Source organism: Nothobranchius furzeri, chromosome 2, assembly GCF_043380555.1.
Source record: "Nothobranchius furzeri strain GRZ-AD chromosome 2, NfurGRZ-RIMD1, whole genome shotgun sequence".
Taxonomy (NCBI): Eukaryota; Metazoa; Chordata; class Actinopteri; order Cyprinodontiformes; family Nothobranchiidae; genus Nothobranchius; species Nothobranchius furzeri.
This window is the reverse complement of record NC_091742.1, coordinates 48,473,384-48,545,472: the sequence shown is the minus strand read 5'-3', so window position 1 is coordinate 48,545,472 and position 72,089 is coordinate 48,473,384. Positions and strand designations below refer to the sequence as shown.

Genomic DNA, 72,089 nt, shown 5'->3' with positions numbered 1-72,089 from the left:
TTAAAAACCCAAGATACATTTAAACTTAACAGTAACCTCCTTTCACACAACCAGGGCATCCCGCTAACTGCCTATGGGGGAGCTTCTCTAACTCAACCCTCACTCTTCATGCGGGTTAAGGCGGGCAGATTAAGCACATGTTCCATGTTGTCGTTCTTTTTTAAAACACAGAAACGGTTTTGTTACCTGTAATTGACGCTACAGTTTCGCCGACAGCTGCCGGCTTCTTCAGGCGTTTATCTGCCGGCAGATGAACGGAGAAGGAAGTGACGCGCCACCATCAGCATCAGCCTGAAGAAGCCGACAGCTGTCGGCGAAACTGTAGCGTCAATTACAGGTAACAAAACCGTTTCTGTGTTTTAAAAAAGAACGATGACATGGAATTAGAAATAACGCACAGCAAGAACACACCTAAGATTAAGCACATGTGTTTGTGGACACATACAAACCAATGACGATGAGGGGGGGCCCACTGGCAAGCCCGTCCCCCATCATCCTGGGGTGCTCCCAAGATGTCTACAAGACACAGACAACACTAGCCTCATGCCGCAACCCTAAAAAAAAAAAAAAAACAGCAACACCCTAAAGAGGGTGAAGCCCTTGTGCCTACAAGGGGCCCTGGAAGGAGGAGTTAAAACAAATTGTATCTGGTTCTATGTATCTGTGATTGGACGTTACAGGTTACCATAACGCCGGGACAACCCATCAGCGACGATGTTGGTAGTTCCTTCAACCAAGGACCACAACTAGAGGGGAAGTCTTCTCCAACTTCACCCGCTTCCTGTGGTACCATAGGTTGGTTAGCAACATCTGGTACTAAAACACAAGTTGTTACAGGTTTAGAGAGAGGGGAACCATCCTCATAGTGCTTCAACATGTTAACATGACACACCCTGCTTTTCTGTCTCCTGGCAGGTGTGTGTAGCACATAATTTGTGTCTCCAAGCCTACTCAGGATCTCAAATGGTCCCTCAAATTTGGTGCTGAGAGCAGAATTGGACAAAGGAGTTAGAACCAGCACTTTGTCTCCAACAGCAAAGTTACGTCTGGTTGCCGTCTTATCATACTGAACCTTCATTTTCAGTTTAGCTTTGTCCAAATGAATTTTAGCGATAGCGTTTCCTTCCTTTAATCTTTTCTGGAAAAGTTGGACATACTCCTGTACTTTTCTGTCAGGTGGATCAGAACAAAGAAATCTCTCTTTTAGAGCTTTCAGGGGACCACGAGGAATGTGTCCAAACACAAGCTGGGCAGGACTAAAACCAAGAGAATCCTGCACAGCCTCACGAGCAGCAAACAACACGAAGGGTAATCCTTCTTCCCAAGTTTTGTTTTTACTTAAGCAATACTTGGTCAGCATGGCCTTTAAAGTTTGGTGCCATCTTTCCAAAGCGCCCTGACTCTGAAGATGATACGCGGATGACATGACATGTGTGATTCCTAAGGTTTTTGTTACCTGTTTGAACAGTTTTGATTTAAACTTTGTCCCTTGGTCAGTCTGTATTACCTTTGGTAACCCAAAGATGGAGAAGAAATGGGTTAGAGCTCTGATTATAGACCTTGTGGTGATGGAGTTCAGCGGTATGGCCTCCGGAAACCTTGTAGCTGAACACATAAGGGTTAACAAAAATCTCTTTCCTGTTCTAGAAGGAGGTAAAGGTCCCACACAATCTAAGATGACATGGTCAAAAGGTGTACTCACTACAGGAATGGGGTTTAACGGGGCAGGAGGAATGGGCTGGTTCGGCTTTCTTGTCATCTGACAGACATGGCAACGCCGACAGAAGAGAGACACCTCTTTCTTCATCCCTGGCCAAAAGAAATGCTGAAACAACAGTTTATAAGTTTTGTTGACACCCAAATGGCCAGACCAGTCACTCTCATGTGCCAAGGAGATCACATGTTCTCTGTAAGAGGATGGAACAATTATTTGTTTCACCAACCCCCATTCCGAGCCCTCAGCTGCGGGCTGAGGCCAACAACGCACCAACACATCATTATCTAATAAATAATGTGTCGTGGTTTTATCAGTTTTATCTGAAGTGGTCACCTGTTCAAAGTAGGGTTTCAGAGTAACATCACTCTTCTGTGCTGCAGAAAGGGTTTCTGCCGTAAGTGGAAAAGGTTCACCTTGCTGAGGATCAGCATCAGCCTTTTCTCTCTGCTCTGCTGTGTCTGATGAGGGAACAAACCCAAGTCCATCAGGAGTTGTCTGTTCGGAGTCATCACTAAGGAGTCTCATCAGCACTGAGTCATTTAACTGGATGTCCGCATTATTCTGCGTTTGCGAACGGGTGACAGCACAAGCTGGGTAAAAATGTGAATCAGAAGCACAATTTACATGTTCGGCTTGAGGTTGAGAAACTACTTCTAAAAGAGGTAGCACTTTACCTCCAGCAGCATCATTCCCCAACAACACATCAACCCCATTTACTGGTAAATGGTCACAAATGGCAACATCAAAGCAGCCGTTAACGAGCTGACATTCTAGGTGAACGCGGTGCACCTGGGCAGGCAGGGATTTCATTTCTATTCCCTGTAACAAAACAGCATAACCGTGTGAACTACTGGCTGAAAATGGAAGTGCGCCTGTGTCTCTCAAAATGCGAACTCTTTGCTTGTCCGTATCACCGGGAGTCAACGAGATCTCCCCCGAAAGGAGAAACGGTGCAAAACAAGCATCGGGTTCTCTGGCGGCACACACGGGTTTAACCACAGGCGACCTTTTAAGAAATGCAACTTCCTTAGGAGCTGCAGAGGGCTTCCCGTTCTTTTTCTGCAACATAAAACAATCCTTAAGAACGTGTCCCGTTCTGTGACAGTAATAACAGGCACGAGTTTCGGTATTAGCGTTTTGAGGGCTTCTTTTTATAAGTTTCTTTACCACAACAGGCTGAACGTCTTTTCTTTCATCTCTCCTCACAATCTCTCTGTGAGTGATTGTGAATTCGTCCGCTAACAGGGACGCAGCTGATAAGGTGCTGACTTTCTGTTCGTTTAAGTATGTCACCAGTCTCTCAGGCAGCTTACGTTTAAAATCTTCTAAAAGGATGAGTTCTCGGAGGTCACTTAAGGTTTTAATTTTTGTGGACGAACACCATTTATCAAACAGCATGCTTATTTCACGTGCAAATTCCACATGTGCTTGTCCAGCACTTTTCTTAGCTTGTCTGAATTTTTGCCGATAAGCTTCTGGGATTAACTCATAAGCTTGAAGTATAACAGCTTTCACTCGGTCATAGTCCAAACTGTGACAGGGAGCGCAGAAAGCACTTCTAAAGCTCTGCCGCTCAGCTTGCACTGGAGCAGCAGAGACCACACCCCGCGCGGCCACTGCAACGTCTCCGCAATTCTTTCAAAAGCTACAAAATAGCTGTCAACCTCGGTCTCTCTAAAAGTAGGCATTAAGGAAATGCACTTACTGATGTCAAAGGCCGGGGTTGTGGCGGGTTGCGGAGCTTTGGTGGGCGTGATGTAAAATCCAGGGTTGGAAAGCTGGGCTTCCAGTTCCAGTTTCTTTATCCTCACAGCCGTATCAGCTTCGATCTCCATCCTCCGAACCTCCAGTTCCATCTGGAGTCTTTTAGCCTGGGCTCTTTCCTCTCTTTCCATGTCCAGACGTGCCAGCCGCACCTGTAATCGTGCGTCTCGAGATCCTTCCGTCGCAAACCTGGGGAGGTCGGAGCAGACTTTCGTGGAGTTAGAGGAGTTTTTCTTGTCTCCGTCGTCTCACCCTCACGATCCTCCGCAGCAGCAGGGACACCAGGATCATCGCACTCAGCAGAATCGGCAGGAGAGCCTTCTGGTTCAGTTTTTGTGCCAGAATCATTCTCAGTCTTTAAAATCCCCATGTCCTCTAAACGCTCCACAACGAGCAGTTTCAAGTCTTTTTTCAGCACAGGGTTTGGGATGTCAAGAGCAAGGTTGACAGCTATCTGCAGTAGGTCAGCCTTGCGGCACCACCCCAGCACCTCACGGGATGGAGCCTCCATAAATGTCTCCACACAAAACTGAGCCATGTTTAAGAGCACAAGAACAAAAGGACACAACACAAAACAGCGTGGGTTTTGTGTCTTCCCAAAACCAACAAAGAGCTACTAATTGCTAAAACTAGTCCAAACGTTTGGCACGGGCTTAACTAATCTAAAACAGGCTATAAACATGTAATAAAACAGCTATAAATCAGTAATATCCCGGACGAGCCCCCATTTATGTTACACCCCTCTGTGGGCTCAGCTAGGAAGGAGAGGGGAATAAACATAAGATGGACCAGTATAACAAAAAGTGACCCTTATTGGGGAGAAAAAGGCTTGACCAAGCAAAACCAAACTCAAAGTGTCCTTGTATTTTCAAAGGTTTTATTAAAAATAAGAAAAAGAACCAAAAGAAGGGCCAAAAAACCCTTACCTAGGAATTACCCAAGTTAAAACTAATTAAATTAACTGAAATGTCCAGAGGACCAACCACTCTATAAATCCTAAAAGAAGACTCCTTTATTTTAAAGGCTTTGGCCTCAAGTAGGGGCAAAAATCCCACCAAGTAGTTAAACAGAAGGTTTGTCTCAAAGACAAACCAAACAAAAGTACTAACCTAACTAAAGTTGACCGAAATACCAAAATTGGCTCAGGAAACAGAGACTTCAAAAGGGGAAAACCCCACCCGGTAAATTACCAAAGATGGTCCAGAGGACTCACCAAACCAAACATTACCGGTTAACTCAAAATTATCCCTAAAACACACAAAGTTCTAAAGTTACTTCTTCACAAGAAGCAAACAACAAGCTGGTTGAAAACCACAAAACCATAAGATAACCACCAAGGAGAGAGAACACACGTTGCTACTGCAACCCACAAACATTTCTCTCCCCTGATGAGCTCCAGCTGGCCGCTTTTGAAGAGCCAGCTGATGAGGTGCAATGTCCCAGCTGGCGTGACTGCTGCTCTGGCACTGTCCATGGTCCTGAACGTACGGACAGCTTCCCAAGTAGTAGCTGTCCACGGTGCTGCGCTGCTGCTGAACAGGGTAGGGAGGGAACCTGAGCGCAGCACGCCACTGGGCTCCAAAACGGCGGCGGCCGTAACACCTGGTGTGGGGTAAACTGCAAGGGGCAAATGACACAATTGTCGGCAGCACAGTGATGACTGAACCAACCAGCACAAGAGGGGGTCCAAGATCAGTGATGGTGGGCAGGACAGTGACAGTACTGAGGAGTGACGGGTGGCTGCCGGTAAAAGTAGTTAACCCATTGAATAAATGCATGACCCTGAAAAGAAATGCCATACTGGCCGACGCATGTGTATGTGCAGTGCTGGAGAGCCTGAGTGATCCGGAAAAGTCGAGTGATACTACCTTCAGACAAAATGTGCAGATGCCAGTTGCGAGTTCAGAGGTGGATGTGGATGATCGGAGTTTGGTGTTGGATGCCTCCACTCTCCCTGATCGTCATGTCTCAAGAGGACTGGATAAACACACTGATCCATTGCATGTGTCGCTTCACGCACTTGGTCTGTCAGACACTGACATTGAATCGTGTGAGGTGTCACAAGCTGGCCGTGAGGAGCTAGTTGGTCTCATCACAAAGTACCAAGCAATCTTTTCAAAAGACAAGCTTGACTGTGGGAAAGTTGCTGGTTATCTTCACCGGATCCGAGTGGTGGATGGAAAGCCGTTTAGGCTGCCATTCAAGCGTGAACTGCCCACACAGTATGAAAAGCTGCGGCAGGTGTTAGATGAAATGGAGGAGAAAGATATCATCCGGAAGTCCAGTAGCGAGTTTGCTTCTCCGCTCATGCTGGTCTGGAAAAAGTCAGGGGAGCTAAGAGTTTGCAACGACTTTCGTTGGCTCAACGCAAGAACAGTCAAAGATGCACTCCCACTACCTCATCCCGCAGATGCCCTGGCAGCACTGGGTGGCAAGGCCTTTTTCTCAACTATGGATCTCACGTCAAGATATTACAACATTGAGGTGCACAAGGATGACAGGAAATACACCGTGTTCACGTCTCCTTTCGGGCTGTACGAGTACAACAGGATGCCGCAGGGTTTATGCAACAGCCCGGCGACGTTTATGAGGATGATGCTGAGCGTGTTTGGAGATCAGAACTTCCTTAGTCTCCTGTGCTACCTGGACGACGTGTTGGTGTTTGCCCCCACTGAGACTCTGGCGCTGGAAAGACTGGAGAAGGTCTTCAGGCGGCTCAGTATTAACAACTTAAAACTAGCCCCAAAGAAATGTCATTTTCTGAGGCCATTGGTGAAATTTCTGGGGCACATTGTGACTGCAGATGGCATCACCTCAGATCCAGAGAAAGTAGCTGCGATCACATTGTTGACTGAAACCGATGTGATGGAGGGCATCCCATCGCCACAAAAGATCGGGTCCTTTTTGGGAATGGTAGTGTTCTACCAGCAGTTTATTGAGGGGTGCTCTTCCCTGGCCAAGCTGCTCTTTGGGTTGGTTTCTGGTGTGAAAGGTCCCAGTGGAAGACGGAGGAAACGTTGCAAAGTGCGGAAAGCACTTCAAGCAAGTGACTGGACAGAGGAGTGTTGGCAGTCATTCGTTAAGCTGAAGCAGACTTTGTTGGACCAAGTCATTTTGGCGCATCCAGACTTCGAGAAGCCCTTCTTGTTTTCTGTAGATGCATCGACGAGCGGTCTTGGTGCTCTATTATCACAAGTACCAGAAGAGGGCTCGACTGCCAGACCCATCGCTTTCGCAAGCAAGTCCCTCAGTCACGCACAGTCTAAATACCCAGCGCACAGGTTGGAGTTTTTTGCACTAAAGTGGGCGGTGTGTGATAAATTCCACCATTGGCTGAGAGGGCATCCCTTCACACTCTGGACAGATAATAATCGCCTGACATATCCTGTCTAAGCCACGTCTAGATGCCTGTGAACAGCGGTGGATCACAAAGCTGGCGCCTTTCAGTTTTGACATCAGGTACATCCCAGGTCCCCAAAACATTGTGGCTGATGCCCTCAGCCGGGAACCATTTGTTCACAGAACAATGTCTCAGAAGTTGATTAGGGTGGCATACAAAGATCTCTTGGCGGAAGCCACAGTGGTCTGTGCTTATGGGGTGCAGGAAGCCTTTTGTTGTTCAGCCCATCCTGGAGAAAATGGCATGGAGAAGGGCGACCCAGCAACATCAGGGAGCGTAGCTGCTGTGGTGACAGGATCGCTAGCAGCTGAGGAAGTCTCTGCGGTCCTCCAGGCGTGTGAGCAGCAGGAGCCGAGGCTGTGCCGGCAAGCACTTCTCTTGCCCCATTTTCCACAAACAGGACAGACAGTAATCCCTCATGAGGAGCTGCTGGAGAAGCGTTTTTGTTTTATATGCACAGATTTAACAACTTTAAACAACTATCAATGGCAGTTGAACTTTAAATGCACAAAAATATGCCATAAATAGTTTCCACGATCAAAGTAGTCACACTTTGTTGATCCAAACACTGCTTATCTCTCAACACAAATGATAGGCAGATTAAACAGTTCATTTCGATGCTTCTCCCTCACAACGGGTGTTTGGATCTAACTTTTGCGTTTATTGCTCGGACTGTATCGCAAGATCTCGAAAATCCCGCGCATGCCTGTTTGCGCACCTCAGGTCTCCCCGTCTAGTTAAGAGATGGCGAAAAAAACGCTGTTTGATGTGTCAAGACGTCGTAAAATACGACGAAAACTCTCCCAGAACGCCGTATTTGACGCCGTTCTTAACGGTCCCATAGAACACCCGTAAAAAACAATGTTTTTTACATCACCCTAATCCCAGACGCGTTCCCTGTGTGGGTGGCGTAAAAAACGGCATTTGGTACGGACTTTGAACGCTGCTTATTTCGCCGCTCTGTGACATAAAACGCCGTTTTTAACGCCACTTTGTGACAGTTTTCACGCGTTTAAAATTCAACTTTACTCTCTTTTAAGCAGAGCCCTGCCCATGGGTTTCTCATCCACTTAATTTAAACTCCAGTGACCCAATGAAAGACGAGAAGGTTGAAGCAGCAATAATTCAATCAATCAATTAATCAATCAATCAATCAAAGCTTTATTTATAAAGCGCCTTCCGCAACCCTGTCAGGAAGCCCAAGGCGCTGAACATGGTACAGTAGAAGGTAAATATATTGAATAAATCAAAAATTCATCCCAGATTCGCCAAGCTGTGCAGACTACTGTTTTCTAATACAACTCTACTCTGTTTCAACTAATTTCACTGTATTGAAAAAGCCTTGAAATGTAGTAATATTATCAACAATGTGTCAACATTATTATATTTTCTGTCCACCTGTAAAAGGCAGAAACGCTGTTTCAGTCAGACCTGATGATTACTTAAACGTGTGGCCACTAGATGGTGGCCCGTATCAGTCTGTCCTCGTTTCGTGGCTCGTGAGTCCAGCTGGAACATCAGTGCTCTTTCTGTCCAAAACTCCATTCTTCTTAAGTTCATCCACTTTCAGTATTTACTATTGTTTGTTTGTTTTTTTGTTGTTGTTTTTTTTACTACTGTTATACTTGTCTTACAGGAGCTTCTGAAGATGTTCTGTCTTGCTTCTCCATCATCACTCTCCAGATCCTCAGACCAGCCACTCCAGAACCTTCCCAGATCCAGGATCAGAGCACTTTAATTAAAGTTTGAAACATGTCTGCTTGTTGTTCTCCTATAGAAGCCTTAAACTAGAATTTGCTAATGAGCTTTCTTGGCTAAAATATGCTCTTGAATGTTTTTATTTACATAATCAAGAAACACGTTTTTCATTGCTGCTTCACCAAGACATGACTCTGAAAATGTCCTCATGATCCTGAAACGCTGGTTAAAACAAATTACTTTCAACCTCTTATAAAACAAACGCGTCTGTTGATGATTATGCCCACTACAATACTGAAGCACCTGCATACTTGCTACCGATTTGCTAACTTTCTGTAATATTTGATATTTAAGTTGAAAACATGAACTGCTGAAACACAAATTTCAAATGTTCTAGATGAGCACTTGTTTCTAATCAACTAATCATTATTTCTGTGATTAGTCAGCTTTTTTCTTTTCAATAAACACATGGAAAAATTACAATTATCTTACTGAAAAAATGGTTTAACAGTGTTGCACATGTATAATAATCTGCACTGGTTTTGACAGTTACGGCATTTTTCAAACTATAATAATAAAATAAAGTGAAAAGATATTTACAATTGATTACTTCAAGTTCCTACTATCATGTAAGCAGAATGGTGGCTTCTTGTCATTCAAGGTGTGTACACCAAAACACCAAAAACCATTTTTGTGTTTGTGTGTGTGTCCTAAAGCCGCTACTTTTAGGAACAAATTTATTTACAGAACACTGTATTATGGAACCAAATCGTTCCACTATAAAGATGGCCGTCACGTTGAACATTGGTGAATGTAGTTCCTGTAGAGGTGATGCCAGAATTGTCATTAAGAGCAAACCTGTCTACTCTGAAACAGTAGTTCATGTATTTCTGAAATTATTAAGAATCTGTTTTGTTTTTCACTCATATTGACCAATGATATTCATCTAATTAATAACTACAAAGCAGTTCAATATGATAATGAAAATTAACATCATATAAATTTAATTAGTCAGCGCGCCCCAGGGCAGCTGTGGCTACACTTTAGCTAATCACCACCAGGGTGTGAATGTGTATGTGGGTGGGTGAATGACTGATTGTGTTGTAAGGTGCCTTGGGAGGTTCCAGGACTGTAGAAGGCATATCAAATACAGGCCATTTACCATTTTTGTGTTTTCACAGAGCAAGAGGTGGAACACACTTTTGAGGAGTTGCTGGTTTTCATAACCGGTGCTGACAGCTGGCCACCACTGGGATTCCCACAGTCCTGCAATATAAAGTTTTATGACCAGGAGGTTGGGAAGCGCCGCATCCCATATGCATCTACATGCAGCCTGTGCCTGTTCTTACCAAGGGGTGTCGCAGACGAGGAACTATTTAAAGAGCTGATGCACACTGCCTTAAAAGGATCGCTTGGCTTTGGAAAAGCCTAGGCTGCATTTGCATCAGATGTCAATGCATTAAATGTTTAGATTTGGATTTTGAGGGAATCAGTTCTAAATATCTTTTCACATGTTCTTTGTTTGTTTCTTTAGAGTTGGCAGGATGTTGTAAGAATGTACGACTGTACGATTACTTTTATATATGTGTAACACTGGCAGTAAACCTTTTTCTGTTCATTTGGGAGGTGTCTATGTATTTTAAAAGAAAAGCTGTCTAATCACAGTACAATAATTGTTATATGAATTAAATCCTGCTGATTAAAATCAGCTACTCATCTAGGAGTTTGTATACTCATGTGTTACAGCAGGTTCGTAATAATTTCAAATTTTGTATCAAACTATTTCTGTCAGCAAAAAAACGCACAGAAAGTCTTAAAGTCTTTCAGTCTTGTGTGTTGAGTGTGTCAATCAAACAAGTTGAGTGTGTGTTTAAGAGGAGTTACAAAGTGTTGGCCTTAGAAAGTAGATGAGCCTCTCCCACAAACCACATTTTTTAAATTCAGGACTTTACGGAGTGTGCTGACAGACAACGATGAAGCTGATCATCTCCATTTGTACAGGAGGCAACCCTCTGCTTACTAAAGAACCCGTATGAGAACATTCCATGTGCAGCTAAAGATCTGTAAACTAAATCATGTCTGGAAACCACCAGGGACCAGGCCCAAAAGCATGCTGAGCTGCTTTGTGTCATAAGGCGCAAACACGAGAAACCTAATTAACACCCAGAGATTCTTACAGAAGGAACAACTCCAGCTGATATGTTTCGTTCATTCATGTCTTCCTAAATCTATATCTAATTATACATTTGTAAATATTTTTCATAAATTGTAGTGCTCAAAACCTAAAGAGACAGTCGCTTCAGTCGATCTGTTCTGCTTCTGCAGCCAGACACTCAGCCAGTCCAATAAAAGTACAGGCACTGACTTTGTATGCCTTAGTAAACAGCCATTTACAGTATCGATGCATAAAATGTAAATAGTAGGAACTTGAAGTAATCAGTTGTAAATATATTTTCACTTTATTTTATTATTATAGTTTGAAGAATGCCATAACTGTCAAAACCAGTGCAGATTATTATACATGTGCAACACTGTTAAACCATTTTTTCAGTAAGATAATTGTAATTTTTCCCTGTGTTTATTGAAGAGAAAAAAGCTGACTAATCACAGAAATAATGATTAGTTGATTAGAAACAAGTGCTCATCTAGAACATTTGAAATTTGTGTTTCAGCAGTTCATGTTTTCAACTTAAATATCAAAATATTACAGAAAGTTAGCAAATCGGTAGCAAGTATGCAGGTGCTTCAGTATTGTAGTGGGCATAATCATCAACAGACGCGTTTGTTTTATAAGAGGTTCTGACAGACTGTTCTGCATCAGGGTCATTTCCTTCCATTTCACTGTTTACAGGTTCAGTGTCATTCACCTGAGTTTGAGTTGCTTCCTCATTAGTTTTGTTTGAATCCAACACATTGTCCATTTCATTTTGTTCAGTCATGTGAACTTCCGGTGCAGGTTCAAGCAACTTTTCCTTTTCAGGTGGGTTCTCCATTTCAGGTATTTTGTCTTTTTCAGGTAGATTTTCCATTTCTGGTTTGTTTCCACAATCAGGTAAGTTTACATTTACAAGTGCTGGCCAGTAAATTAGAATATCATCAAAAGGTTGGAAATATTTCAGTAATTCCATTCAAAACGTGAAACTTGTACATTATATTCATGCAATGCACACAGACCAATGTATTTCCAATGTTCATTACATTTAAATTTGATATTCATAAGTGACAACTAATGAAAACTCCAAATTTGGTATCTCAAAAAATTAGAATATTCTGAAAAGGCTGAATATAGAAGACACCTGCTGCCACTCTAATCAGCTGATTTACTCAAAACACCTGCAAAGGCCTTTAAAAGGTCCCTCAGTCTTGTTTTGAAGGCACCACAATCATGGGGAAGACTTCTGACTTAACAGCTGTCCAAAAGACAATCATTGACACCTTGCACAAGGAGGGCAAGACACAAAAGGTGATTGCTAAAGAAGCTGGCTGTTCGCAGAGCTCTGTGTCCAAGCACATTAACAGACAGGCGAAGGGACGGAAAAAATGTGGTAGAAAAAAGTGTACAAGCTCTAGGGATAACCGCACCCTGCAGAGAATTGTGACGACAAACCCATTCAAAAATGTGGGGCAGATCCACAAAGAGTGGACTGCAGCTGGAGTCAGCGCTTCAAGAACCACCACGAGGAGACTCATGAAAGACATGGGATTCAGGTGTCGCATTCCGTGTGTCAAGCCACTCTTGAACAAGAAACAGCACAAGAAGCGTCTCGCCTGGGCCAAGGACAAAAAGGACTGGACTGATGCTGAGTGGTCCAAAGTTATGTTTTCTGATGAAAGCAAGTTCTGCATTTCCTCTGGAAATCAAGGACCCAGAGTCTGGAGGAAGAGCGGAGAAGCACAGAATCCACGTTGCATGAGGTCCAGTGTAAATTTTCCACCGTCAGTGATGGTGTGGGGTGCCATGTCATCTGCCGATGTTGGCCCACTCTGTTTCCTGAGGTCCAGGGTCAATGCAGCCGTCTACCAGGAAGTTTTAGAGCACTTCATGCTTCCTGCTGCTGACCAACTTTATGGGGATGCAGACTTCACCTTTCAACAGGACTTGGCACCTGCACACAGTGCCAAAACCACCAGCACCTGGTTCAAGGACCATGGTATCCCTGTCCTTGATTGGCCAGCAAACTCGCCTGACCTTAACCCCATAGAAAATCTATGGGGTATTGTGAAGCGGAGGATGCAATACGCTAGACCCAACAATGCAGAGGAGCTGAAGACGACTATCAGAGCAACCTGGGCTCTCATAACACCTGAGCAGTGCCACAGACTGATCGAGTCCATGCCACGCCGCATTACTGCAGTTATTGAGGCAAAAGGAGCCCCGACTAAGTATTGAGTGCTATACATGCACATTCTTTTCATGTTCATTCTTTTCAGTTGGCCAACATTAGAGAAACAAACATTTTTTCATTGGCCTTTAGAATATTCTAATTTTCTGAGATACCAGATTTGATGTTTTCATTGGTTGTCACCTATAAATATCAAAATTAAACGTAATAAACATCGGAAATACATTGGTCTGTGTGCATTGCATGAATATAATGTACAAGTTTCACGTTTTGAATGGAATTACTGAAATATTTTCAACCTTTTGATGATATTCTAATTTACTGGCCAGCACTTGTATGTCCATGTCCTCTTGAGCAATATCAGGCACTGTCACATGTTCTGAGGCTTGAGAATTGTCTGATTTGGGTTGCTCATTTACAGGGTTTGTCTTAGCCTTGGGAGGAAAGACTACTTTGTATTCTTCAAACGACCTAGAGATCTCTTTGAGAGTATCTGAAGGGTAATAGAGGGGGTAGTTTTCCTCTTCCTCAGAGTTGTATTCAAGCTCCTGTTCGTCAGGATCAGTTGTTGGGTGTTGGCGTGTGCTTGGCCATTGGGGCTTTACTTGTACTGCTGGAGGATTTTCAGGGGCAGATGGCAAAAACCCACAAGGTAACAAAAGGTCTCTGTGAAGAGTTCTAGTGGGACCATTGTGATGCTCCGGTTTGACTGTATATACAGGGAGGTTGTCTTTTTGACTAACAACCACATGGACAATGGACTCCCACTTATCAGCCAACTTGTTGTTTCCCCTAATCCGAACATTCCTTACAAGCATGCGATCTCCGACACCTAGGACAGATTCAGTTACATGTTTGTCATATCTAGTTTTGTTACGTTCAGCAACTTTGCTAACATTTTTGGTAGCCAGTTGGTAGCTCTCCTGAAGGTGAGATTTGAGGGCTTTAACGTATTGCGAGTGAGACTGCTTCTGGCGATTGTTCAGTGGGACATTGAAGGCAAGATCAATGGGTAGCCTAGGCTGCCTACCAAACATTAACTCATACGGCGTAAATCCTGTACTTTCACGTTTGGTGCAATTATACGCGTGATCGAGTGGCTTCACAAAATCACGCCAGTGTTTCTTGTCTTCTTCTTTGAGGGTACCCAACATGTTTAGTAAGGTTCTATTAAACCTCTCCACAGGGTTCCCCCTGGGATGGTAGGGTGAGGTTCTGCTCTTTTGAATCCCAGCTAGGTCGCATAACTCTTTGATAGTTTTAGACTCAAAGTCTGCCCCCTGATCGCTATGCAACTTCTCGGGAAAACCATAGTGGATGATAAAGTTTTCCCACAGTACCGTGGCTACAATTTTAGCCTTTTGGTTGGGAGTAGTTATTGCCACAGCATACTTTGTAAAAAAATCTGTAATGACTGACATCTTTAGTGTTGCTGCGATCTGGTTCAATAGTTAAGAAGTCAATACACACTAACTCGAGAGGTATGGTGACTTGAATATTTACCAGGGGTGCTGCCCTCTCTGGTAGGGTCTTTCTGCAAACACATCGGCTACAGCGTTTGATCCTTTGCTCTATATCTGAGGCCATTTTTGGCCAGAAAAATCTGGTTCTGGTTAGATCAAGTGTCCGGTCAAAACAGAGATGACCCATGTCATCGTGTAGGCTTTTGAAAACCATAGGTCTTAGGCTTTCAGGGAGAACGAGCTGGTACTGGGTTTCTTCACCTACTTGCCTTTTTCTGTACAAAATCCCATTCTGCAACTCAAGTTTATTTAGCTCACGTAGAAGATTGCGAAGTTGTGGGAGTTCATTGCGTACAGTAGGGGGAGATGTTTCACCTGTTTCAAGCTGGTGTATGATCTCATTGATAGCAGGATCGTTAATCTGACTTTGTTTTAACTCTTTTTCTGACATGCTTGGAATGACAGGAAAAGCGTTGCACTGATCAAAACTGTCGGGTACAGCATTAACAGACATAGACAAGGATGTTACGAGTGGACAGGCGAGAACATTGTCTGTGTCATGAGACTGGAGGACTAGGTGTCTTTCACAGACTGCACTGACAGCTTGAGCCGGAACGTGTGTGAAAGGATCGGTACCGGGCAAGTGGTGTTGCACAAACTGACGGATCCGCTCTTGTTCCTTCAGGGAGACAAGGTCGTTTAACGGCTCGGGATGTGGATGTAAAGAAAAACTTGGTTGGTTTAACCATATTGTAAGGAGAAACTGTCTTTACTCAGTTTTATTGTTAAGGAGACTCAAAGGTTGTTTTTATCGATAAACTGCCGATAATATCTTAGTGTCTGTGTTTCAGTTCAATGAGGAAGCCAGTTTGACAATTAAAAGTTTTAATTCTTCAAATTAAACTAATGATTTTGAAATTGACAAACAGGAAATGACAATCAACATTGGCAATTTTGTGGGACAATCTTTAACAGTTGATATGCTGTTCTTGCTCAAATAGACCTTCTGGTGAATTTATGAAGATTGAGAATGTTGTGAGTTGTGAGAGTGATATGATGTGATTATGGATGCGTGTGGGTGCAAAGTGTGGTGAGATGAGGTGAGATGGATGCGTGTGTGCATCTGATTTTGCTTCAGGAAGAAACAGGTGTCTGAGTGAAAAGTGATGGTTTGAATAAACTTAGGTTTAGTTGGAAAAGATGCATCCAAACGCTAAACACCGTGTTCTGTCTCACCAAACTCTTGTGGACCCTCTTTCGGATCCGGGCCGTGGAGGATGTTGTGGTTCATCCAGATGACACTCAACGGCTGACAGGGAAGACGTAGGTGTCGAACGGAACCGGTCCAGAGTTGCCCTCGGTACACGTTGATGGTAAAGCGTTTTGTCGACGCGCTTTCTTAAGTTAATTCACTCAGAAATCAAAAGACTCGGCAATGAGTCTGCGTTAGAAGTCGCGATTCAGCTATTCTGCCTGGCTTGGCAGGAACAGCGTGAAAGGGGGGAAGAACGAGCCAACCGGCTCTGCCCCCCCTTTGGTTTTCAGGTCCACTCTCTTTCGTTGTCCAACACGAACTGAACTCATAAGACTGAAACTTACCAAAAACCTTTCTCTTCTCAAAGCAAACGTGTGCGTCATCAAATGTGTCTGGAGTTTACTGTGGGAAGATGTGTGTGGGTGTGTGTGAATGTTTGTGTGTGAAGGTCAGTAACAAACACTCAACATTATCTACTTAAGTGTGGATTCATTAATCCATTATAATTACCCCAAAGCATAAGAACCATTCATTTGATTAAACACATTTATAATGAGCAAAATGATAATGGTTACTTTAACAATAAAATCAAGAAAAAGAAGTTTAAACTTTATGTTTTGACTTGGTCTGGGTACAACTCATGGAAACACATCTTCTGGTAGACTGCAGGTGGCTGATGTTATGGTTTCCTCCCAGACTCGCTGGCGTTCAGGTCTTAATCTGTGGGTGAAAGTTCTCAATGACCCAGCTTTGACCCAGCTGAGTCCCACACCACCATTGTGACAGAAAACCCATATTTCCTCACGTTACAGACCCCCCTTTTTGTGACGACATGGTGGTCAAGCAGAGGCCACCTGACGACACAACCTCAATAACGTGATGTACTCGTGAAGGTAGACATCCCAGATGAAGGCAGGAACGATGAGGCGTCTCCACAGGTCTCGTGTAGAAGGGAGTATATCCTGCTCAGATGATTAAGGCCAAAACTGTTGCAATCATTGTAAAGTAATCCACTTAGGAAATCTTGAAAGCAGAGCTATGTCAATAGCAGTTAATTTCATCAGCAATAATGCCAAGGTATTCAAAGGATAAGCAGCTCGTGTGCCACACGGAGCTGGGCAGGTGATGTATGCCTCAGGCGTAATCCAAGTGAAGTCCAGCGCAGACCTCGACCCATCCCGAACCACGACCGAAGCCCCATGCGACAGGAAACCAGTTGAAGGAAGGTGAAGACGACCCCTCTGATGGGATGTAGTCCATACGAGCTCGGAGAAGGAGACAAAGTGAGACAGCCCACACGATAGATAGCATTTGATGCAAATCAAAGAAATCAATCAAAACCTATCTATGGGTACCTCTGGGAAAATGTGGATGCCTTTTGTGAATTATCTAAAGAAGAAATGTTCTGCACCCTGTTCTACATGTCATGTAAAAACGTGATGCAGAGAAAACACAAATAAAAGAAAGTAAATCCTAACTGATATGTGAGACTCAGCAGGCTGCACTAATTAAAAGCACATATATAAAAGAAATAATCATGAAAATGAAGGGCAAATCGGCTTGTGGCCCTTTAAGGGAAATAGTAACAAAATAAAATTAAATTTGTAATCAAATACAATCATGCTACACAAAGCACTAATAAAAAGATAGAGATGTAAATCAATTCTAAAAATGTAAATCAGTAGGTTAGTAATCCCTAAAAATGTGAGTTAGTAACAGGTGTCCTGGCTGGAGGCAGGCAACCTGAAAAAAAAATTCAAAGGATATCACATTTGTTAAAAATTCATCCCACAAACGAGAGAATTTGTAACGGTCCACCAGTTAGTGGAAAAGAATCCGGTCAGAATAGAGTTGGTCAGAATAGAGTTGTTCAGTATAGAGTTTCGAATCTGGTATTGCGGACCCACAGAGACACGAGTTTGGACGTATCTGTGGGAGCAGGCTCATAAGCGATTTGGTTATCAAACTGTTTGTATCTTGTGTTACGAACCCACAGGGAAACTTGTCTGAATTTACCTGAGGGTTCCGTCCGGAACTCGAGTGAAGCTGATGGTGTAATTGTTAGATCAGAACCTGATTTTACCTGCTCAAAGTTGGGCTGCAGCTTTACGGAGGCGACTTTGTTGTGATCAGAAATAGTAGTGAACTGGAAATGCGAAAATGATGCTCGCAAAGCAGGAGGAGGCTCCCCACCCCCCTTTTGTTGCTCAAACTTATGCCGTGTCTGTGAGACAGGAGAAGCATAACAAAGAACAGTTCTTAAGCTCTTAAAAGGCCTATTACCAAGAAGATGCACAGCGTCACCTGAATCGTGCTGAAAGAGTAGGTGTTCAGATGTCCAAAGACCTGGAGGTGTTGGACTTGGAGGTTCTGAAAAGGAGTGATCCAAGGATGGTTGTGTCACGGGTGTCAAAGCAAACCTAGCCATGTTTAGAATCAGATACAGACATGACACTATCGAAAGGAACATGTTCTGCCCTGAAAACTGAAGCCAAGAATACTTTATACCCAAGAATGATGGAGTTGCCCACACAGAATCAGAAAAACCCGGTTTAACCAGAGTAATTACAGACTGACTAGAACTCCGCCCCGTAGAAGGTGCAGCACCTAACTCCGGGTCGGAGGTCAATGTTGTCAGCTGAATTGGTGGAAGGTCAGTGTCGAGTTCTGCAATGACCCGCCCGCTCGGAGGAGGCGTTCCCCCGAACCGGTTGAAGTCCGCAACGGAAAACTCAGTGCCACTCGGCACCCCCCTTTTGTCAGCAGGGTTCCCGAGCAGAGCATCACTGCACTCACCTACTGCTCGCGGGCCGGGTGGCCATCCCGTGCCCGTGAGAGAGGTGATCGCAGCAACCACCGAGCCTCCTTCAATATCGCCACTGACCACTTGACTGCTGGAAACCGCAGGTTTTACTGCGCCGTCGTGGTCACCTGTAAGAGAAATCACAGGAAAGAGAGCACAGAGGCCAGAGACTAAGTCACACCCCTGTGAAAGGAGAAAAGAATTGGCCACCGTATTAGCAGAGGTCACAAACTGAAAAGTGACAAGGTCATTCACATAAAGGTCAAGATGTCCGGGCCCAAACCCCTTAAATGGCATGGTAGCTCCGTCCGGAGACCACAAGTGTTTCACGGTGGCTGACGTTTCCATCACGCCCCGATAAAGAAGCTGGCTTGTGCATGAGGCGGACTGACGAGTAAAGCAGACCTCTGACTGAAGCGGTGGGTCACAGCCTGAAGATTTCACACCCATGCTGGAGAGATGGTCAGCCTCTAACACGGATGACAGAGAAGAAGCATCAGGAACCAAAGGGTTAAGCACAACCTGTTTGTCAGAGAGGTTAACCATAGGCTCAAGAGATTTATTCAGCTTAAAAGCAGCAGAGAAAGTGTTGTTTATTTCAAACCTTGATATTGATGGTGGGTTTTTGACCCCCTGGAAGAAATAAAGGTAAAGAAAATGCGTTATGACTGTAAACAGCATGTTGCATGAATTCACGTCATGAATTGCAGACCAGAACCACCTCCGACCCAGTGCAGCTGGCACCGAACCGCTGCCACTAGTCCCCACCGTGCCCGACCGGCGGCACCCGCCTAATGCGGGCCCGTTCAGGCGGGCGGAGGGACCAGCGTGGCCCGGCCGGTAAACAGACTCCTGCGTCTTGGCATGTCCTGGAAGCAGAACGTCAGAGAACCTTACATCAGGTGTAACAGTGCAAGAAAGATTTTGTCGTGTCTCGTCCATCTCTCATTAAGTTCAGAGCAACTCGCGTTTTTACCTTCTGAGTCGACGTAAAACTCCGGGCAAATTCCTTAATCTATCTCACAATCAAGGACTGTCCGTAGCGTAACTTAACTTTATGACACAGGGTAAAACAAGGAATTGTTGATAGAGAAATGAATACACACAACTTCACAAGATGGAAGAAAAAGGCATGGATCCGAGCAACGGAGGCTGTGAAAGCCGACCCGTTCACCGGTCCAAAATAAAAATAAAAAATCAATAAACCCTACGCTGCCGAGAGTATCCAACCTTGAAAATAAAGACTAATGAAAAATGCTAAACAATTAAAATATTGGCCAACCACAGTTCATGTATATTAAAATGTAAAATTTCCAGCTAAATTAGAATAAATGACTAAAAATATCAATGAAAAAAGATTAATTTGTTAATAGACTACATAGAATTTTATTCAAAAAAAGAAAAAAAATCTCAGTGTGCCTTTAACAGAGCTTTAGAATTAGCTTATGTGTTCAATGAGTGGGTGACATTTTTTTTCAGTGTGGTGGTCTCTGGTAGGATTGAATACCTCGTAAATGGTTTTCAGGGGGAACAATTATACTGTTGCACCATTTCTCAGACCTAAAATTTTCTCACATCACAGCTGAGCTTTAGGCCCTGTCCACACGTAGCCGGGGATCTGCCAAAACGTAGATATTTTTCTACGTTTTGGCCTGTCATCCACACGAAAACTGAGTTTTTTTCACATGAAAACGGATCTTTTTAAAAACTCCGGCCAAAGTGAAGATCTGCGTTTTCTCCGTTTTGGGTGTCTGCGTGTGGACAGACAAAACCGGAGTTTTAAGGTCCCCAACGTCACTTTCCGCGACAAAAAATGCTGACATCACCTGTGCGACCTGTGTTTACACTAGCCGACAGCATGGACGCCCTCAGAGCTGCGCTCGCTTTATCAACTGTCCAAGCGCTTTTTGCTTGTTTGTTTTTGCAAGCGGAATTACTGCTCCTTGCGGAAGACCACAGACGAAGGATGAGGTTAAGAATGGGGGAAGTACTGCCGCCTACAGGTCTGGCATGTCCTTAACAACGTGTTTATCCGGGTACGTGTGGACAGAGTTTTTTTTTAAAAACGAGATGGTGTGGATACAAGTTTTTGGAGGGGCGGATATTCGTTTTTAAAAAAACCCGGCTACGTGTGGACTAGGCCTTAGACGGCGGGTTTTGGAGTCTTATTTTGTGGTATGTGGACATCTCGCCCCAGATTGGATAACAGCAATGCAACTCTACCACTGACTTGCAACATGGATATTTTATCTCTCAAAATACACTAGCCTGGAGGATCTTCTGCTGTGAGGTGTAGTTGCTAATGCTGACAGTTAGCTTGAACTAACCAAGACGTCCACTGCTGATTAACGGACGTTAAAACAACAACAGTCTTCCCTGTCATGAATCAAGATCGTCGAGTCCATGAATGCTAATTCACAGTGTGACATAGATCTGTGAGGATTTTCAAATACATGAGTTTCATCTATTTTCAATCAGAAGCTAATGCAGGAGAAAGGTGTAGGAGACTATTTTCATGTTCAGCCTGCATGAAAAACTCAGAGTGGTCAATTATAATTACAAAAAGGTAAAGAAAATATCTGGCTAAATTTCATACAGACCAAACTTGGAAAATACTTTTCACTTGTTTTGAGTTCTCATGTGATAACTCAAGTTACTACTGACAGTAAAACATTTACCACAAGTGTTAACTGGATATGGCTTCTCACCTAGCGATGGGTACCGAATTCGGTGCTTTTTAAGGTACCGACCGAATTCCATAGTACCGACTGAACACCGATTCACTAGCCTGGCAAGCCAGACTAAATAAATGTATTATTTAGTCTGGCCACGCTCCATTGACGGCTTTCGGTTGTGGGGCGGGTTCTACCGTTGTCTTTCAAATGATCTCCGCATTCCACTGGACAATGAATGTGACATACAGTACTCTTGTTTCACTCTGTTGCATCATCCCACCCACCAGGCATATAGAGTGCCCTGATTGGCCCACAAAGTAGATAAAGCTCTGTGATTTGTTCACTAAGCAGATAGAGCACTATGATTGGCCCACCATTATGGACCAATCACAGCTCTTTATGTGTTTGAAACCCCTCTAGAGAGCTGTGATTGGCTAGCCAGAGTCCTGGTAGGAGCTGCTGAGGTTCCAATGGAGCATGCCTAGACCAATCTTTGCAAAGCAAGAATTTGTTCTAGTTCACTAGGCTACCAATTCACATCATTTGAAACGGTGCCTCGTTTCGGTACCCGTCCTTCATAACGAGAACTTGCCTAGACAGCTGTGCATGTGCAAGAGCGTTATGTCGTCGCTCGCTGCGAGCCAGTTGTAAACAGAACAGCATGGTAGAAAGAACGCACGCTAAAGCTTGGGTCCACTTCACTAAATGTGATGGGTAACTGGGTGATGATGAAACCAGCGACAACGATTTAAGTGAGAAATCCTCATCTTAATCTGCTCCTGTAGGTAAATAAAATGTTTAAGAAAACGTTAGCTTGATATGTTAGCTTCCGTTCAACTAATGGTGGGTTCGCTTTCTCCTCAGAACTCCAATTTTCCGACTAAAAGGACATGACAACGCTCTAACGTTTGGCTTCACTTTACTAAATGCGACGGGTGATTGGGTGGAGATGAAACCAGCAACAATGATCCAAGTGTGAGGCATCATTGTTTAAATCTGCTCCAGCAGCTAAATAAACTGTTTAAGACACATATGTCAGAGTCAAGGCCCGCGGGCCAGATGCGGCCCGCGGAGCATTTTTATGTGGCCCGCGAGATAAATATCAAAAATATATTAAAACTGGCCCGCTGGCCGACTTTACCGCAAAGACTTCAACTCCCATGATGCTTTGCGTTGTCAGCGCGGAGCCGACGAAGCCCCCTCCTTTGTGTTTTTTCAGCGCCTGCTGCCGGTCTCTGCAGCTCCGCTGTCTCGGACAAACTACACTCCTCTCACTCAGCGCCGAGTTCACTCAGCTGTTTTCTGACGTTGAAGACCAGAAACGGAGGTTCTAGCCACTCAGTAATGTGTTCACGACTGAAAGAAAAAGTGTTCCAGCTAACTTCCAGACAGAGCCGATATAACTCCAGTGAACAGCGACACGCTCAAACCAGCATGACTCTGTGGCTGCAGTCGTTGTTTCCTCCACGACACACAACGCGGTCAAGCTGCTCAGACATGTTCATCAGCACAAATCTATGTGAGCACCTGTTGTCATCTAATGTTGTCATTATTATGATGAAGATGAACAAGACAACAGGATTCTTCTCCTCAGCTCAGATAAACCCCATGATGCAGGTATCTGGCTGGAACAGGTGAGCATCACAGTAAACCAGTGGAACAAACTGAGCTTTAAATATGTTGGTTTTATGCTTGTTTTCTGCTCCAAAACATGAAAGTTAACAGGTGAGATGTTGCATTTTCATTTAAGATAAAATTATTTTTATTTTGTTGTTGGCCCGTGAGAAAAGATTTAACCTACAGTAAACAGGAAGTGGAAAGGCTGCAGATAGATGAATAGAATAGAAAATCCCTTTATTGTTCCTCAGTGGGGAAAGCTAGATGTCACAGCAGCGATGACACTTTTTACAGGAGAAAAAAAGGAGAATAAAAAATAAGAAAAATGAATAAACAAGAAAACATAAATCCTGAATAGATTTTAAAAATGCTGATTATACCACAAGTAATGAATACCACTGATGCCTTTTATTTAAAACTGACTTGCTCGTGTGTCATTTGGTTATTCCACATTCAGAGTTAATGCAGAAATAAGTTTGTTTCCAAATTTAAAGGTTCAAAATTGCATATATGTTGATAAAGAAAATGTGCAAATTTGCCGTCACTTTTTCAAAAATATTAAGTTTGGCCCTCGACTCCGTCCCAGAGTTTCATTTCGGCCCCTTGTGAGTTTGAGTTTGACACCCCTGGTTTAAGATAACGTTAGCTTGATAAGTTAGCTTCCATTGCCACCATTGTTGTCAGCTAATGGTGCGTTCGCTTTCTCCTGGAAATTCTAACTTCCCAGTAGGAAAAATCAAATGAAAAAGGACGGCAAAAGGAATGAAGATACACAATAAATTTAGTTCACAGTTAAGATGTTTGCTTCAGTTTAATTATCAGCTTATAAAACTACAAGGTCGATGTTAAAATACAAACAGTTGAATGTTATTTATTGTGATATTTATCAAATATGGTTATATATTGAGAAAATATATATATTTAATTATAAAAGAATTAAAATATTAAACACTCAAAAGTATCTAAAATTGGTACAGTTAAGTACCGGTATCGATTCCTAGGTACAGGGAATTACTACAGAATCGATTCAAATGTCAAAGGTACCCATCCCTATTCTCACCTGTGTGAGTTCTCATGTGATAAGTCAAGCCACTACTGGCAGTAAAACATTTACCACAAGTTTTACATGGATATGGCTTCTCACCTGTGTGAGTTCTCATGTGTTTAGTCAAGATATTACTGGCAGTAAAACATTTACCACAAGTTTTACATGGATATGGCTTCTCACCTGTGTGAGTTCTCATGTGTTTAGTCAAGTCACCACTGGCAGTAAAACATTTACCACAAGTGTTACATGGATATGGCTTCTCACCTGTGTGAGTTCTCATGTGTTTAGTCAAGGTACTACTGGCAGTAAAACATTTACCACAAGTGTTACATGGATATGGCTTCTCACCTGTGTGAGTTCTCATGTGTTTAGTCAAGACACTACTGTTAGTAAAACATTTACCACAAGTGTTACATGGATATGGCTTCTCACCTGTGTGAGTTCTCATGTGATAAGTCAAGTTACTACTGACAGTAAAACATTTACCACAAGTTTTACATGGATATGGCTTCTCACCTGTGTGAGTTCTCATGTGTGTAGTCAAGTCACTATTGGCAGTAAAACATTTACCACAAGTGTTACATGGATATGGCTTCTCACCTGTGTGAGTTCTCATGTGTTTAGTCAAGGTACTACTGGCAGTAAAACATTTACCACAAGTGTTACATGGATATGGCTTCTCACCTGTGTGAGTTCTCATGTGTTTAGTCAAGACACTACTGGCAGTAAAACATTTACCACAAGTTTTACATGGATATGGCTTCTCACCTGTGTGAGATCTCATGTGTTTAGTCAAGATATTACTGGCAGTAAAACATTTACCACAAGTTTTACATGGATGTGGCTTCTCACCTGTGTGAGTTCTCATGTGATAAGTCAAGTTACTACTGACAGTAAAACATTTACCACAAGTGTTACATGGATATGGCTTCTCACCTGTGTGAGTTCTCATGTGTTTAGTCAAGGTATTACTGGCAGTAAAACATTTACCACAAGTGTTACATGGATATGGCTTCTCACCTGTATGAGTTCTCATGTGTTTAGTCAAGGTACTACTGGCAGTAAAACATTTACCACAAGTTTTACATGGATATGGCTTCTCACCAGTGTGAGTTCTCATGTGTGTAGTCAAGTCACTACTGGCAGTAAAACATTTACCACAAGTTTTACATGGATATGGCTTCTCACCTGTGTGAGTTCTCATGTGTTTAGTCAAGATATTACTGGCAGTAAAACATTTACCACAAGTTTTACATGGATGTGGCTTCTCACCTGTGTGAGTTCTCATGTGATAAGTCAAGTTACTACTGACAGTAAAACATTTACCACAAGTGTTACATGGATATGGCTTCTCACCTGTGTGAGTTCTCATGTGTTTAGTCAAGGTATTACTGGCAGTAAAACATTTACCACAAGTGTTACATGGATATGGCTTCTCACCTGTATGAGTTCTCATGTGTTTAGTCAAGGTACTACTGGCAGTAAAACATTTACCACAAGCGTTACATGGATATGGCTTCTCACCTGTGTGAATTCTCATGTGTAACGGAATCAAAGTGATGTAACTATCTAATGTTGTGTTTTAATACACTGTTAGTAGTTCACTTTTATAAACAGAAGAATAGGCTGTTTTTATCATCAGGGAGTTTAATTAAACACTCTGTATTGACTTTGAGACAAGAAAAGAGAGAGATATGGGATCGTTTGAGAATCTTTAATTTCTGAATTATAAATTCTAAACAATCTACCAGGACTACTCTGTGATGGATGAGAATGGATTCGGATGTTGTGTTGGTGCGTGTGTGTGAGTGTGTGTGTCTGGTTCAGATTCTCTAGGATGACGTAATCGAATCTGGTCGTCGTTGTTATGACTAGATATCACGAGGCTTATAAAGTGATGACATGAGCCGCTATTTTGCCGTGTACGTACCCAGTGGGGTCTCCCAAGTAGATCAGGAATTGCCAGGTCTGGAAACCTCGGATGTACGATGGAGCTGTCGGTGCAGCGATCACAACGTTTCAAAACCCGTCTGGAGGGTCGGCCCGGTACCGTTCAGCGGCGTCAGCAGGTGCTCTTATTTTGAAAGGACGTCGTCTGATTGTTAAACGACGAAAATCTCCCGTTTCACAGTTCTTAGTTTAAAGAAAACGCATCCGGCCAGGCTGCGCTTGTCTTTAGGATGATGGTGAATAGAACTGAAGTCAAGATGGAACTGACTTAAAATGGCGTTGCCTTGTTTTTATATCTCTGACTTGTTGATAAGTTTCAGTAAAGTAGATTGGACACTTGAAGTCAACACCAGATTCTCCTGCGGCAGCCGAAAGCTCTGATAGGTTGGAACAATGTGTCATGCGTTTCTATGGAGATGAGGATCAGTATGTCTGCACCGTAGTCCTGGTTTCATTAAACATAATTCATGACATATTTATTTCACAGATCATCCACTTGATTATTGTTGATCAACATCTGTTTTGCTTAATAATTTTAATCACAAATAAAGTACTTTGATTAAGTAAAGCTTCTTCTTCTCCTTCGGACTCTTCTCCTGGAATGTAAACAGTCTGAGGAACAACCCGACCTTGGTTTTTCCACACGGTGTTATTGTGCCCAGGGGCCAGCTGTATGGAGTTGAAAACCATGAACTTCATAACCTTACACATGTGACGACATAAAAAAGACTTTTGACTGAAATATTTTCCACAGAGCTTACAATAAAATGGCCTCTCACCTATGTGAGCCCTCTTGTGCTTTTTCAGTGTCTGAACATCTACATTGTCTCTGTGATCTTCGCTTTGCAGACGTCTTTTATTACGTGTCAATTCTTCATTGCTGTTTGATTCTGAGTTTTCTTTCTTGCATCCACCCTGATCTTGGTTCTCTGCTTCTGTAGAATTCTGACTCAAGGGTTGGTTCCTGTTGGATTCTGGAACATGGCAGTCTTTTTCGTTAGAAGGATAAGTCCCTACGAAGGTTACATGTTTTTGCTTAAAAAGGAACTGCCCTTCATGCTGATGGATATAGAGTTCTGGCTGGTCCTCTGTGATCAGTAGATCTTCTGGTTCCTCCTGGTCCAAACTGGAGGTTGACTCTTGGTCAGAGAGCTGCTGGTCAGTCAGAACCTCTTCTTTTTCCCAGATATGATGCTGTGGAAGTTCTGGACAGGTAAAAAGAAAAAGAAAAATGTTGAGTAATGTGGCAATTAAAAATGTTACAATGAAGGCAGGAAGTTCAGGGCTCTAGAATGGGATGATTCTGGTCACAAATGTGACTCCATTTCTCAATGGTGCACCTAAATATCTACACTCAGGTTGCACCAGACAAAGAGTTAGAGAGATGCTGGTCTGTCAGAACCTTCTACTGTGGAAGCTCTGGACAGGTTAAAGTAAAAGTGGAAAATGTTGAGTGACGTAACAATTACAAAAAGAATATATATATATATATATATATATATATGGAAAAAAATATATATATACCTCCTCCTTGAACCGCCACCTTATCGTGGTGGAGGAAATTGAGTGCCCTAATGATCCTAGGTTGTCTGTATGTTGTCTGGGGCACTTTGTGCCCCTGGTAGGGTCTCTCATGTCAAATAGGGTCTTAGGTGAAGAGTGAGACGCAGAACGGTTCAGAGGAATTTTCATGGATGTAAATTCAAATAGTCGGAGGACCCGACCCGGAGGGTTACCGGTAGGGCTGCACGACATTAGGAAAACCTGCGATATTCGATAACAGTGCTTAATACTGCGATATCGATATTACTCACGATAAATGAACAAATACTTAAGTATGCAGTGTTGATGTCATCTGGCATGTGACGTCTGCTCTGGGTTCAAAGCAAACAAAAACGAATGCATGAATTCCATTACAACAGAACATTTTTACTGAAAAAATATGCAGCTGCACCTGCTACTGTATTAGCAGGTGCAATAACAACAAACTGCATGCATGCAGTTTCTCAGTGACTTTAAAACATCACCTCCACCATAAAACTTTTTCTGATGCTCCAAATACAGAAAAACATCCCTTACCAGGGTTTTTTGAATAAATAAAAAAAAATCAGAAAATAAGTTTAAATGTTAAATAATAGTTAACATCACTTAAATGCAACAGCAAATTCTCTCATTGCTACTGAACATTTTCTCCACTTATGTGGTTATGATATAAGGCTGTTGCTGTAATTGGGAAGTGATCTGTGCTGGGCCAAACTAGGAGAAAATTAAGATCTTTTGAGGTAAAAACAATTGTCTACCTTTCAGAAGAGGAACTGGCAAAAAAAACTACATGGAAAATATGTGAAAACATTTGGTTTTAACCCCAAATTGAACAAGTTTACCTAGATCTTAAAAAGCAGCTCAGATGATGAAACTGCAACTATGATTCTGATAACAAGCTAACAAATTGAACTAGCTCCTCTTAAGATAACCGGCTAGCAGAGCTTCTGACTGACAGTTTATGTGCAGCGGCAAATCAACTATCCTAATTAACAAGGTTATAAAACCTCATAAATGAAAAATCACTTTGATGTGTGGGGGAACTTTTCCAGGCCCTCATTAGCAGGGTGGGACTGGGAGGAGAGTGCTGTAGCCTTTAAGCTGGAAGCTAACCGGAGCCTGGGGCTAACACTAGCGACATGAAGGTGGGTTGGTTCACCGGCACATGTCGGAGTCAGCCCGGTAAAAATGATTAACGACACCGAGCGGAGTCACGTTCACGTTTGAAAGCAGCGCTGAATCCAGAAACATCAGCACAAAGTGCGTTCGTTGCTCTGAGCCAGCATGACGAACAAGGGAACAGCGCCGCAAACTCTGTTCGGGTGTCGCTTTCCAAAAGGGTCTATGGAGGTGGTGGGCGTATTACGTGAACGGACCCATCTGATTGGCCGCATATCAGAAGGACTACATTTGATTGATCAAATAATATTTCCGCGTATAAAACTGAGCTGGTTTACAAAAAGTTGATGTATGACATGGATGGAAATGTTTGAATCAAACATTTATCGCTGTTTTTGTTGTGCTTTGCGATGGGCCTATCACACGTCCTGTTATTGCGATGACGATACATTTTCGATATATTGTGCATCCCTAGTTACCGGGGTCCCCACCCAGGAGCCAGGCCTGGGCTTGGGGTCCGTGAGCAAGCACCTGATGGCCGGGCTTTCGCCCATGGGGCCGGGCCGGGCCCAGCCCGAACCGGATACATGGGCTCATCCAACTGTGGACCCACCACCCGCAGGAGGAACATGAAGGGTCCGGTACAGTGTGGATCGGGTGGCAGACCGAGGCGGGAGCCTTGGCGGTCCAATCCCCGGACAAGGAAACTGGTTTTTGAGACATGGAACATCACCTCGCTGGCGGGGAAGGAGCAGGAGCTTGTGACAGAGGTTGAGCAGTAATGGCTAGATATAGTCGGACTCACCTCGACACATAGCATTGGCTCTGGAACCCAAGTCCTTGAGAGGGGGTGGACACTCTCCTTTGCTGGAGTTGCTCCGGGTGAGACGCGGAGGGCTGGGATTGGCTTTTTGTTAGCCCCAGTGTTACGTTCCCCGGTAGTTTGTGTGAAGTTTATGGTTGTGTTTTACTTTTCATGTCACACAACATGGATCCTCTGAGCCTCTGGGGACAAGGACTCTTTGACTCTGCCAAGGGCTGAGGAGTTCAGGACCAGCAGCCTTGTGTGAACTTTGCCCCAAATGACATCAATGGACAGCTCCGGAGCAGAAGCTGCAGCTGAGGCGGACTGGGACTGATTGCGGTTGCCACATGAGGAGGATAAAACGTCGTTGGAACCATTACACGAGGAGCAACTCCTACCCATGGGTTGACTCCACTCCACGCTCCCTTTTCTCTGTTAAATGGTTTAGTCTGCTAACATCTTGAGAAAGTGCTATCTTGAATGAGAGTAAATCTCTGTACTTTTCTGGTCCAAACTGTGGAGAGGATTTGTTTTAAACTTGGTGGAATTTCGGTTATTAGTTTTAGAATCTTAGTTGTTTTGTTGGTACCAGTTAAAGATAATTAGTGGGTAAAGAAATGCCAAATATTTTGTTTGTGTGTAATAATTCCTGGTCCCAGCTGGGCTTTTGTTTTTGTTTGTAAATCCTTGTAATTATAATTGAACACAAAGAAAGATAAATTATTATTTTACAACCCGTTTCATCCCCTAATTTTTCCCAATGCTTACCCAGTTGAATGGGCTGGGTTTTCTTAACTAGAGTCGAGAACTTAATAAAATGGGGGCTCGTTAGTCAGTAACTTTGGCTGGTGTTTTGCTGACTGTTGCGAGTTGGTACAGTCTCGCTCTCTTTTTTTTCTCGTTTTTTTTTCTCCGTTTTGTGAGCTTCCCTGGGTTGTGACTAATACTTTTTTTGTGTGTGTTTCTGTCATGTCTAGTTTTAATTTGGATGCCTTTCTGCAGGCTCCTTCCCGCGGACAGCTGGACGTGTGTCGTAAGCGAGATCTTTTGGAGGTAGCTGACTACTTCGGTCTCGCTGGTGCTCAGTTGATGCTGAAGATGGACCTGATGGAGAAGATTGCCTCTGTGTTGGAGGAGCATGGGCTGCTGTCTCCGTTGGCGGATTCTGCTGTTTTGCCTTTGCAGCCGGGTGGGGGCTGTGTGGACGGTGTGGTCGCGGGCAGCGCGGCTGCGGGAGCGACGGTGGAGCAGCTGACTCCTGACGGGGGTGCGGGTCGACAATCTCTTCCGTTGCCTCTCCCTGGCTCTGATCAGTCTTTTCCTGAGTCGAGATTTGGTTCTCCTGAACATGCCCGGCTGCAGCTGCGGTTGGCTCGTCTCAGACAAGAGGCTGAGGACAAACAGCGTGACAGAGAATACGAGTTTCGGAAACTGGAACTTGAAGCTGAAACGTCAATAAAACTTAAGCGACTGGAGCTGGAGATGCAGGCCCAGGCGCCGCGCCGATCGTGGAGCCCGTCAGCTGGCTTGACGGGTGAGACTGAGAAGCTGGACGTGGGGAAGTGCATGATGCTGATGCCACCGTTCCGTGAGGCCGAAGTGGACAGCTACTTCACCGCGTTTGAGCGCATCGCTGCGGCACTCAGTTGGCCGCGGGAAGTCTGGCCTCTCCTGCTGCAGTGCAAGTTAAGTGGCAAAGCACAAGAGGTTATGGCCTCATTATCGGTTCATGATTGTGCAAACTCTGATTGTGTAAAAGACGCTGTGTTGCATGCCTATGAATTGGTCCCCGAAGCATATCGCCAAAAGTTCAGATCTTTAAGAAAAAGGGATGGGGAGCAGACGTTTGTGGAGTTTTCTAGGGACAAAAGTCTATTATTTGATAAATGGGTGATGTCGTCAAAGGTAACAAACTTTGCTGAATTAAGAGAACTCGTTTTGCTTGAGGAGTTCAAGCGGTGTCTTCCTGAGAAAACTGTTTTATACCTAAATGAACAAAAAGTGTCTGCCTTGTCAGCTGCTGCTGTTTTAGCAGACGAGTTTATGCTTACACATCGGGTAAAATTGGAACACAAGGCAAAACCCGAAAGGCACTATGAGGGTAGACCGCGATTATCTGACGTGAAAGACGGGAAAAATCCAGTGAAGTGTTTTTTCTGTCATAAACCGGGTCACATTGTGAAGGATTGTTTGATTTTGAAGCGACGGAGAGAAAAATCTGAAAATGAAGTGGCGTTTGTTTCGGAGACCACGACGGAACATAAGGTCAGAAAACTGTACGACGGTTTTGAACCATTTATTTTTGAGGGCTCAGTAACCCTGGGGGGGAGTGAGTTGGACGCTGTCCCGGTTAAGATTCTGAGGGACACTGGAGCGTCTCAGACACTCATTTTGGATACTTTGCTTCCTTTTGATGATACCAGTTTTACGGATGTCTCAGCGCTATTAAGAGGTCTGACTTCGGAAGTGATCTCATGTCCGTTACATTCAGTAAATTTGAGAAGTGATCTTGTGTCGGGAAGATTCAAAATGGCAGTGTGCAAAACTCTGCCCATTTCGGGAGTTCATATTCTGTTGGGGAACGACATTGCAGGTGGCGCTGTTGTTCCTACACCGCAAGTGGTTGAAAAGCCTAAAATTTACCTTGTGTGGTATCCCCCCCAGGTATTTCTCCTTCCTGTGTAGTTACAAGGTCCTGTACAAAAAGGGATGTTGAAGACTTGTTAGATATTTCTATGCTGTTTGGGGAACCAGAACCTAAACCAGTGTCACATGACGCGCCAACAGGTTTGGAACCTGAGAAAGGATTTGGTTCAGTAAATTTGTTGGATCAGAGAAGAATTCCTCGCTCTACTTTAGTGGCTGAGCAGAAGGATGACAAAACTTTAGAAAAGTGTTTCGCTGCTGTGAAGAATGGGGCTGAGAAATCTTCTGGGTTTTATTTGGAGGATGATCTCTTAATGAGGCGTTGGAAAAATCCTTTAGAAAATAAGGCTCCATGGGGTGTTGTGCAACAGATTGTGGTACCTCAGTGTTTTAGGCACCAGATAATAGCCTTAGCACATGAGAGCAGATGGTAGGGTCATCTAGGCATCAGGAAAACGTACCTGGCGGTCCTAGATCATTTCTTTTGGCCTGGAATGAAGAAACAGATCGCGTGTTTCTGTAAAGGGTGTCATGTTTGTCAGATGGTAGGGAAACCTAACCAGCCCATTAAACCTATCCCCTTGTTTCCGATTCCTGTGATAGGAAATCCGTTTGACCATATCATTGTAGATTGTGTTGGTCCTTTGCCCCGCACAAAGACAGGAAAAAGGTATTTGTTGACGGTCATGTGCAGTGCTACTCGATTTCCTGAGGCGATACCGTTGTCATCCATCACATCTAAGTCAGTTGTTAAAGCTTTATCCACCTTCTTCTCACTCTTTGGCTTACCCAGGGTGTTATAAACAGACCAGGGTTCTAACTTTAAGTCAGAACTGTTCAAACAGGTTGCTAAAACATTGGGAATACAACATGTAACGTCTTCTCCTTACCACCCGGAGTCACAAGGAGCACTAGAGCGCTGGCACCAAACATTTAAGTCCATGCTTAAAAAGTACTGTTATAGTACAGCTCGTCAGTGGGATGAGGGTGTACCATTTCTGCTATTTGCCACTAGAGAAGCGTCACAAGAGTCTCTAGGTTATAGTCCTGCACAACTAGTGTTCGGTCACGCCCCTAGAGGGCCACTGCAGGCACTAAAGGAGAGTTTTTTGGAAACGCAGAGTTCAAAGAAAATGAACGTGAACAAATATGTGAAAATGTTCAGAAGTCGTTTGCAGGCAGCGAATAAAGTGGCACGTGAACATTTGAGAGAGGCACAAACTAAAATGAAAATTACTTTTGACAAGAACGCTAAACCACACAAATTTCTCCCAGGAGACAAAGTGCTAATGTTAACTCCTACAGCAGGGGATTCGTTAACGGCACATTTTCAGGGACCGTTTGAGGTCAGTCACAAGGTCAGCGAACACACGTATGCCATCAAAACACCGAACCGTAGGAGAGTGACTCAAGTTTGTCACGGTAATTTATTAAAATCTTATGTTTCTCACACTACAGATGAAGAGATGCCCAGTGATGTCCCAGTATGCGCAGCTGGATTCATCACACCAACTGAAAAACAGGAAGATCTGCTGACTAATACCTTGAGTGCCGTGAGTCCTCGACTGAAAAATTCTGAGGCTTTGCTGAGGCTAGATGAGCAGCTATCACATTTACAGAGTGATCACAAGGATGACGTTTACGGTCTTATTAATGCTCATTTATGCTTGTTTGCAGATATCCCTACTGTTACTAACGTGTGCCAGCACGACGTCGTTTTGATCAGTGATAAGCCAATTAAACAACATCCAAACAGAGCGAGTCCCGAAAAACGTGCTTTGATGAAGCAGGAGACAGACTATTTGCTACAAAATGGTCTAGCTATACCCAGCTATGGTCCCTGGAGTTCTCCGTGCTTGGTTGAGAAAAAACCTGATGGCTCACCACGATTTATAACAGATTTCAGAAAAGTGAATGCAATAACAGTTCCAGATTCATATCCATTACCACGCATTGACGACTGCATTGACAGAGTTGGGATGTCTGATTTTATAACAAAAATTGACTTGTTGAAAGGTTACTGGCAAGTGCCCTTAACGGCTGCAGCGTCTGAAATTTCAGCTTTTGTCACCCCTGATGCTTTTCTTCAATACACAGTTATGCCATTTGGCATGAGAAATGCACCCGCGACGTTCCAAAGGCTGATAAATAAAGTTACTGCAGGCCTGACGAACTGTAGTGCCTATCTTGATGATATTGTTGTTCATACATCATCATGGAAAGAGCACATTGCCACCTTAACTGAGTTGTTTAAACGTTTGGCGGCTGCACGGTTAACAGTAAATCTTGCAAAGTGTGAGTTTGTAAAGGCTACTGTGTCATATTTAGGCAAGCAGGTTGGACATGGCTGTGTCCGAATGCTGAAGGACAAAGTGAGAAGCATCTCAGATTTCCCAGTCCCTAAGACCAGAAGGGAGCTAAGACGTTTTCTAGGAGTAGTGGGTTATTACCGTTGCTTTTGTCAGAACTTTGCTACAGTGGTACATCCTCTGACTAACCTATTGAGCCCAAAGGTGCCTTTCAGATGGAGCGAAGCTACCCAATCAGCATTTGCATCATGCAAACTTCTTCTGACCAGTGCACCTGTTTTGAAGGCTCCTAATTTGGCTAAACCATTTGCTGTTGAAGTTGATGCGAGTCAGGTAGGTGCAGGTGCAGTATTGCTCCAGAATGATGAGGATGGTGTGGTTCACCCAGTTGCGTATTTTTCTAAAAAGTTTACTTCTTGCCAGTCTCTGTATTCTACGATTGAGAAGGAAACTCTGGCACTGCTCATGGCCCTCCAAGGCGTCGGTGGTGAACCTTTAACGGTCTATACCGACCATAATCCATTGACTTTTCTGTCAAGGATGTTTAATCAGAACCAAAGGTTAATGCGTTGGGCTCTGCTGTTGCAAGAGTATCATTTGGATATCAGACATAAGAGAGGTTCTGAAAATGTTATTGCAGACTGTCTGTCTCGCATATCTGCCTGTGAATGAAAGATGAGGGAAGGTCGATGTTACTGAAGTTTGTTGGATGACAACAAACTTGTGTGAGGGGGGGTGGTGTTACGTTCCCCGGTAGTTTGTGTGAAGTTTCTGGTTGTGTTTTACTTTTCATGTCACACAACATGGATCCTCTGAGCCTCTGGGGACAAGGACTCTTTGACTCTGCCAAGGGCTGCGGAGTTCAGGACCAGCAGCCTTGTGTGAACTTTGCCCCAAATGACATCAACGGACAGCTCCGGAGCAGAAGCTGCAGCTGAGGCGGATTGGGACTGATTGCGGTTGCCACATGAGGAGGATAAAACGTCGTTGGAACCCTTACACGAGGAGCAACTCCTACCCATAGGTTGACTCAACTCCACGCTCCCTTTTCTCTGTTAAATGGTTTAGTCTGCTAACATCTTGAGAAAGTGCTATCTTAAATGAGAGTAAATCTCTGTACTTTTCTGGTCTAAACTGTGGAGAGGATTTGTTTTAAACTTGGTGGTATTTTGGTTATTAGCTTTAGAATCTTAGTTGTTTTGTTGGTACCAGTTAAAGATAATTTGTGGGTAAAGAAATGCCAAATATTTTGTTTGTTTTGTGTGTAATAATTCCTGGTCCCAGCTGGGCTTTTGTTTTTGTTTGTAAATCCTTGTAATTATAATTGAACACAAAGAAAGATTATTATTTTACAACCCGTTTCATTCCCAAATTTTTCCCAATGCTTACCCAGTTGAATGGGCTGGGTTTTCTTATCTAGAGTCGAGAACGTAATACCCAGGTCTCTCTGCCTGTGTGTTGGGGTTTACCCCGGGGAAGAGAGGGTAGCTTCCCAGCGCCTTTGGGTTGGAGAACGGGTCCTGACTGTTGTTTGTGCTTATGGGCCAAATATCAGATCAGAGTACCCACCCTTTTTGGAGTCCCTGGGACAAGTACTAGATAGTACTCCATCAGGGGACTCCATTGTCCTGCTGGGGGACCATTTCAACGCTCAGCTTGACCTGGAGGGGTGTGATTGGGAGGAACGGCCCACCTGATCTGAACTCGAGAGGTCGTTTGTTATTGGACTTCTGCGCAAGCCGCAGTTTGGCCATAACGAACACCATGTTCGAACATAAGGATGCCCATCGGTACACTTGGTACCAGGGCAGCCTAGGTCGCAGGTCGATGATAAACATTGTAGTCGTATTCTCTGACCTGCGGCCATATGTTTTTGACACCTGAGTGAAGAGAGGAGCGGAGCTGTCAACTGATAACCACCTGGTGGTGAGTTGGATCAGATGGCAGGGGAAGATGCCGCTTAGACCTGGCAGACCCAAATGCATAGTGAGGGTCTGCTGGGAACGCCTGGCAGAAGAACCTGTCAAGATGGGTCTTCAACTCCCATCTCCAGCAGAGCTTTGACCGCGTCCCGAAAGCAGTGCGGGACATTGACTCCAAGTGGGCCTTGTTCCACTCTGCGATTGTTGAGGCGGCTGTTGCTAGCTGTGGTCACAATGTGACTGGTGCCATTCGTGGTGGCAACCCCCAAACCTGCTGCTGGACACCAGAGTTTCGGGTAGCCGTCAGGCTGAAGGAGGCCTACAGGGCGTGGCTGGTCTGTGGGTCCCCGGAGGCAGCAGACAGGTACCGGATAGTCAAGCAAGGTGCAGCAGTGGCAGTTGCCGAGGCAAAATCTCAGGCGTGGGAGGAGTTTGGTTAGGCCATGGAGAAAGACTATCGATCGGCTCCAAAGAGGTTCTGGCAAACTGTCCGGCGCCACAGGAGAGGAAGGCAGCAATTTGCTCACACTGTTTACAGTGGGGATGGGGAGCTGCTGACGTACACTGGGGCTATAGTCGGACAGTGGAAGGAATACTTTGAGGAGCTCCTCAATCCCACCTACGCACATTCCGAGGAGGAACCAGAGCTGGGAGACCTGGGGATGGACTGTCCAATCTCGAGGGCAGAAGTTGCTGAGGTAGTCAAACAACTACACAGCGGCGGAGCCCCGGGGGCAGATGAGATTCTTCCTGGGTCTCTCAAGGCTATGGATGTTGTAGGGCTGTCGTGGTTGACAGGTCTCTGCAACATTGCATGGTCATCGGGGGCAGTTCCTGTGGAGTGGCAGACAGGGGTGGTGGTCCCCATCTTTAAGAAGGGTGACCTGAGGGTGTGTTCCAAATATAGGGGGATCACACTCCTCAGCCTCCCTGGAAAGGTCTACTCCAAGGTACTGGAGAGGACGGTCCGATCGATAGTTGAATCTCAGATTGAGGAGCAATGTGGCTCTCGTCCTGGCCGTGAAAATGTGGAACAGCTTTATACCCTTGCAAGGGTGATGGAGGGGGCATGGGAGTTTGCCCAACCAATCCACATGTGTTTTGTGGATTTGGAGAAGGCTTATGACCGTGTCCCCAGGGGCACCCTGTGGGGGATGCTCCAGGAGTATGGGGTGGGTGGCTTTCCGTTAAGGGCCATTCAGTCCCTTTACCAGAGGAGCGTGAGTTTGGTCCGCATAGCCGGTGTTACAGACCCTGTCTGTTTTGTGGCCACAAGATGGCCTCAGAGCTCCTACCTGTTCTCCTGGCTCTAGCTGAGCCAGGTGTCGCTAATCTCTCAATCAGGGAGCTTCCTATAAAAGGCAGCTCCCTCTGTCATTCGAGGAGGGAAGCTTAGAAGAGGCCTAGTGTTAGAGCGAGTGTTCCTCTTTTTCCCTCCTAGAAACCCAGACGTTAAAGTCTTGGTTGTGATTACCTGTGTGGTATTGAGTGAGTTCAGCTCACCCTTTTGGTGGAGCTTTTTGTGTTCATCTAATTCCTTTCGTTTTCCCGGATTAGTACCGGCGTTTTTGTGTTTATTGATATTATTGTTATTTACCCAGTATTGGATGATCCTTGTGTTTAGTGTTATTGTTAATTCCTCACTGTTGGACGTCCTTTTGGTTTTGTATCATTTTAGTCTTTGCCTGCATAAAGCAGTGATTTTTAGTTAATAAACTCCTTTAAGAGAGTAAATCTTGGTTTGTCCGGTAATTCACATATCTTTCTTTACGCCCTCAATAACATTATCTCCTAGACGAGCTGGGGGCCGTAAAAGAGTGGGGGCTCGTCTGGGATTTTTTGTCATTTTTGTACATTTATACCCGGTTTTACATCTATTTGTGTTTTCTGGACTAACCTTGTTTTCCACTCTTGGAGGTGGAGCGGACGTCACCATGGCAACCTTTGACTTGCGGGCTTTTGTGGAGGCTCCCTCGTCCCGGCTGCTGGAGCGTTGCAGAAAAGTCAACCTGCGGGAAGTAGCTGCCCACTTCGATCTGGTTGTCCCGAAATCGCTCACGAAAGACGCTCTACGGAAGTTCGTTGTGGACTATTTGGAGGCCCAAGAGATCCTTCCGCCTCCTTCCGAGACCGACTCCTGCCCTTCATCGCCTCCGGTGACTCCAGAAAAAGAGGTCAAACCAGAAGAATCCTCTTCCCGCTCACCGTCACCAGATCAGAGTCCTCCAACTTCACCACTCAGTGGAGCTCGCCTGAAGCTCCGGCTCGCTCGCCTGCGCATTGAGGCGGATGAACGTGCTCTCGAACGGCGATTACGCCATGAGTTGGACTTAAAAAGACTGGACGCTGAAACCCAGCTTAAAATGCTCGAGATCAAGCTACGGAATAAGAAGCCCGTTCTTGACGCGGCTTGGATTTCCTCCCAGGAACCTGATGACTCGACTGCCTCCCATACGGGGGTTCGCCCAGATCCAGTGACACCCGCCCATTCGCCGTTGCGAACAACACCCGTTGATGTCAGTAAATGCATCACGCTGCCCCAGTTCCGGGAGACGGAAGTGGACAGCTACTTCCTCGCATTTGAGCGGATCGCTGCAACGCTGCAGTGGCCTCGCGAGGTCTGGCCTCTCCTCTTGACTTGCAAGTTAACAGGTAAGGCCCTTCAGGTGGTATCCGCTCTGTCTCCAACAGATGGTGCTAATTACAACAAGGTAAAGTCAGCCGTACTCACAGCTTATGAACTTGTTCCTGAAGCCGACAGGCAACAGTTCAGATTTGAAAAACCACAGGTAAATCAGTCGTAAGTTGAGTATGCTCACTTAAAGTCTGTGTTCTTTGAAAAATGGTGCTCTGCTTCTCATATTTCCTCATTGGCTGATCTGAAGGAGCTCATTCTAATAGAAGAGTTCAAACGACATCTTCCTGAAAAGCTGGTCCACTATTTAAATGAGCAGAAGGTGATTTCCTTCTCTAAGGCTGCTCTCCTCGCCAATGAATTCTCCCTCACACACCGGGTCCGAGAGATTCGTACTGACGCAAACCTTGCAATCAGACCCCGTGTAAGAATATCTCCAAATTCTAATCCTGAAAAACCTGAGTGTTTTTACTGCCATAAACGTGGCCACGTCATCCGTGATTGTTATTCTTTGAAACTGAAATAGCTTGTTGTGAGAAAACTAACGCTGAAAAGCCAAATCCCTGCTATAAGCCATTCCTTTCAGAGGGTTTTGTCTCTCTTCTGGGTTCTGAAGCCAACACCAAAGTTGTTATCTTGAGAGATACAGGAGCTTCCCTAACTTTAATAAAAAGAAGCTTGTTACCGTTTTCTGAAAATAGCCAAGCCGGCTACTCTGTGTTGCTACAAGGTATCGAGATGGGAGCCATCTCGGCCGAAATGTACAACATTAAACTGTCCTGCCTCTTAGTCTCGGGTGATTTTCTGGTTGGTGTGTTAGACGAACTCCCTACAAAGGGAGTTGAATTAATTTTAGGGAACGATGCTGCTGGAGGTTTGGTCGTACCTCTGCCTGAACTCATTTTAGAACCCGAAGTTCATGATAGTGGAGGCCTTCTGCCTGCTTGTGTGCTAACTAGAGCGCAAGCTAAAAAGGATCCGGAGATAACCCTCCGTGATTCTGTGTTGCATTCTTTCCTGTCAGATGGAAGCTCAGTTGCAGATGCTGCTACTGTTATGAAGCCCCCGGTTTCTGTGAACTTCCCTCTAAGCTATGATCAGGGTCCGAAATTAACACTCGCCACTCACCAAATGCGAGTAAATTGCTCCATTTGGCGAGTAAATTTTTGAGCTCTACCTGCCACCTGGCGAGTAAATGTTTGCACCAAATTAGTTATGTTTATCAGTCATCTTCCACGGATTTCTGATACTCCTCCCGCCTGCATGCAGCGTACACAAACGTACGCGAAACGTGAACGCCGCATCCAACGTCATTTCCACCTATCCCATTCAATCAGTTTATCAAGTTAGCAGTTAGCTTCGTGTTAAAACTAGCAGTGAAATGTGGCGGTTTTTAACTGGAGTCAGCCAGCCTTCCAAAAGAAAACTCGTCGAACTGGAAGAAAAACCACCAGGACCAGTGGCAACCAGAAGATTTTGTGAAAAGTGGCGAAATGGAGACGGCGGAGTCGTGAGACACTGGCTACATTTTGATGGCCACGTAGCGTTGCTGCCTTTCACAGACAACTGTCCCTCGGCATTCTTCAAATATCCAAAAAAATGCCCGTACTTCCGACTTTGTCTTCTTTGAGGGATAATAAATGTCCTAAGTGCTGCCGTCTCCTCCTGCCATTATTTCAGCTTTAGCTTAAAGAAAGTTTTGGTCGTAAACAACAAAGTGCGCATGTGCCGCCGGCAACTTCCAACAGATGATACGGTGGCTGGTAAGGGTCACCGCGCCTACACCGCAGCTACGGTAATCCACCGAGATATTTTTTTTAAACAAGACTGTTATTATTATTGTCAACTTTTTTTTACCAGGGTTTACTGCTACACCGGTTACTGTGACAACCCCAGCCCTGACACACTTTCAGATATTCTCATGGTGCAGCTGTGTTCTCCAGAGGTCAAGGACTTTGACCCAAATGAGGCTGTAATGCTTTGGCACAAAGACGGTGTCAGAAGCAGGAGGCCAGATTTCATGGACAGAGAAAACAAGGAGTCTGATTAGATTTCAATGAAAGAGTTCATAAAAACATCTCTAAAAATAAATAAATAAATAGTAAAAATGACAAAAGAGTTGTTTTCCTTATTAATTGATGTTTTAATTATTTTGTCACTCTGTTTGGAATCAACATAATATAGAATTACATGCTTTAGGTAGATCTAAATGATTTAGAATTTTGGCCGGTAAAAAATATGCTTGGCCGGTAGATTTTCATCATCTACCGGCCAACTTGGCCGGTGAGTAAAAAATTTAATTTCGGACCCTGGCTATGATGCTTTGGTAGCCGCTCAGAAAATGGACAAACTCTCCGGCCTTATTTTACACTCGCTGCTGGTAACGCTACTCCTGTCACTAACATTCCTTTTTCTTGGACCCCAGACTGTCACCAGGCTTTCCTTTCTCTCAGAAACCTGCTTTGTTGCGCACCGATCCTGGCTGCTCCTGATCTGTCCCAGCCCTTTAAAATCGAGGTGGACACCTCTGACGCCGGAGCAGGAGCTGTTCTTCTCCAAGAGGATGCAGATGGGCTTGATCACCCCGTCTGCTACTTTTCCAGGAAATTCAACCCGTCTCAACGCAACTACTCAACAATAGAAAAGGAAACTCTGGCTTTAATTTGGTCCCTACAACATTTTCATGTATATGTCTGCAACCATTTCACCACTGTTGTTTTCTCAGATCACAAACCGCTGACCTTCCTCCACCGCATGTTCAACACAAAGCAACGTCTGATGAGATGGGCTCTCCTCCTCCAGGAGTTCAACAATGAAGTCCGCCACAAGAAGGGGACGGACAACATGATGGCTGACGCACTGTCCCGATGCCACACAGATTGAGGCTCCCTAGTAGAAATTTTGTTTTGTTTAGATGTGAGGATCTCCCTTAAGGCTAGTGTTGGTAGCGCAAGCTACCATCTCGGGGACACACCGCAGCGCTGAGGATCAGCGCAGCGTGATTTTAAAGTGTTTAATCAGCCCGCCTTCTGAGATCCAGGAATTTTAGTCAGTTAGTTAGTTGTTTTATCTAGTTAGTTGGTGGGAGCGCTCTTGTTTTTGTGGCAACAACAAAAAAGATTTTAGTTGTTGTTTTGAGGGGGAGGGTGTTACAGATGCTGTCTGTTTTGTGGCCACAAGATGGCCTCAGAGCTCCTACCTGTTCTCCTGGCTCTAGCTGAGCCAGGTGTCACTAATCTCTCAATCAGGTAAAAGGCAGCTCCCTCTGTCATTCGAGGAGGGAAGCTTAGAAGAGGCCTAGTGTTAGAGCGAGTGTTCCTCTTTTTCCCTCCTAGAAACCCAGACGTTAAAGTCTTCGTTGTGATTACCTGTGTGGTATTGAGTGAGTTCAGCTCACCCTTTTGGTGGAGCTTTTTGTGTTCATCTAATTCCTTTCGTTTTCCCGGATTAGTACCGGCGTTTTTGTGTTTATTGATATTATTGTTATTTACCCAGCATTAATAATAATAATAATAATAATGCATTTAATTCATAGGCGCCTTTCAAAACCCAAGGTCACCTCACAAAACATGATAAAACTTACACACAAATAAGAATAAGATAATTTAAACAATAAAATTACTAAACGTATGCTATAAATGTCAGAGTAAAGAGTTGTGGGCTAGAGAGTGGAAGCCAGGTTGAACAGGTGAGTTTTGAGTTTGGATTTGAATGAGAGGAGGGAGTCAGTGTTACGGATGTCAGGAGGAAGTGAGTTCCAGAGCCGAGGAGCAGAGCGACTGAAAGCTCTGTTTCCAACGGTGGTGAGATGAGCGGGAGGAACCACAAGTTGAATGGCAGAGGAAGACCCGAGTGAGCGAGATGGGACAGCAACATGGATAAGATCGGAGAGGTAAGAAGGGGCTAGACAGTGGATACATTTGTAGGTAAGAAGCAGGATTTTGAATGAGATTCTGTGTTCAGTAGGCAGCCAGTGGAGACGCTGAAGAACAGGGCTGATGTGATCTCTATAGGGGGTACGAGTGATGATCCGTGCAGCAGCATTTTGGAAGAGTTGGAGCCGATGGAGGGATTTATGGGGGAGACCAAAAAGGAGAGAGTTACAGTAATCAGTCCTAGAAGTGACTAGGCTGTGTACGAGGATGGCTGTAGCAGGAGGAGTGAGAGAGGGACGGAGTCGGTTGATATTGCGTAAATGAAAGTAGGCTGAGCGAATGATGTTGATGTGGGCTTTGAATGATAAAGTGCTGTCAAGGATGACTCCAAGACCCTTTACATGGGGGGAAGGAAGGATTGAGGAATTATCTATGTTAATTGATATGCTGGGGGATATGTTCAGCGTGGAGGGTTTGCCAATGAGTAGAATTTCGGTTTTATTGTTGTTGAGTTTCAGGAAGTTTGAAGAGAACCATGATTTTATCTCAAGGAGACAGCTGGATAGGGAGACTGGAGGGAAGATAGCATCGGGTTGAGAAGAGATATAGATTTGAGTGTCATCTGCATAGAAGTGGAAATTTATCTTGTATTTGCGAAAGATATGGCCAAGTGGAAGAATGTAGATGATAAATAAGAGAGGTCCAAGGACAGAGCCCTGGGGGACACCGGCAGAAACAGCAACAGGGTGAGAAGAAAAGGATTTTAATTGAACAGACTGAAATCGGCCAGTGAGATAGGAGGAGAACCAGGCGAGAGCAGTGTGAGTGATACCAAGGGAAGCTAACCGGTTAAGAAGGGTTGAGTGAGAGATGGTGTCGAAAGCTGCACTAAGATCAAGAAGGATGAGTAGAGAAAGAAAACCGGAGTCAGCTGCCATGAGAAGGTCATTTGTGATTTTAACGAGCTGTTTCTGTGCTGTGTTGAGGGCGAAAACTAGACTGGAACTGTTCAAAAAGGTTGTTATGATTGAGGTGGGAGATGAGCTGAGAAGCAACAACTTTCTCAAGGATTTTAGAGATGAAAGGTAGATTAGAGATTGGTCGAAGGTTATTGAAGTTATTGGGATCAGCGCCAGGCTTTTTTAGAATAGGTGTGACAGAAGCTGTTTTGAATGCTGAGGGAACAGAACCTCAGTATTGGATGATCCTTGTGTTTAGTGTTGTTAATTCCCCAGTGTTGGACGTCCTTTTGGTTTTGTATCATTTTAGTCTTTGCCTGCATAAAGCAGTGATTTTTAGTTAATAAACTCCTTTAAGAGAGTAAATCTTGGTTTGTCCGGTAATTCACATATCTTTCTTTACGCCCTCAATAACATCATCTCCTAGACGAGCTGGGGGTCGTAAAAGCCGGTAGTAAGTGGGACCTGTTCCGGGTGAGGGTTGGACTCCGCCAGGGCTGCCCTTTTTCACCAATTCTGTTCATTACCTTTATGGACAGAATTTCTAGGCACAGCCATGGTGTGGAGTGTGTTGAGTTTGGTGGCAGGAGAATCTCGTCTCTGCTTTTTGCGGATGATGTGGTCCTCCTAGCTTCATCCAGCTCTGACCTTCAGCTCTTGCTGAGTAGGTTTGCAGCCGAGTGTGAAGGGGCTGGGATGAGGATCAGCACCTCTAAATCTGAGACCATGGTTCTCGACCGGAAAAGGGTGGCTTGCCAACTCCGGATCGGGGGATCGGGAGACTGACAGGCGGATTGGTTCAGCGTCTTGTAACATGATGAAGGAGCCATTTCTCAGGGTTATTATCCTCTAATCACTGTTCCCCTTTGACACAGTGCCAGAGTGCATGAAACAGCCTCAAGGTCATGCATTCGCTTCTAAACTGTTAACATTCCAGCAATGAAGACAGAAGAAGAAGACTCCTTTATTTTCTTTTATTAAAAGCCAAAGAACTCTATTTTCAATAAAGCTAATCAAAACAACTTTTAGTCAATAATACAATGTGACCGATTTGTGAAATCACAATATAATGATTAATATGTTTTTAATAAGTAAATGACTTATTCTAGTCACTAGACACGCTGATACACTAAGGTAAATAATCACATGACACATTGCTGTTGCTGATCCAATCAGAATCTTCCCCGTCTGAAGCGTGGCGAGTCTCTGTGGTGTTTATTTAATCTGTCAGCTTTGATTCGTCCAGAATCAAAAGCATCCGGATTAATAAAACAGTTCCAACGCCATTATAAGTCAGTATTCAACATGATCTCAAGATCCCCTGAAGTTCACCACATGCTAAGTGAAGTATGGAAAGGCCATCTATACTTTTCTTTTTAAGCTAAGAACAGGGAAAAACCTGTCGCTGTTATCAATCAACAACGGTTCCTTCAGAATAAAAGCTGAACTCGCTGACCCAAGGAGGGTCCCCTTTTTGACGCTGTGAAACACCTGTCGCTGTTTACCTGCAGACAATCCAAGGACTAGTCTGTCGTTCTGTGACGCTGTGCCATCGGCTCCGGTACCGGAAGGAAGGTCCTGCAGGACCTGGGCATTCTGGATCAACCGTGGAGGTCTCATTGAAGGGTATGTTGATGCGACAAACTGGCATCTCATGTGTTTATGACCATGGTTCAAACTTGATCAGTTAGGAGCAAAACATCATATCCCACTCAGACTCGCTTCTCCGGACACGGAGGTTCTGAACTTGACATCGTTCACGTTCACACACACACACACACACACACACACACACACACACACACACACACACACACACACACACACACACACACACACACACACACACACACACACACACACACACACACACTTCATTCCAACAAACATCCATCATTAGAGAGTTAGTCTTGTTAAATTGCTTAAAAAATAATTTAGTAATACATTTTCTTAAATGTTTGAAAGTCTCTCTCTTCTCTTGTCTCTCAGTTCATGCAAAGTGTTTAATTGATAAAAAGATGCAATCTTCTGATTTAAATAACCCAGTGTCCATTAGATGGGATTCATACTAGATATGAATCTTTAATGTCTATGGTCATCAATTAAATTGTAATTCAATTCCATTACAGTCTGCAGTGATGCGGACGCTGAGCCGATCTGTCATGGTGAAGAGGGAGCTGAGCCAGAAAGCCAGGCTCTCGATTTACCGGTCGATCTACGTCACAATCCTCACCTATGGTCATGAGCTTTGGGTAATGACCGAAAGAACGAGATCGCGGATACAAGCAGCTGAAATGAGTTTTCTCCATAGGGTGGCCGGGCTCAGCCTTAGAGATAGGGTGAGGAGCTTGGACATTCGGGAGGGACTCGGAGTAGAACCGCTGCTCCTCCGGATCGAAATGAGTCAGGTGAGGTGGTTTGGGCATCTGGTCAGGATGCCTCCTGGACGCCTACCTAGGGAGGTGTTTCGAGCATGTCCTGCCGGCAGGAGGCCCCCGGGTCGACCCAGGACAAGTTGGAGAGGTTACATCTCCAGTCTGGTCCGGGAACGCCTTGGGGTCCTGCCGGAGGAGCTGGTGGATGTGGCTGGGGAGAGGACGGTCTGGAGCTCCCTAGTTGGGATGCTGCCCTCGTGACCCAGATAAGCGGAGGGAGACGACGACGATGAGATATAAATACTATATATACACCACTTTGTTTTAATCATTTGATGCATCTAAAATGCATCTCAATAATTACAATTTTGATCTCAATTACGATCTGGGTTTTAAATGACTGAGCCGATTGTTCGCTCCTCCCTCAAGCTTACTCTTGCGCTGCTCTGAGTGGCAAATCAAGCGCAGCTCTCACAGCTCCAACCACTTTCCATTTTAGTGCGAGCTGCAAACATGTCTCAAACAAGTGAGAAGACTTGAGGAATGCTTGGCAGAAGATGTTTTGAGAGGAGAGGATAATGGATGCAAAAAGAAAGATGTTCATGGAAAATAGTTAAAATGAATTCGGTGATGTAGAAACATCACGGGTTCGAGGAGTCAGACGTGGATCAAGTAACAATGGTGTGTAAACTTTGCTACGCTGTCGTAGCTGCACCACAGAGCAAAATTACAAATTAGGGCTGAACCATATTAGGAAAACCTGCGATATTCGATAACAGTGCTTAATACTGCGATATCGATATTACTCACGATAAATGAACAAATACTTAAGTATGCAGTGTTGATGTCGTCTGGCCTGTGACGTCTGCTCTGGGTTCAAAGCAAACAAAAACTAATGCATGAATTCCATTACAACATAACATTTTTATTGCAAAAACATGCAGCTGCACCTGCTACTGTATTAGCAGCAAAACAACAAACTGCATGTATGCAGTTTCTCAGTGACTTTTAAACATCACCTCCACCATAAAACCTTTTCTGATGCTCCAAATACAGAAAAACATCCCTTACCAGGGTTTTTGAATAAATAAATAAATCAGAAAATAAGATTAAATGTTAAATAATAGTTAACATCACTTAAATGCAACAGCAAATTCTCTCATTGCTACTGAACATTTTCTCCACTTATGTGGTTATGATATAAGGCTGTTGCTGTAATTGGGAAGTGAACTGTGCTGGGCCAAACTAGGAGAATGTTAAGATTTTCTGAGGGAAAGAGAAAAACAATTGTCTACCTTTCAGAAGAGGAACTGGCAAAAAACTACATGGAAAATATGTGAAAACGTTTGTTTTTAACCCCAAATTGAACAAGTTTACCTAGATCTTAAAAAGAAGCTCAGATGATGAAACTGCAACTATGATTCTGATAACAAGCTAACACACTGAACTAAGACAGGGTATCTGCAGGTTTAAGGGAGCCAATTTTAAGACATTTTAAGACCTTTTTAAGGCCACTTTGACCAAATTTAAGCTATTTTTAAAATTAAATTTAAGCTATAATTTCCAGCTATTGCCTGGAACCGGTGCGAACTACGTCGCAAACATGGAATTAGCCATCCAGTTACCATTAAACTTGCACTTCCCCATGGCGCAAGCTCCCACTAGCTTAACCAGCTAATGTGCTTATCTGAAAAATAGCCCCCTTTCACAACCAACTGAATGTGTACGGTTCCGCTTACGCCAACATCGTACACAAAAAATGCTGAACACCAACTAGAAATTCACGAAAATTTTTATAGAAATAAAATAATCTTGTTTATTGGGTCTTTGGTAATTTAAGACCTTTGGAAACTGGATTTAAGGATTATTTGTCATTTTTAAGGATTTTCAAGGCCTTAAATTTGGAAAAGCAAATTTAAGACTTTTTAAGACTTTTTAAGGACCCGCGGATACCCTGTAAGATAAGCGGCTAGCAGAGCTTCTGACTGACAGTTTATGTGCAGCAGCAGATCAACTATCCTGATTAACAAGGTTATAAAAACTCATAAATGAAAAATCACTTTGATGTGTGGGGGAACTTTTCCAGGCCCTCTTTAGCAGGGTGGGACTGGGAGGAGAGTGCTGTAGCCTTTTAGCTGGAAGCTAACCGGAGCCTGGGACTAACATCACCACTCGGTGGAACACTAGCGACATGAAGTTGGGTTGGTTCACCGGCACGTGTCGGAGTCAGCCCGGTTATTATCAGCTGCTTAACGACACCGAGCGGACTCACGTTCACGTTTGAAAGCAGAACTGATTCCAGAAACCTCAGCACAATTTCCGTTCATTAATCTGAGCCAGCATGACGAACAAGGGAACGGCGCCGCTAAGTCAGTTCAGGTGTTGTGTTCCACCCATCCTAAGGGTCTACGTAGGGGGCGGGCGTATTACGTGAACGGACCCATCTGCTTGGCCGCATATCAGAAGGGCTACATTTGATTGGTCAAATAATACTTCTGCGTAAAAAACAGAGCTGGTTTACAAAAAGTTGATGTACGACACAGATGGAAATGTTTGAACCAAACATTTATCGCTGTTTTTGACGTGCTTTGCGATGGGCCTATCGCACATCCTGTTATCGCGATGACGATAATTTTTCGATATATTGTGCAGCCCTATTACAAATGTAGTCAATTATTTGAAGACTGCTCACAGTGTCTTATAATCAGGCAATGAAGCAGAATAGATGAAAAAAACCTCTCAACTGCTGCTTCATCCTCACAAACCTTAATTCATGCTACCCTGTATAACGTGAACTGAAATCCCATCAGCTCCCAGAGAGTCAGAGTAACTCAGACTGGGGCAGATCGGCCCGACTAGTTTCCACAGGCATGGTTCGGTATTTTTCCTGTACTTTCTCCCCCATTTTTAGTCCATGCTCCATTGAGGTACCTGGCAAGGCAGAGTTGGGCCAACATCGTGATTCTGGATGCTGATTGGACGGAGTAACTGGTTTCTCCAGAGTTTTGCCTTTGCTTCACTGCCTGCAGCCATTTCCTGATTCAGAGTCTGACAAAAAGCCATAAAACTGAGCAAAATGTCTAGTAACATCATCATTTTTGTGCCGAGTTGTGTTTCTGCAGACAATACAATTTACCTTAAGACTGTTTACAGATTCCGGCTCAGCTCCTTCTTCACTACAACAGACCGGTTCTGTGTCTGCAGTGATGCAAACGCCGCCCCAATCCGCCTGTCGATCTCCCACTCCCTCCTTCCCTCACTCACTCGTGAACAAGACTCTGAGACACTTGAACTCCTCCACTTGAGGCAGGACCTCTCTCCCGACCTGGAGTTGGCAAGCCGCCCTTTTCCGGTCGAAAATCATGGTCTCAGACTTTGAGGTGCTGATGCTCATCCCGGCCGTTTCACACTCAGCTGGGAACCTCCCCAGCAAGAGCTGTAGGTCAGAGCATGATGAAGCTAGGAGGACCACATCATCCGCATAAAGTAGAGATGAGATTCTCCTGCCACCGAACTCCACATTGTCAACACCACGGCTGCGCCTAGAAATCCTGTCCATAAACGTTATGAACAGGACCAGTGAAAAAGGGCAGCCTTGGCAGAGTCCAACCTTCACTTGGAACAGCTCCGACTTCCTGCCAGCTATGCGGTCCAAACTCACTCCTCTGGTACAGGAACTGAATGGCCCTCATCAAAAGACCATCCACCCCATACTCCTGGAGTGTCCTTCACAGGGTGCCTCAGTGGACACGGTCATAAGCCTTTTCCAAATCCACAAAACACATGTGGATTGGTTGGGCAAACTCCCATGACCCCTCCATGACCCTAGCAAGGGTAAAGTGTTGGTCCACAGTTCTACAGCCAGGATGAAAACCACATTGCTCCTCCTCTATCTGAGATTCAACTTTCGACTGGACCCTCCCCTCCAATACCTTGGAGTAGACCTTTCCCGTGAGCCTGAGGAGTGTGATTCCCCTATATTTGGAGCACACCCTCTGGTCCCCCCTTTTTAAAAAAAGATAAAAAGATACACTGATGGGCATCCTTATGTTTACACATGGTGTTTGTTATGGCCAAACTGCGACTTGCGCAGAAGTCCAATAACAAAACACCACTCAAGTTCAGATTGGGCAGGCCGTTCCTCTCAATCATGCCATTCCAGGTCAGACTATCATTGCCAACGTGAGCACTGAAGTCCTCCAGCAGGACTATGGAGTCCCCAGTCAGAGCACCATCTAGTACTCATCCCAGGGACTCCAAAATGGGTGGGTACTCTGAACTGCTATTTGGTGCATAAGCACAAACAACAGTCAGGACCCATTTCCCGACCCCAAGGTGCAGGGAAGCTACCCTTTCGTCCCCTGCAGAAAACCCCAACATTCAAGCAGAGTTTTGGGGCTAACAGAAAACCCACCCCAGCTCGCCGCCTCTCACCCTGAGCAACTCCAGCATAAGAGTCCAACCCCTCTCAAGGACTTGGATTCCAGAGCCAATGCTTTGTGTGGAAGTGAGCCCGACTATATCTAGCCGGTACAGCTCAACCTCTTCCACAAGCTCCAGCTCTTTCCTCGCCAGAGAGGCAACGCTCCATGTCCCAATAGCCAGTTTTTGTGTCCGGTGATCGGACCACCAAAGCTCCTGCCTTGGTCTGCTGCCCGATCCACATCGCACCGGAACTTTTGTGTTCCTCCTGAACAGTTGAGATCTTTTAAACTGGATTCCTGTTAAAACCATCGACATACAAATATTGGACAATGGGTTTCCATAGCCTCCAATAATAAGTTTTTGTGCTAAAATGGGAGGTGGCCACCACCGCCATTTTGACCGTGTCACAGGTTCCGTCAAGCCCAGACAATTCCACAAAAGGGAAGAGAGGTGGAGCTGAGGGTGGGGCTGTAAGGCTGGGATCAACTGATGACACCCGGTTGAACTAGCTACAAGCTAACCTGAAGCTAACCCAAAGTTTATGCGGAGGTGGGAGCTAAGCTAACGGAGGTAGCAACCTAGCTACAACCGGAGTTAACTGTGCACAACACCAGAGCTTCTGAGTCAGAGATACGCCGGGCTGACCGCTGGGTAAAACCGGGGGGGAACACAGAGGTCTCCGAGAGCTCCACAAGCCGGCAGCCGCACAGCAGACAAGCGCCGCTGCGATCTGAGATGTGCAGAGCTGCCGCTGGGGAGAACCGGATGGAAAGGTTTCCATCCCAGAGCTCCACAAGCCGGCAGCCCGCGCAGCAGTCAGAAGCCGCGATCAGACAGAGATGCACCGAGTTGCGGGGAGGGGAGAACGGGTGGAAAACATCGGTTTCCATCCAGAGCTTCACAAGCCGGCAGCCCGCGCAGCAGACAGAAGAAGCGATCAGACAGAGATGCGCCGAGCTGCGGAGAGGGAAGAACCAGCCGGCAGCCCGCGCAGCAGACAGAAGAAGTGATCAGACAGAGAAGCGCCGAGCTGCGGGGAGGGAAGAAGAGCTCCACAAGCCGATAGTCGGAACCCAGCTCCACCAACATGTTATATTTCAACCCATTTTCTAAAGTGCAGCATTATGTTAAATGCACTGGGTTTTACCCTATTACATTTAAATTTCATGGTTAAACAGTACATGTTAAAATCTAAGCTCAGCAGTGACCTAAAATACATAAATATAATTTTATTTACCAAAAAAAAATGAAGTGGAGGCTCCTTGGACGCTCTATTAGTGCAATTAATGCCACAGCAAGTCATTTTGACCAGCAATTGCACAAAAAATATCCAAAAAAGAATACACACACACAGAGACTCAAAATGCCGGAACAGTTTCCAAGCCAGACCGAGGCTCTACTGAGGCCTTTCCCCGGAGCTAGCTCTGTGGTCACGTGGGTCTGATGCTCATTAATTATACAGAATTTTAGGCTTTTAATACACTTAAACAGAAGAGTGAGAAAAAAATTCACCCCCCCCTGAGTTGTCATGAGTGTAATCTAGATCATTTAAACCAAAAACATGTTTTGGTACCAGGCTGTAAACATGTTTATTTCTGCTGTAAAAATTGGTATTTTTAACATGGGAGTCAATGAGGATTTGCTCGCTTCTGACACCAGCCCCTAGTGGATGAGGGTGGAACTGCAATTTTAGGTACTTCCGGGATTGTTCCAATTTTTGAGCCGCATTGTGGGGGCTTGGTTAAAACCTTTAGAACAATTCATGTCATGCCATTTGGATTACCTCAGTTTGTCGAAAAATATGAACAAGTTAACAGTAGGATTGGGCATCCTTTGATTTTGAACAATTCCGATTCCAATTCCTTGTTTCGATTGCGGTTCCTATCGATTCCCGATTCCGAATCTTTCAAGACATGACATGTTTTACAAGAGCCAGCTAACCACAGGTCCTACTTGATGAAATAATCTTAACTTCGACATGAATTTTAATTCTATGAACAAAAACAACACCTTCATTTAGACAAAAACATGTTTTGGAGAGAAAAAGAAAAAGACGTGCAGCACAACCAGTGTGTTTGTTTCTGACCACTACCAAAGTCTGGAAGAAGCCTCTGGGATGAGAGGCTAAATGTCTCCAACATATCCAGAAACGTCCAGCTGTTTTCAGCCAAAACTCTCCGGATGATTATGTCCAGGATGACTGAGAACTACACCTCCATGCTGCAGCAACAATCAGTCAGAACAGAAAGTGAAACTTAAATGTAGCTGGCTGCGTCTGACTGCTGACGCTCCATGTGTTTTTATTTCTGCAGTGAGACAAACTCACCTCACACCATCCAGAGTTTGTTCTTTAAAGCTGCTATTAAATCCACCGTGTTGATATATTTTAGCAAGTTTCCTCTATGCTGCAGGAGTTAAAGTGTACAGGACGGAGTAAAGGTTCTGTAGACGCGTTTGTTGGGGGACTCAGTGCTGCACACAGACAGCTGGTGTGATCAGCTCTGAAAAACTATCACAATAAGCAGATCACATTTATTTTTCACGGAGACCGGCCGCAGATTCCTCTTCCGGTCGGCACTCTCTTCCAGTCGGCATTTTAGGAATCGAAACTAGGAATCGAAATAAAAAACTTTGAACGATTCAGAGAAAAATGAACAGTTGGAACTGGTTCCAATCAATGCTCAATGCCCAACCCTAGTTAACGGCTAGTCTAAGATTCACACAAGCTGTTGATGTGTCCATCTCATAATGCAGGAGTGTCCTGCACTATGGTGGTTTTAATTATGTATTGGCAGTCAGTTCCATTGTCTTGTCAGAACTGTAGAACCAGCATTACGTTTTTTGTCTCCTAATGTTCATATTTAAGTGAATCTCACTTAAGAGATTGCAAGTTTTGTTGATCAACGTTCACTAGCCGTTTTGAAATTGCATTCTGCAGCTGGTTTTATCCTGTTCAGTTCATTTTTTTCTAGTCTGTAATTTCTGTTATTCTGCTTGGAATATATGGTAGCTCTCATGTTCTAAAAGAATGTTTTTGAAAACTACGAAAAATTCAGAGATTTTGTTACACACAGCAGTTTCTATTATTTTATAATATCCAACTCTATTCTTTTAAATAATTTTATCTATTTATTTTAGTCAGTCTTGATATGTAACTAATATTACAAAAATACTAAAACTATAATTAAAACTATTAAAAACTAAACTGAACTGAACTGAAAATTTTTTTAATTATGTAAAGAAAACTAAAACTAATGAAAAATGCTTAAGTATTAAAACTGTGATGAAATGTAAAATGTTTCTGTACATGTGTCAAACTGGGCTAGTTTGTGCTTAAAGGGACTTTACAGAGTTTTGAATTTTTATGCTCGCGATTGCCCCCTCAGGCCAAAAGCATAACGGCAGCTTCAATAGTAGGCTCGTGCACGAGGCGCGCATGCTGTACGTGCACACTCCTTAACGAAAATAACAGCTGAGACAATCCCTTGTGTGTGTGTCTGTGGCCCGGAGGACAGAGGACAGGAGAATGTGCAGCTAATTAATTAAATAATTTGGTTCTGTACCTTTCTCTTCAGCACAGCCGACAAAGGTTTAAGATGGGTCAGTCCTCCTGCATGCTCAGATTATTCCCTTCCCTTGCTTGAAAAATTGTTCCAAAATGAAAGTTGAACCCACATCTTTTTTATCTGTGAATTCAATGCCGTTCGGTGAGTCTCAAATAAAAATTTGGGCATCTTACTGTACAAAAAAATACCATTAATGTAAAAAAGAAACTCTAAATAAACTATGTTCACATTAGGGCTGCACGATATTAGGAAAACCTGCGATATTCGATAACAGTGCTTAATACTGCGATATCGATATTACTCACGATAAATGAACAAATACTAAAGTATGCAGTATTGATGTCGTCTGGCATGTGACGTCTGCTCTGGGTTCAAAGCAAACAAAAACGAATGCTTGAATTCCATTACAACATAACATTTTTATTGCAAAAATATGCTGCTGCACCTGCTACTGTACTAGCAGCTGCACCTGCTACTGTATTAGTAGCAAAACAAAAAACTGCATGCATGCAGTTTCTCAGTGACTTTAAAACATCACCTCCACCATAAAACTTTTTCTGATGCTCCACATACAGAAAAACATCCAATACCAGGTTTTTTTTGAATAAATAAAAAAAAATCAGAAAATAAGTTTAAATGTTAAATGATAGTTAACATCACTTAAATGCAACAGCAAATTCTCTCATTGCTACTGAGCATTTTCTCCACTTATGTGGTTATGATAGGAGGCTGTTGCTGAAATTGGGAAGTGAACTGTGCTGGGCCAAACTAGGAGAATATTAAGATTTTCTGAGGGAAAGAGAAAAACAATTGTCTACCTTTCGGAAGAGGAACTGGCAAAAAAAACTACATGGAAAATATGTGAAAACGTTTGTTTTTAACCCAAAATTGAACAAGTTTACCTAGATCTTAAAAAGAAGCTCAGATGATGAAACCAGTGTTAATTTTGTTGACAAAATATTTTTGTCTTTTTTTTCGTCACGAAAATATATTTACAGACGAAAACGAAACAAAAATTCAAAATAAAAGCTTGGAAAAAGACGAAGACGATAATTAAATTGATTGAAACTTTTAGTCAACGAATGAAAGACGAGACGAAAATCTACGATGACGCTCTTCTACATGGCGCTCTATGGTGCGGTGCGACTATTGTGTTGTTGTGAGATGCGAACGTAGTAGAAGACAAGGGGCGTGGCGTGCCATGAACGTGCGGGACGACGTGAGAGAAGACAGACCCTGAATAGTATAAAGGGGCAGGTATGCGCGGTATGCTAAACATAGCTCACTGAATATATCGACGGCATAAGAAGAAGGAGTAGAGGAAAATGTTAACTGCTGGGCGAAAAAGAAGAGAAGATGTGTGGAGTCATTTTTCTTATGATAACATTGCTACCAAAACTACATGCCGAGAGTGTGGACTGTCGTTCCGAGGAAAGAACACAACGAATCTGAAGAGGCATCTACAGAATGGCCACTTCGCCATTTTCTCCGAGGTAAATCCACTTAAATGTTGTACACGTGACGACCCGAAAAGTAATATACAGGCAAATAAAACTGTATCAACACTGTCATGTTGGGATAAAAATTCGGAAGTACCGTATTTTCATGACTATAGCGTGTGTTATTAGGGAAATAGCGGGCGAGCAGTGTTGATGCATGATTGCGCATGCACCGTGAGTGGTTCTGGTACTTTTTTGGTCGCAGCCGCTCGCTGTACGTGCGCTCTAAACCAGGACTAGACCAGTAAAGTGAAGCATGCTGTTGGCTGTTTATAATTTTCACAATGTCTGGTTTGCACTAATATGATCCGAGTCCCGAGCCCGCACAGATGTTTATGTGTGTGTGTATATATATATATATATATATATATATATATATATATATATATATATATATATATATATGATGTATGAAATCTCAAAAAGCAACAGGTAAAATCATTGTTAGAAAGTCAATGTTTTAATTGTGTATTTTTATTTTTTTGCAGTTGCAGAAAACCATTGCTGATGGTGGCCAACCAGCTACCAAAAAGGCAAAAATGTCCAACCAGAACATTGAGGACGCATTTACAAGTACTACAAAGTACAAGAGTGATGCCAAAGAACAACAAATTAAAGAAGAGGCTATCGCTACATGGATTGGATGTACAGGATTGCTAAAAAGAGCACCTTTGTAATTTCCAGTGTGCTTTTTGTTTTTTTATTAAACACATAAGTGTTAAACATGTGGTGTTTTTTTATTCAAATATTCTATGTTCTTAGCTGTGTGTGCTATATCTGATCAGTGGTGGTTAAGAGTTTGGACCCTGTGTATTAAATTACACTAGTTTTTCCGTGCTCTATACAAAAGTATGAAATTACTTCATTAGAAAAAATATATGCATTTTGTTGACTAAAATTGCTTATTTTTATCGACTAAAATTACTTGTTATTTTCGTCGACTAAAATGGGACTAAAACTAAAATAAATCCAATGACTAAAATTGGACTAAGACTAAAATTAATTTTTAGCCAAAAGACTAAGACTAAAATAAAATTAAAATTTCCTGTCAAAATTAACACTGGATGAAACTGCAACTATGATTCTGACAACAAGCTAACAAATTGAACTAGCTCCTCTAACCGGCTAGCAGAGCTTCTGACTGACAGTTTATGTGCAGCAGCAAATCAACTATCCTGATTAACAAGGTTATAAAGGTCCATAAATGAAAAATCACTTTGATGTGTGGGGGAACTTTTCCAGGCCCTCTTTAGCAGGGTGGGACTGGGAGGAGAGTGCTGTAGCCTTTTAGCTGGAAGCTAACCGGAGCCTGGGGCTAACACCACCACCCGGTGGAACACTAGCGATATGAAGGTGGGTTGGTTCACCGGCACGTGTCGGAGTCAGCCCGGTTATTATCAGCTGCTTAACGACACCGAGCGGACTCACAATCACGTTTGAAAGCAGAGCTGATTCCAGAAACCTCAGCACAAAGTGCGTTCGTTAATCTGAGCCAGCATGACGAACAAGGGAAGCGAGCGGCAGCGGAAAGCGGGGGCGGAGAGGAGATAGTGGAATTTTGGGGTAAGGATCTACATAGGGGGCGGGCGTATTAAGTGAACGGACCCATCTGATTGGCCGCATATCAGAAGGGCTACATTTGTAGAGCTGAAACAACTAATCGATTTAATCGATTATAATAATAGTTAACAACTTTTTTAGTCATCGATTAGTTGTTTAAAAATTACATTTTACCGCATAAAGTCTATTTTTACCACAATCTGACATCGGTTACAAGCTGTTAAATTTGCCGCCAGTGTGTGGCAGTAATGAGCCACTGATCTACCAGTGGAGCCGTAGAAGAAGAAATGAGCCAATAAGTGCCCTCGGTTTTCATGACGTAACACGTTACTGATGCTCATCTTGCTGTGAGAGATGGCGGAACAAGAAGAAATATGGAAGAAAAATAGAAGCGACAAATCTGAAGAGAAACCCCGGACAAAAACCTCACGAGTATGGGAGCACTTCCCTCTAGATGAAAAGACGGGTGACCTGCAAAATATGCGAAAACCATCTAGCATGGCACGGAAGCACGACGTCCCTAAGTGAACATTTGAGACGAAAACATGTGGGGGCTGATGCAGCAGAGGAAGAGCCAGCCCGGTAAGTAACAGCAAATAAACAAGCTAAATATCACTACACGCAGATCAAATTTGGGACTTAGTGTTTTAGCTGAGTTCGTTATAGTGGATGTTAAACATGGTTTTTTTTTGCCGCGTCAGTCTACCGTGTTCTACTTCTGATTGACTAGATGCAATCGTGAATCTCCGTGTTGTGAATCATGCGCTTGCCAAATTTAGCACGTCTGTTTATAAGAATGTTCTCGTTAAGAGAAAAACGGCACAAACCCATAACTATGTTCCTCATTCAAAAAAGGACAACTCCGCGGAGAAAAATATACAGACGAGCTGTGTCCAGGTGAATATAACGCGGCATAGTTGTACGCTTTCAATTTTTAAATACAGGAGAAATTCAGAAAAAGTCACTTTTTTACTATTAAAAGGCTGTTTTACTATCTAACGCTGTAAAACGCCTCACAACACATTTTTGTCAAAATAAATGATCACTGTATATTGTTAATTAATTCAAATAATATAATATTGATTTAGTGTTGTAGTGTGTGTGCTGCTTTATTTTATATGTGTACTTATTTCAGTCTACTTGTGTTTCTTATGCAGAAAAAAACAAGCAACGATAGACAATTACATGGGGAACAAGACACTCACCCCCCAGCAATTCTACATTGTTTTTTATGGAATTTACCTCTTATATTTGATGCCAAAAATTAATTCTGGACTGATATTTTGCACTGTTTAGCTCATTTTACACCACTGACTGTGTTCATGTGCAATAAAATAGATTGCAGTCAACTGCACAATTCTCTTATGTTTTTCTTTTTCTTAACTGAAATGTATTCATCACTTGTATAGGTTAAATAGCAAAACAATAACAAACCGATTAATCGATTAATTGAAAAAATAATCGACAGATTAATCGATTATGAAAATAATCGTTAGTTGCAGCCCTATACATTTGATTGGTCAAATAATACTTCCGCGTAAAAAACAGAGCTGGTTTACAAAAAGGTGATGTTTGACACAGATGGAAATATTTGAACCAAACATTTATCGCCATTTTTGACTTGCTTTGCGATGGGCCTATCGCACGTCCTGTTATCGCGATGACGATAATTTTTCGATATATTGTGCAGCCCTAGTTCACATCCAGAATCAAACCCAGGTCTTCTGCACGAGAGTCTGACGTCTTAGTAAGTGAGCTAAAGCGCCAGTGACGTCCTTTGTATCTGTAACATTTATATCCTTGATGACAGCTAAAGCAACGTTCAGAGCACGGTTCGGAGTGAAAATGGCTATTTTGTTGCTAATTTGCAGGAAATATCTAGAAGAAAGCTCTACAGAAAGTAGCTAAGGGTCCTCAGAAATGTAGCTAGCTTTGTCACTAGGCGTTAGGAACAGCGACAAAGAGGCAATGCCTCTCTCTCTGCTGCTAAAGCTACTGATAGCAAATGCTACGGGCTATGCCTGAGCGTGAACGTGCATGAAGCAGCCTGCTCGACCCGAGCATCTCTCTTTTTCTGTGATTTTACAGAAAAACAGGCAATCACCGTAAAAATGCCAGGGCTCATTCTACAGGACCAGGGCATTGCAGGAGAATGTATGAAGAAGACATTTATTATTTCTATACATGTTTTGGCTGTCAAACTTCCATAATGCTCCTTTAAGGAATATGTGATTAAAGTAGTCAAAATCTCATTTTTTAACTTTACGGCAAAAACATTTAACCACACTTAATGTATACAACCTCAAGTGTTAATTTTAGACACAAACTGATGACATTTTCCTGATATAGAGGGTTTAGTTAGTCAACATGTTAAAAAAATGCCGAGATAATAATGAAAACCATGATAACTTTGGTCACAATAACCGCGAGGTTACATTTTCACACCGTGATAACTCTATTATGTTCCAGTCATGAGTCATTTATATTTCAGTATGCTAATGTTTCTTGCATTGCATCATGGGAATTTTGGGCAAGAAATTGTGTTTTACTTATAATTTGGTTGGTTTACTTACTAATTGTGACCACTTACAAAACATTACAATCAATGTATCGAAATATGATCATGATTCATTGAAGAAGCAAGCCATAACCAATTATAGTGGAATGCAGTTTTGTTTTTTTACCGCGGCACCAGCGTTAGATCCAAACTTAAAATATAGTCAGGATTCTAAAAATAACTCTAAAGTTAACGGGTAATCAGTGCAGAGACGTTAGAATAGGAGTGATGTGAGCTCTTCCATTTGCTCCAGTTAGAGCCTCGAGGCTCTAACTGCAGATTTGATCGCTCCCGATCCAGCCATAAAATAAAGCTGATTTGCCTAAAATGAGCAGTTTCAAGAAGTCCCTTATTGTGACATCACAGTAAGGAAAAATAACATGGCACCCCCCTCACCTGTTGACCCCGGAGCAGCAGCAGCTCTGATCTCAGCCTCAGGAAACAGTGACAAAAGGAGTTGGTGTCTGTCTGGTTCTGCTTCATCGTGGCCTCTTTCCTCACCAGCAGGAGTCACAAGGGAGGTCACCGTCTCCTGCTTCAGTACACACTGCTCTTCATCCTGACTGATGCAGAGCTCCTCTTGTTTTACAATCTGCAAAGGTTCTGGCTCATCCTGCTCCACTTTCATCTGTGGAGGTTCTGGTCCCTCCTGTAAAGGTTCTGCTTGTTCCTGCTCCAAACTGGAGGTCCTCTCCTGGTTCCAGAGCTGCTGGTCAGTCAGAACCTCCTCATCTGTCCTGACATAATGCAGTGGGAGTTCTGGACAGACAAACAGACCAAACAAAAAGCTGATTCATGTGACAATAAGAAAGCACACTTCACTTGAACCACCTGATGCATCTGAAGATGTTTTAGAAAACAATGAACTCTTAACCTGTGTGTGTGTGTGTGTGTGTGTGTGTGTGTGTGTGTGTGTGTGTGTGTGTGTCTGGACTCAGTATCTATCAGACTGACTCGTTTAACAAGTCTCTGATGGTGAACGTTTCCAGCTGATGTTCTACAAAGTCTTTAAAGTTTGTCTCTTTTAAACTGATTTAGTGGAGTTCCTGAAAATGAAAACTTCCTAAAATCCCTGAAATGTTATTGATTTGTTTCTCTAAAGTGGAACAAAGTTTACCGCAGACTGATTTCAGCTCAGTTGTGTCAAAAAGCTTCAGAACAGCAAACGGATCCAAGCAGACTGTCCTGAGATTGTGTCCTCAGTAAAACCACATGAGTCCCGCTGCTGTTTCATACCTATTCTGTGTAAGTTGATCTGTGGTTTCCAGCTGATCTCCAGCAGTCTGCGCTGACGATCGATCTCTTCCTCGTAGCGGACGATGGTTTTTTCAAACTCGGAGAAGATTTCTGCAGCAGCAGCAGTTAGCCGCTCTCTGATCACCTCTCTCAGAGACTGAGCTGAAGACATTGTTGCTGCAGAGCCTCAGAGGTTCCCCTTGTCGCTACCCGATCCGTACGGGAAACCCGATCGGTACCACGCATGCGCGAATTTTACGTCACTTCCTCTCTTTGCCAACTTTGCGACAGTTACCGACTGCGGGACGTTTAAACAATGGATACCTCCATTTACAACGAAATTCATGATTTTCTCCTCAACGGAGAGCTTCCGGCGATTGAACAAAAGCGCCGTAAAATAAAAAGAATGGCGCCTAATTACAGACTTAAAGGTAAGTACGAAAATTAAAGATGATCTTTTATCATGGTCTACAGCTGCCCTTGCTGCTTGAGGGTACAGACTCCGTTATTGCTCCAAAGTTGCACGACGCCTGCGTTGATTCAGGATGGTGTAACGAGTAATATCAGTGTACAGTGTAGCATTGTCTGTAATATCGAAACTCTATATATAGGTCTACATCTTGGTGTGTGGTCTTATTTTAGATTTTAAAAAATCGTAAATACAATATCATATATATATATATATATATATATATATGTATATATATATATATATAGGCTATATATATATATATATATATATATATATAGCCTATATATATATTTTTTAAAGATAATTGCAATTGGAGGTAAATGTACCATATTGGTGCAGATCTCAAACTTTAATATCTGTCAGACATTTCAATTTACTTTAGTCAGCAACTCTCATCTTTTTTTTTTTTTTCATTTTTATCTTGTCCCAGACAACAGACTCTTCTACACTGGCCCCAGTATGCAGAGCATGTGCCTGGTAGTCATGTCAGAGGAGGAGAAGAAGTCTGTTTTGATGGAATGCCACAATAACCCTGGTACTGGGAACCACAATGGTGTCAGAGGTACCCGAAACAGGGTTGTTGCTGGCTATTACTGGCCAACATTGAACCAGGACATCGCTGAATGGGTAATGGCCTTATTTGAGTGAAGAAGCTAAATCAGGTCGTCATAATTTTTTCTAAAACATCTGTAGGCTATATAATTGAATGTGTTTACTTGCACACTTAATTTCAACATTAGTTTATGTCTTTTTTTTATTATCAATTTACATCAGCTGGTTTAGGGTTTCCTAGACATACTGTTTGGAATACGCCTTTCAGGTCAGATGTTGTCATCGCTGCCAGATGAATGACCCAATCAAGACCGTGGCACCAACATTACATCCCATCAAGGTACATCTTAAAGCTATTTACATTTAATTTTCAAGTTAATAAGCTTGTCTGCTGCAGGTTAGCGTTAAATTTTCACTTGATAAGTTCTGTGACCTGCAGGTAAAAGAACCTTGGGAGGTGCTGGGCATGGATTTAATTGGACCACTCCCAGAAACACGTCTAGGGAACCGATATGTCCTGACCATGACCGATCTGTATACGAAGTGGGTGATTGCAGAACCTCTTAAGTCCAAGACTGCTGCTGAGGTCTCTGCAGTCATGACATCTAAGTTATACATGTTTGGCATGGTGAGGAAGATCATCACTGACCAAGGAAAGGAGTTTGTGAACCAGGAAAAATTTGTGAAAGTGTTAGTCGTACCTTGACATTTGAGATGATGTATTTAGACCAAGTCTGCTCATGCCACTGCAGCTCAACGACAGCATTTTCAGCATGCTGAATATTAAACATGCTGTTTCCAGTGCGTACCACCCCCAGACCAACGGGCAGGTTAGCATTTGGATATCTAACCTTGAGTAACTCATGTGAAATCAGTCATGCTTCTTTATCTATTCTGCAATACAACTCAAAGGATGAGAGGACCAACCAGAACATTAAGCGTGCTCTCAGAAAGTACGTGAACCAGAACCACGATGACTGGGACGTTCACCTTGCTGCTGTGGTGTACGGCATCAACACTGCAAAGCAGGTATTCCTGTTTTGACATTTTGTATGACTTTTACGCTGCTTCACAGTGTAGTGTCGTCTTAAGAATGTGTTTAAACTTAAGCTTATAAAAAAAAGAAGTTATTGACAAGTGCAAGAGAAAATGAATTAATGGAGAGATTTTGTGTGATCAGCACTCCACCCGCCACAGTCCCTATTTCCTGCTCTTCCACCGACATCCACGTCTTCCTGCTGTGATGAACGCCTGTCCCATGGACGATGACTTTGAGGTTGCAGACCCAGAAGAGGACATCAACACAAGAGTTGAGGAGATGACGGTTCTGAATGAAACGGTCTGTACATTTGAAGAGGGCTGACTGACAGGGAAAGGAGATTTGTCAAGGGAAAAAGGGGAAATGTGGTTAATACAGTTCTCATTTTTTATTGTGTATTCAACATTTTTTCTGCTTTAGTAGCTAACTTTTCTGTATTTCTATATTTCCAGAATGAGCATTGCCATGGCGGCCTGGTGAATAATAAATATTTATAGTTCTCTCTCTGCTTTTCATGTAATGTTTTTGTAGGTTCTTCGCAATATTGAGAGGGCACAGGACACCCAGAGGAAGACCTTTGGAACACGGAAAAGGAAGCTAGTAAGGCAGTGTGTTGTTCAAGCAGGCGATGACGTGCTTTTGTCAGGAGATCCAAAAAGGAGACGCACGGGAGATGCATTCTCCAGCCATCACCAGGGACCGTACACTGTGGCCAGCATCACACCAAAGTGGGTGGCCACTATTGTGAAGGGAGCAACTTGCCAGAAGGTAAACGTGTCCAGGCTGAGGAACTACCACAGATCAAAAAGTAAGCATACAGTATGAGAAGTAATAAGAAGTCACAGTTCAATATTGATTTAATGTTAAAAATGGATTTAAGTTTGTATGTCATGCCACATATTTGTATATTATCAGATCCACCAACTGATGGGAAGTTTCTCCTGGACCACTTATATGGGACTCCTGAATGGCAGATTGATCATCAGTATGCCAGCCCAGGAGCAAGGTGGCAGAAAGACTTGGACCCTCTTCAGTCCAGTCTGGTACGGCACATTTCTATGCAGTCACATTAGACCTCAATAAGTCAAAGTCGATGATAGTTTTAGAATTGCTGAAGCATGAGAAACAACGCCAGCCTTATTTTGTAGTTGCCCTTTTAATCTTTATTATTTTCTATATTGTACTGAAGCAAAATCACATGAAATGCTCTTCATTTAGGTGGAATATGTCTTGGACCAAAACCGACCTCCAGGAGAACTCCTAGTGAAGGAAGACAAAATCTGCCTAACTCGGGAAGACTTTTGGAGCCTGGGTTTGGAACAGTCCATGGAATCTACTGTAAGTACATCTTGTTACTTAGTCTAGTGCACTGCAGAGAAAAGATAATGAAATGTAAGAGTTTAAGAATAGTAAATGAAACTGCATTCTATAGCTTTTTGCTATTTCTTTCAGATTGGGAACGCTTGTCTGAAGGTTGTGGGGGAAGCTGCACAAAGACATGTAATCTGTCGTACTGGTACACCTTTTCTTTGGTTATAGCCATGAATGGTTGTTGTGTATTGATTTTGCTGTTTTGTGTGTGTTTCCTTTAGGGAAAAGATGTTCACATTGCTGACCTCTATGTCGTGGCCACCTGGAAGGATCCACAAGTCAACCTGCTGCGTTGCTTGCCGGTATGTTTTTGTTGGTTTTACTCCTGCATGTGCATGTTTACTAATTTGTACCAATACATGTAGGAAAACTTTAGGTCCAAGGACATCCTGCTTTTTCCTGCTTGGAGTCGGCAGGCAGGTGAAGCTGACCATTATCTGCTCTGTGTGAGTGCCCTTGATCTTTCTTGCTCTGTGTTTTTTCATCTGATAGAAAATAACAGAGGTTGACATGTCGTGTTTTCATGGATGATACTAACATGTCTATTTCAGGCTATATTGGTAGCTGAGAGACAGATACTGTTTCTGGACTCACTTCGCCCTGATGGTTTTGGAGATGATCTCTACCGAACCACATTTAGGTTGACACTAAAATGAAAATTTGTTCTGGCCTTGTTCAATGGCCTCTTGTGTTCTTTGGAAAGATCGTCTAAAAGCAGCCTCGTTCTTAGGCTTAAAGGTTTGGGAGGCAGCCTCGTTCTAAGGCTACTTCATGATAGGGATGCACCAATACTGATATCCAGGCCAATACTGTTCTAATTAACTTGTATCTGCATAGTTTAGTTAACTGATACTATGAACCGATACTTTAAATGTGGAAACTGCAAAACTTTCACAGAAAATGTTTATTTTTCACTTGAACTTTGAATTTTGTGGTCATTTTAATTCATATGTTTTTTTTAATCTAATTCACCATTATTTGTATCAAGCACTGCAGAAAATAAAACTGCCTTCCGATTCATTCCATTCCATTGTGTGGTAGAATTATTAGCACTAGTACTTGGTATCAACAAGTACTCGGATCCAATTATCTGTATCGTATCAGTTTGAAAAAGTATTGTTGCATCCCTACAACATGAATTTATTTTTGTTTTATGGCAAACATTTGATTGGTGTGTTATGTGTGTTCTCTACAATGCCAGGAGAGTAGCAGGCTTCATTGACTCTGTATTCTGGGTGGAGAAAACAGGAAGAGACCTTGAGGTATGTTTTCAGTGCAAAAGTTTGAAAGCTCATCAGGTGCATCATAATGCAGTTAACAACTAGCAGGTGCATGTCGGCTCTCCTCATTTAATGAATCATTTTTCTTTTTACAGTTCTTTCCCCAGCAGTTCATGGGAAATTGCTGCGGCATCTTTATGCTGATGGTGAGAATTGTCTTGCCATTACTTGAATATAACATTTTAACATGTTAAAGACTGATTTTACTTTACAGTATGCTCTCTGCATCTGCACCTCATCTCCACCATCTTTCACAGAGGTAAGCTTTTTCAGACAGTACCACCAAAGTATCTGTGCCAGTGTCCAGTCTTCATAAACCTTATATTATATTTGTCTTCAGGAGGAAATGCCAGCAATTCGCCTGTGGTGGTGTATTCAGCTGCTGGAGAGATTCAGCATTGAGGGGTATGGCAGGCACTTTAGACAAACTGGCACCATCATATTTGCAGCTTTGGTTCAAGCAAGACATCAGGTCAAACAGATGTTTGTGAAAGTGGCTTACTGTAAACCCTGTGACTGAACATACTGAAGAAAGCAGCAGTCCACAACTAGAGTCCATTCAGACTGGCGTTGTTTTCTAAAGGCATGGACAAAGATTTGCCTTCTGGACAGAAGAAGCATCCCTTCTCCTCCAGGGGACTCTCCAGCCTGTCTTCAGGGTACCAAAGGCAACCTCCTCCAAGCCTTCACCAAGTCTAATCAGACCGGTGAGAGAGGACAACAATCAGATAACTATTTGTAGGACAGAACCACACAATGTTGAGACTATTCATCACAATGCAGGTTTACATACATGGTGGTAGTCTTCATTTCAGTCTAATGTGATAATCATGTTTTCTGTTAAAGGCTGAGGCTGACAGGTGTCTTATACTGGAGGTAATCTATTGATTTTCCTGTTTCTTTAATTTATTTATATAACTGAATTAGTAGTTATGGTCACAGGCAGCTCCTTCAGAGACATTATTCAGTAGTAGAATGAAGTAATAGTTATGAAAACACTACTCAATGTAATGTGTTTCCAGTTCTCATGTTTCGGAAACTTTGTGGACAAATTTTGTATTTTCACTATTGTCACCTGACATAAATGTTACAGTTACCAGAACGTGTCCTAATGGACATATTGGAAGAGGTTGTTCTTCACGAAGGGGATGCAGCGATCTTCAAACTGGCTCTGGTGTGCTCCATGTTCAGAGACCTTGTGTCTACTGAATATTTCAGAAGACGAGCACACTTCAAGTGGCTTCACAGTGAGGGCTTCAGTAAATAATGAAATTATATACACAGTTATTGTTGCTGTTGTCACATGTTTTTCACTGACGGTATGTAAATGTAATTTTGTTTTTATACTTCTGCTTTCCACAGGTGTTTGCACATGGAGCAGGTTCTCAGAAAATTACAGAGAACAGTACTTTAACATGTACTCTATTGAGATCTGCCTTCAATGTGGAGACCAGTACAAACACTGCCCCGGAGGTATGCAACACTCTATAATCTTATATTGTTGTCATTACATACAATAAAAATCTCAATGATGCATGACATCATGAAAACCATACCACTTGGAGCCTATTCTTCTCTGGTTGATGTATATATATATATATATATATATATAATTTTTTATTACAGGATACGTTGGCAGAGGAAAAGGAGGAGAACTAAGGGCACTTTACTCGGAGGAGATGCTCCCAGGCTACTGCAGCCACTTTTGCAGCCAAATGAACAGTTAATGTGTCTGCTCTGTCGCCGCCCCCGTCTCCACACACAACCACACACACACACTCACACACACACACACATACGCACACATACGTCTGTCTTTCTATCATAGTGAGTACCCTTCATTGACTTCCATTCATTTTTGTGATTTCACCATGCCTAACCCATACCCCAACCCTAACCATAACCAACGCTGATCTTTTCCTAACCTTAACTAAAACTTAATTCACACTATGCCTCTAACTGGTATAGTAAGCTTCTGGTATGCTTCTAAAAAAAGCGAGGACCAAAAAATGTCCTCACTTTGTAGGGAAAGTGGTCAAAATGGTCCTCAGTATGTAGTATGTACAAGAACACACACACACACACCACCCTGGTTGTAGTGACCAGGTTCCCCATCAGTGGTTCTCCCACATCTTGGTTTGTGTTTTGATGCCTGTTTTTCTTTGTGAGAGTTTTTGATCATTCTTCTTGGAGTTCTAGAGCAAAAACTGTAATGTTCTTGTGGCAAGCTGGATAAACGAGGCCCCGGGCGGGATTCGACCCCCAGACTCCCGGGTGAGAGTCATACGCTCTAACCAGTCAGCCAAAGGGACATCCCCTTGGCCAAGTAGCCAGGGTGCATGATCAATCGGGACACTGTGACAGGACACACACTGTCACACTCTGTTTGAGAAAGTGAATCTGTTGGGCTTGTACCTGGTACTCAGAGTACCACACTGCCAGAAAGGACAGGCTGAAAATAAAAAGCTTTATTTCCATCAATATGTGTCTCCTTATTCAAATAATCTGAGTTGTAACCATCCTCTCAATCCTTTTTCTGTTGTTCATGCTCTTGTAATCTGTTGTTTGTGTTCCGCATTATTACAGTAAACCTGTGGAAATTATAAAGTGGTCCTGTGTTATTTTATATGGATATAAACATGAGTGTAGTTAAATCTGTATTTAACATGTTTAACCTATGAATACCTTGAGAAACTATTTTCAAACATTAATTTTGCAACATTGTGAAAATGATCACTATGGTATTACAAAGAATTAAGTTATTTCAAGACAAAGTGGCAAACTAAGAAATCTAACACAAAAGTAGAAAGTAAACAAATTTTAGGTGATGAGCCAAATTGGCTTTTGTGCAAGAATATATTACATTTCATATTGGAAAACATTCATAGGACATGTAGTGCAAATTAAGAATATCTGCTGTATCACAGTGACACATTTTCAGCTTTTAAATGAAAATATAACCTATTGTGTGGAGAAAAAACAAACATGTAATAGGTTACCTGAAGACTAATCAGCCAGTGTTTACTGACAATTTACAGTGGACATTATCAACAGAACATCAAGATAGTTCAAATCAATCGTCTCCACACATACAAGCATAAACACACTAAATCAAATTTAACACGCATTTAAAACACGATTTGTAACAACGCAAATTTAGTTTACAATCGGGCTAATTCGCTCGGTCAGCAAGTGGCAGTATCCTCGTACACTGCGGAGTAAACTGCCATTGAACGGATCACAAGAAGAATAGAACATCTGCACATGCGCGGTACGGATCAGGTAGACCCGATCTGTATGGTCCGACGTTTTCTTTTTTTTTTTTCATTTTTATCTACATTATATTGAAAGGTTTCACTATTGCAAACATTTTAATAGATACTTATTATTTTTTAACATCTTAACAGATACTCTGACCCGTAACTACCGTAAAATGCTTCGAGCGGAAGTAGACGCCTTTCGCGCATGCGTGGTACCGATCGGGTTTCCGGTACGGATCGGGTAGCGACACCCCTCACACACCAGCACAGCAAGCTAGCGCTGGTAGCTAACAGCAAGCTAGCTCTGATAACAGCTTCCGGTTATATGGCAGCGTGAAGGCGCGTTAGCGCCACCTACTGGACTGGAGTTGGACCAGCAACAACAAGGAAGAGATGAAGGTGTGGATCACAGGTTCAGGTCAAAAGGTGACAGAATGAGACTCATAACAGTGGAAAGAGAAACTGTTGAAGATCTGAGGGAAACGATCAACAGAGCAGATTTAGCTGGAATCACACAGCTGCAGGTTTTTAGGGACAAAGAGAAAACTGATCCATCTGTTACTGGAATTCAACAATGTGTTCTCTGGAGGAACAAATGATTTCATCCCTCCTGATGTTCTTAGTTCAGTTCAGTTTATTTATAAAGTGTTAGATGGGAAGAGAGACTAGAGAGGATGTAACAAGGGTGTAGGAACGAGTTTAATATTGCTGTTACACCAGAGACCTTCATCAGGAATTCCTGAAGCACCTTTCCCAGATGAGCGGTGACTCCTTCTACTCATTATGTGATCATTGAAATCATACTGCATTCATGTTTAGATCAACTCTCAAATACCAAATATAATCACAAGTTTCCTTTTATTTTGTCTTTTGTTGCATGTTAAAATATACATTGTAGTAATACTTTGTCTCTTTTTGTTGAACCACCTGTTGCTTGAACTGATATTGAGAATTATCTCACTGAGGTCAAACAGGGCGTGTCTAATGAGACACCGCTGGATTTGTGAAAGTCAACACAGGCTTTCTATTCAAAACCTTCCCCTGTAGATAATGATTCTGCTTCTCAAGCATTTGTGGAATGCATTTTTTCTGTGTGTGGAGTGCTGTCATCTGGACAGAGAAAAAGAGCAACCACATCTCTGGAACAAAGGGTTTTCCTTAAAATCAACAAAAAGCTCTTAAAAAAACAATTATTTATTAAGGGAAATCTATCTACAAAAACACATCAAACCAGCTTCCAACAACTGTGATTAACTATCAGAATATGTGCAAAAAGTATCCAAAACATTGTACCCATGGTGGCTTGACTGTTATGCAGTATTGACAGTCCGTTTCAGGGGCAGGTCAGGTTGGCTCTATTCACACATGTATCAGCACAGCATGAAACACACGAACAGTTGAGATCTTTTGAACTGGATTTCTGTTCAAACATTTAGAACAATTCATGTCATGCTATTTGGATGACCTCATTTTGTAGGAAAATATGAACAAGTTAACGGCTAGTCTGAGAATCACACAAGCTGTTAACGTGTCCATCTCATAGTGCAGGAGTGTCCTGCACTATTGTGGTTTTAGTGATGTCAGTCAGTTCCATTGTCTTGTCAGAACTATAGAACCAGCATTTAACTTATTGTCTCCTAATATTCATATTTAAATTAATCTAAATTACTTCAGAGATTGCAAGTTCTGTTGACCTACATACACTTGCTGTTTTGAAAATGCATTCTGCAGCTGGTTTGTATCCTGTTCAGTTCATTTTTTGTTATTCTGCCTGGAACGTATGATAGCTCACCTGTTCAAAAAGAATATGGTTTTGAAAACAGTTTGGTTACACACAGAAATTTCTATTATCAGTACCAGACTACCGGTCTTGTCACTGATATGTAACTTAATATTACAAAAACCTATAAAAAATTGATTAAAACTAATGAAAACTAAACTGAAACTGAAAAGTAAATGAAACTAAAACTAAACAGAACAAAAACAAACCTTGAAAATAAAGACTAATGAAAAATGCTAAACAATTAAAATATTGGCCAACCAGTTTATGTATATTAAAATGGAAAATTTCCAGCTAAATTAGAATAAACAATTACAAATATCAATTAAAAAAGATTAATTTGTTAATAGACCATAGAATTTTATTAAAAAAAAAAAAGAAAAAAATGTCAGTGTGCCTTTAACAGAGCTTTAGAATTAGCGTTTGTTCATTGAGTGGGTGACACATTTTTTTCAGTGCGGTGGTCTCTGGTATGATTGAATACCTCGTAAATGGTTCTCAGGGGGAACAAATATACTGTTGCACAAGTTTTCCACATATCAGCTGAACTTTAAACGGCGGATTTTGGAGTCTTATTTCTGATATGTGGACATCTCGCCCCGGATTGGATAACAGCAATGCAACTCTACCACTGACTTGCAACATGGATATTTTATCTCTCAAAATACACGAGCTTGGAGGACCTTCTGCTGTGAGGTGTAGTTGCTAATGCTGACAGTTAGCTTAAACTAGCCGAGACGTCCACTGCTGATTACCGGATGTCAAAATAACAACAGTCTTCCCTGTCGTGAATCAAGATCATCGAGTCCATGAATGCTGATTCACAGTGTGACATAGATCTGTGAGGCTTTTCAAATACATGAGTTTCATCTATTTTCTATCAGAAGCTAATGCAGGAGAAAGGTGTAGGAGACTGTTTTCATGTTCAGCCTGCATGAAAAGTGATCAATTAAAATTACAAAAAAAAAAAAAAATTATTTTTTTTTTAGTCAGTCAACCACACCTTAAACTTAGGGCTTAAATATAAACAGAGTCCACAATTAGACATAAAAAGCAATTTTGCCTTTTTTTATACTTTTTCCATCAACACTCATCCTAAAGATATTTCTGTACATGTGTCACACTGGGCTAGTTTATGCCTAAGGTATATGTGACTAAATGTAGTCAAAATCTCAATTCTTCTCAACTTTAAGAAGAAAAAAAACATACATTTTAATGTATACAAACTCAAGTGTGAATTTTCACGAGAAGTTTAGGAAAATATCTGGCTGAATCTCTTACAGACCAAACTTAGAAAATACTTTTCACTTGTGTTGAGTTCTCATGTGATAAAACAAGCCACTACTGACAGTAAAACATTTACCACAAGTTTTACATGGATATGGCTTCTCACCTGTGTGAGTTCTCATGTGTTTAGTCAAGTTACCACTGATAGTAAAACATTTACCACAAGTGTTACATGGATATGGCTTCTCACCTGTGTGAGTTCTCATGTGTTTAGTCAAACCACTACTGGCAGTAAAACATTTACCACAAGTGTTACATGGATATCGTTTCTCACCTGTGTGAGTT

At 43.0% G+C, this 72,089-nt stretch overlaps 3 protein-coding genes across 3 annotated transcripts; all 3 read right to left on the bottom strand.

Moving 5' to 3' along the window:
* Positions 1-15,253: 15,253 nt before the first annotated feature.
* LOC129163041 (uncharacterized) lies at positions 15,254-21,876 on the bottom strand. The gene is made up of 2 exons (XM_070546161.1): positions 18,437-21,876; positions 15,254-18,010 (listed from the first exon to the last, which is right to left on the bottom strand). The coding sequence occupies exons 1-2, from the start codon at positions 19,383-19,385 to the stop codon at positions 17,511-17,513; spliced, it is 1,449 nt and encodes a 482-aa protein (XP_070402262.1). The 5' UTR covers positions 19,386-21,876; the 3' UTR covers positions 15,254-17,510.
* Positions 21,877-22,658: 782 nt separating this feature from the next.
* Positions 22,659-25,346, bottom strand: LOC139061515 (zinc finger protein 420-like). The gene has a single exon (XM_070546142.1). It carries the CDS (start codon positions 25,321-25,323, stop codon positions 23,770-23,772), a length of 1,554 nt encoding a protein of 517 aa, XP_070402243.1. The 5' UTR covers positions 25,324-25,346; the 3' UTR covers positions 22,659-23,769.
* A 137-nt stretch (positions 25,347-25,483) lies between these two features.
* On the bottom strand, positions 25,484-60,987 carry LOC129163044 (zinc finger protein 586-like). Its single transcript, XM_054739981.2, has 3 exons — positions 60,764-60,987; positions 59,924-60,286; positions 25,484-26,938 (listed from the first exon to the last, which is right to left on the bottom strand). Exons 1-3 carry the CDS (start codon positions 60,933-60,935, stop codon positions 26,244-26,246), a joined length of 1,230 nt encoding a protein of 409 aa, XP_054595956.2. The 5' UTR covers positions 60,936-60,987; the 3' UTR covers positions 25,484-26,243.
* Positions 60,988-72,089: the final 11,102 nt, after the last annotated feature.

Bases quoted from the DNA above. Each gene is read 5' to 3' on its own strand.
- LOC129163041 (XM_070546161.1), bottom strand. From the start codon at position 19,385: ATGGACGAGACACGACAAAATCTTTCTTGCACTGTTACACCTGATGTA. The intron at 18,011-18,436 runs GTGAGTGCAGTG...ACTCCTTTTCAG, and splicing joins ACCCGGCCCGCGAGCAGTAG to AACCTCCAAGTCCAACACCT.
- LOC139061515 (XM_070546142.1), bottom strand. From the start codon at position 25,323: ATGAGAATTCACACAGGTGAGAAGCCATATCCATGTAACGCTTGTGGT.
- LOC129163044 (XM_054739981.2), bottom strand. From the start codon at position 60,935: ATGTCTTCAGCTCAGTCTCTGAGAGAGGTGATCAGAGAGCGGCTAACT. The intron at 60,287-60,763 runs GTATGAAACAGC...TTGTCTGTCCAG, and splicing joins GATCAACTTACACAGAATAG to AACTCCCACTGCATTATGTC. The intron at 26,939-59,923 runs GTGAGGGGGGTG...TTACCTGTCCAG, and splicing joins TGCTGCTCCGGGGTCAACAG to AACTTCCACAGCATCATATC.